Below are 60,948 nucleotides of genomic sequence, written 5' to 3' on the forward strand. Positions count from 1 at the left end.
ATTGACATTCAGATATCCGTTAAGATTTAATTGATCTATTCAGATTTTGGATTTTTAGAGTTAGAAATTTAAATCTGATTTGGGTATTTACAAAAACAATATTTAAATTTGGTTTGTATTTGATTCGAATCATTGCGGGCTCAGTTTGGGTTTGAGTTAAAGTACACATTTTAATTATGTATTTTTTTAACAGAAATCCAAATATACTTAAGTCCTCAAAATCCAAAAATAAAACAATATAAAACATAAAATTTGAATAAGTAAGACTAAATACTTAAATTTACATTAAAATTAGTCTAATTTAAATATTTAGATAGAGAAAAATAGATATTTTAGTATTTTCTTAACATTTTGTTATTTTAGATATTTACTTGTGACTACTTTGATAATTTTTAGATGTTTCATATTTTTTAATACCCAATAGATATAAAATATAAAAAATTAATATATTTAAATATATAATTGTGATTTAGATATTTTTGGTATCTAAAATATTTCAATTTGGATCGGATTATGGTCTAGTGATCCGGATATTAAAATTTTATATCCATCTGAGTATTTAATCAATTTTAATTTGTGTTTACTATTACTTTCAAATCAAGTTCTGTCCGGTTCTACGATTTTACCGAGACTTAGTTTCTTCTACTAATATAAAGAAAAGAAATGTAAAAAATAGTTTGGGCCTATTTTACATACACAATTATTAGACCATACTTTAAGAATACCAATAAAATGGTTGGGCGTGTCAATATTGTTGGACATGTTGCAAAATTGATGTAGTCTATATCCAATAACATGTACTCTCTTATAAAAATTTCTTGGAAAATATAATAAAAACATGATACAATCGAGTAAAAGGCGGTTAGGTTGCATCGAAAATAATGTGATCTCTTCACTCGGCACTTCCGAATTTGGTTTTGTATTCGATTTCGCAAATTTTCTTTCCTTTTATAGCTTTTCTAATTTCTGATTTTTTCTAGCAATTTTATTTTGTTTCCAATTCTTGGCCTGATATGAAAGCTTTGTAAAGAAAAACAATACTTGGCTAAACTAAATATCTCACTTTGTGTGTAGTGTTTTTCACCTCAGTTTCCTTAATTCATAACCAATCCCGATTATTTGCTGCCTTTGTGTACAAAAGTTACAATGATGACCAAGTTGGGCAAAGTACGAAACTTTCGGTTTTTAAAAACATTCTCATTCCAACATTTTAGTTGATGCGAATCTTAATGATTTTGTAAATTTTTTCTTTCAATAATAATTATTCAGTAGTTTCACGGAGAAAACTTTAGTTCACCAATACAAATGTTAAAATTGCATAAATTAAAACTAAGTTAATTTAAAAAATAGTGTGTAAACACATTAAATTATATGCGTTGGAGTTAAAAAAACTAGTGTGTGAATATAATAATTTTTAAATGATTATGAGACTGTCGTATCAACATTCTAATTGTCAAATTATTGTGAAACATTCACGTGTCAATTAATGTGTGAACACATTTATTACATTTTTTTTTCTTTTAATATGTAAAGGATATCGAAGATAGTTTGATTTTTTGGCTCTAGATAAAACATTCATGCTTAAAATATCGGGAGGTTCTTAACACAATAGAAAGTTAAAAAGAGAATATAGGAAAATTCTCAATTAAGCACTTTTAAGAAACAATTACAATACTGACACATGTCACCTCTTTATTGGTTCTGTTTTTTTAAAGCAAAGTAAAAAGTAAATACATTAGTATAATATTAATTTTTTTTTTCTTTTAGAATCTCTCACATGTTTTCAGCCATGGGTATGCTCTTATAATAAAAAAAAAAACATAATCCCATACACAGCCACATTTGTTGTTTCTCCAACCAACCTCTCATTATAAATGAAAGCGACTCTCGCACCACCCTCCTCTCTCATAAGCCTCCCAAGGCACAAAGTATCTTCTCTCCGTTCACCGTCGCTTCTCCTTCAGTCCCAACGGCCATCCTCAGCCTTAATGACAACGACGGCATCACGTGGAAGCGTAGCTGTGACGGCTGCTGCTACCTCCTCCGCTGAGGCGCTGCGAGAAGGAATAGCGGAATTCTACAACGAGACGTCGGGATTATGGGAGGAGATTTGGGGAGATCATATGCATCACGGCTTCTACGATCCCGATTCCTCTGTTCAACTTTCAGATTCCGGTCACCGGGAAGCTCAGATCCGGATGATTGAAGAGTCTCTACGTTTCGCCGGCGTTACTGGTTCGCTTCTCATTCTCTACACTTGAGGTTGATACGTTGTTTGTTATGAGTGATAAACGTACACATGAACACTTTCTAGATTTATTATAAACATTTTTTTGAACTTTTATTATAAACAATTCTTACAAACAAAATACTCTTTGAACTCTTTAAAATCTATAACAAAGGTTTAGTTTTACTTTTGATTTGTTGGTAACAGAAATGAGTAGGGATGTTTGAAGTCAGATGAAGCCTTTCTGTTTATCCCTTGGGAAGAAAGGCTTACAGTAAGCCACGTCCCATCCAGAAGCAGACCCATTCCCTAACTAATCATTTTTATAAACAATTTGTAACTATTATTCCTAGATATTTTTTTTTTTACTTTTAGTTACCCTAACTTTTTGTATACAAGACACGAGGTGATTTTTCGTTGTCCAAAAATAAGACACGAGGTGATTTTTCACATTATTTATCATAATATAGACATAGTTTTTTGAGAAAATATATCATACATAGTTGTAACTTGAATTATATATTTTTGAGAAAAACTCAGTAATAATTTTCTTATAATTATTCGATGTTTTATATTTATTAATAATAAGATTTTGTAAGTCTCTTTTTGAAACTATTATGGATGATGAATAAGTTCTTCCTCATTTCAAGATTAAGAAAACAATTTAAACTGAAATAATAATGCGCATTCGGTGAAAATATCTTTCTGCTTGGGATTGTGGTTGTTAATATTAATTTATATTATAAACACATGACTTTTTTAAAGAAGAGGAGAAAAAGATAAAGAGAGTGGTGGATGTTGGGTGTGGGATCGGAGGAAGCTCAAGGTATATTGCCTCTAAATTTGGTGCCGAATGCATTGGCATCACACTCAGTCCCGTTCAAGCCAAGAGAGCCAATGATCTCGCCGCCGCTCAATCACTCTCTCATAAGGTGTCTTCTCGTACATTCGACCATTCTTTCTGCGGAATCTGATCTAACTGAGACGCCATTGGACCAGGTTTCCTTCCAAGTTGCAGATGCATTGGACCAACCATTTGAAGATGGTATTTTCGATCTTGTTTGGTCAATGGAAAGCGGTGAGCATATGCCTGACAAGGCCAAGGTATACTACCTAGCTCACCATAATTTTTATACTAGATTTACTAGACAATATCCATCTTTTGATGTCAATGATGTCCATTAATTTTAAAATAAACAAAAGAAGGATGTGAGAGTAAAATTTTGTCAAATTTATCTAACAACACGTTTTCTATTTAGTTATGTCATGGTTTCTTTTTGTCTAAAAATTTTAGGCAGAGTTTAAAAAAAGAAAATTGTAGTATCTGTTCGAAAACAGAATCTTAGTGTGGTATTTTTGAAACTCATTCAGTCTTCCTTGTGGAAGCATATTTACTGTGTGTGCGAAATGAGTGTAGTTCGTGAAGGAATTGGTACGTGTGACGGCTCCAGGAGGAAGGATAATAATAGTGACATGGTGCCACAGAAATCTATCCCAAGGGGAAGAATCTTTGCAGCCATGGGAGCAGAACCTCTTGGACAGAATCTGCAAAACATTTTATCTCCCGGCCTGGTGCTCCACCTCTGATTATGTCGAGTTGCTTCAATCCCTCTCGCTCCAGGTTATTATATTTCTCACGCTCCGATGCTAAAATCAGTAAGTAGTGTCTCAAATATATGTGTGTTTGTAGGATATTAAGTGTGCAGATTGGTCAGAGAACGTAGCTCCTTTCTGGCCGGCGGTTATACGAACCGCATTAACGTGGAAGGGCCTTGTGTCTCTGCTTCGTAGTGGTATGTTTCCGCAATGTTGTTTACATTCATGATTCCAAATGTTTATAAGATTAGAAACATACAGGTATGAAGAGTATAAAAGGGGCATTGACAATGCCATTGATGATTGAAGGGTACAAGAAAGGTGTCATTAAATTTGGCATCATCACTTGCCAGAAGCCTCTCTAAGTTTAATCTAAACAATAAAATTGTCGTACTTTTCAGCGAATTGATTTCTATCTATGATATAGGAGATTGAATAAGAGTCACGTGAGAAATGTGGATGCATGAAATCCCTTAAACGTCATATGTTCGTTCATGGCTACGTTGTCTATTTTAGATAAATATACAAGTAGAAAGGTGTCATTAAGTTTGGCATCACCACTTGCCGTTGTCTCATATCCGTGTGGTTCGGACACGTGGTCGTGTCTGCCTTGTCTAAAGTTATTTCCGTGTACAATATAAACACATGGAGATAGTCGAAATGGGTACACTTACAAATAGAGTCACAATGTTTTGCATGTCAGCTGGCGAACCAAACATATGAGTCTATAAACTTCTGTCATCAAAAGCCCACAATTGATAGAAAGACAGAAGTATATCAGCTTCATCATTAGATTAGTCATCAGATTCATCTTCATCATTTACAAAGAGTGTGTGTCCATGCTAAAAATCTTGGGTTAACGAGCTATTTCCGTACCATAACTATCCTATGTTAACAAATGTACAAAAATTGTTACGTTTGAGTTCTAATTCGTACACGATTGAATCGAACTAAAGAAAGTACTCAAGACACAAGAATTTGTTTTCCCAGTTCGAGAACCTCGTCTCTACGTCTGGGGGGAGTCTTTTGCTCCCTAAGCACTAAGCTCTTTATCGGAAAACTCCTCGGATAGGGATTACAATATAGTCAATCCTCTTAGTACAATATGATCGTCTAATCTCTTCTTCTATCTACGTTTCAGGTATCAGTGTAATACCAGAACGTGAAAACGACCGTGCTCAGGTCAAGAAAGCGACTCAGCTTGATCCCGGAGAAGACGAAGACTTGATCGCACCTATGTATCTCTTCGTTCTCACTGTTCTTCAGTTTGTTACGACCGTAAGAAACATTCAAAACCAAAAACTTAAACCAAACCAAATTTAAAAAAAAAAAACTAAACCAAAGAAACAATCTTAACCAAAGAAAAAAACAAACCAAAGAAAATAAATCAATCTGACCTGTTTTTTCTTATTTTGGTAAAACCTGACCTGTAACATCTTCCTTCTTGACATCTACATGTTTGTCCTTCTCATACTTTTTTTCAAACAAAAGATATAAAAGCTTGAAAAAAAGATGTAACAACTCCTTATAAAATCAGATGAAAACGGCTATAAAAGCAAGAAAAAAATATAAAAACTTTGAAACCATTGACGACGAATTACAGGTTTGCTGAGAAATTTAAAGGGAAAATATATGGGGGAATGTTCGTCAATTCTCTTTCATTAAGAGACATAAAATTAACTTCGGCAAAAAAAAAAAAAAAAAAATTAACTTCGGCACACAGGTCGAATCCACGATCCATAATATATAACCATCTTAATTGAACCACCAGACTAAGATACAATTTGAATATATATATATATATATATATATATATATTAAAATTGCAAAGAATTATTGAAGGAAAGACTTGTAATTGCAGTTGAGAGAAGACATAATCATAGAAACGTTGGAGCGAGAGATTGAGTTTTTGCCCGAAATTGATTACTTTAAGAGATTACGTTCTGGGATCAGGAATCACGATTCCCGGATATGTAAAGGTTAGTGGTGTCGAGGATGTTAAAGTGAACAAATGACGGTTTGTGAAAAATCACTAACACTGGTGATGCGAATCGTTGAAGATATTTTTAAAATACTTATCTGATAGTGTCGAACCCAGCTCAGAGAATGCTCTAACTAGTGACATTACCAATAGAACTATTTAATTATTTTGAATTATTGGCCCTATAAAATATTGAAACTTTTACACTATAAGTCACATTTACTCGTTCTTATTAGAGTGTAAGACAGTTTTCGCTGTTGACACTATTTACTCTCTCCCTCTCTCTCTCTCTCTCTCTCTCTCTCTCTCTCTCTCTCTCTCTCTCTCTCTCTCTCTCTCTCTCTCTCTCTCTCTCTCTCTCTCTCTCTCTCTCTCTCTCTCCCTCTCCCTCTCTCTCTCTCTCTCTCTCTCTCTCTCTAGAGTAAATGACGAGTCTTTAGTAAGAGATGGTGGTGGGTTCTACGGTGGTAGTGGAAACAGAGAGTTCGAATTCTCAGAGCTTTTGAATATGGATGGTGTTGGTGAAGGAAGAAAAAGGACTTTTTTTGTTGGGAGGTCTATGAACCGTAGCGATTTGGTTATAATTGGATGAAAATTCTGAAATTTTGGGGAAAAAAATTGAAAACAAAAATTGTTTTTTGCTCGTTTTCACTTGGTAAGGATTAATCTTACGAGATTTGTAGGTTTTAAGTTAAAAAACATGGAAGAAATGTTCGAAATGATGGTAAATGTATGTGGTGGCTCTGTTTTCAATCGAAGAAATAAAAACCCTTAGATGAAGAAGACGAAGTCGAAATTATCCTTATACCCTTCATCAAGGAAAAAAACAAAAAACAAAAAAAGACGCTGAATGTGCTTCGAACGCGAGACCAAATGGTAGTTTAACCACTGCACTACCTAGATTTGTTTGTTTTCATGTGCTGTTAAAGATATATAGTTGCACTTGTTTGGTGAAAAAAACTCTAAAATAAAATCCCAACAATTTCCATACAACTACTGCTTAATCGCTATTACATGACGCAAGACTGTTTCACATTAATCACACAATTGAATTACTCACGTTTATGGTACATGGCTTTAATTGATATTCAAACTTGAGAAATGTATGTTAAACTTATTCGGTGTACAAATGAATCATTGTACATGTGGAGAGTAAAATTTATGTGTACACGTTTTGATGCTATTAGCTGTACAAATACTGAAAACAATTACTTTTATTTTGTCGGGAGTTCGTAAGGAAAAGGTCAGTCGGAAGGTATATCTTTAAAAGTTATATCTTAGAAAAATATGAGTAAGTCACAATGAAATGTCGGTAACTATAAATTTTATAAATGTTCAGTGGGATATTTCTTTAGGTGAAAATATCCAAATAGACCTTTGTAAACTAGTGTACAAATGAATATTTGTTATCTAGTGTACATATGGACAATAATACAAAATATACATATGAATCGTTGTACATGTGGATATTAAAATTTTATGTGAAACAGTTTACACGTGGACAATGAAATATATATATATATACATAGTGATGATATTTGGACGGGTATGTATGTAACAAATTTATCATGTGTACATATGGACAATAAAACTTGCACATATATGTAATAAATTTACCAGGTGTACATGTTAATTATTGCATGATGGCCAAGGAGAGTAAGATTGCATTGATATGAGCATGTTGCGACGAAGAGGAGGAGGTCATGGCAAAGACGATGCAGAGGAGGAAGCTTGGTCGCGGTTATTTCGTGGATAATAGGAAAGATAGAAACGTGAAGGCAGTCGGCGGTGGTGCTATTTCAGTGGATAAAAGGCTCGAAAGCGCCGCAACCCACCATGGATCTCTACATTTTCAAGCTTTTACATTGGCTTGATATCAAAAAGACAATGTGAAGAATATTTTGACTCTTTTTTGTTTCGATTCTTTTTGGTTTTAGAAAAAAGAGAAACTAAAATTCTTTAGGTTAACATACAACCGTGATATATTGTTTTAATAATATATATTGTACACATGTGAAAATGTACACATGTACACATATAATCTTTGAACACATGTACACATGTAAACTTGTACACATGTTTATCTTAATTATCATTACTCTCTGATTATTTTTTAGAGAGAAAGAATCTATTAGAATTTTTTAATGGTAAAATTTGTGATTTTTATTCGAACCGGTGCCAAAAAAATCTCAAATATTTTTTTTAAATATGTCAAATTTTTGAAAAAAATTCTAAAATCATCTCATACTACTTACAGATGTGATATCTTGCATATTTTTTAGCTAATGAATTAGTATAAATCTATGATTAATCTGAGAATACTCAGAAATTAGTTTTGATTAAAAAAAATATTTGTATGAAATTGTTTGTATATTAATTAAGTATGGGTTATTGGTTGTTTTATTTTAATGGATTTGATAATCCGAACTAAATCTAGTGTTATTGGTTCTATGATTTTCAAATCTGTATTAAAATCATGTGTTATTGGTTTAATGATTCATAAATTCTGTATCAAATCAAGTGTTATTCAATCGTACGGATTTACTAATATATTTGATTTTATAATGGATTTGAATGGATTTGTTTGGATTTTTAGTTAAACATACAAAGACTCAAATCTGAGGGAAAACCTCTGGATTTGCATATTTAACTTGGATTTATAAATACTATATGGATTTCTAAATCAATCAAAATATATAAACCAATAACACCTTCCGACTCACGTGAATGAATCTAAGGATTTAACCGTGGCCCAGTGGTAATAGCAGTTAATGATTAACACCCTTTCCCATTTCCCATGTTCGACCCGACCAAACGCCCATTTGTTTTATTTTTTGTGTGTTTTTAATCAATGGCAAAATTGTAATTAATTCATCTTCTACCTATCGAATTTTCTAGGGTTTTGACGGCCGTTAACAATGGTTTCTTCCTAGATCACCTAACTTTTGTATTCTTCGTGTTGTTTTAGCTGCAAATTCGTTGATATATTTGCAAATAATCGATGTTAAACTAAAAAGTGATATTTTGATGAATCAATTTTTTTTTCCAATTATGCCGAAATCACCACGGTGGCTCACCGCCAAACCTTCTGCCGTCGCATTATCAGCTTCAACACCACTGTAGCGGCTCCGCTCGTGTCGCGAAATTCCTCCTCCTGAGCAACAGTTGCGTCTTTTGCACCGTTACCGTCGCGTCTCCCCGTTTCAAAATTCATTTTCTGTTTTATGTTTGTAACTAAAAAGTTGTTTGATAAAGAAAGTGACAACGTGATTAAAGTCTGTGGGGCCATTTAGTTAGAAAAATGAACTTAGTTTTCGTTCTTAGTCAAAAAAAAACTATCTTAATAGTAATAAGTGACTTAAAATGTAATAAAAAGATGAAAAGTAACCCATAGTGAAAAATACTCTAAAATATTTATCATCTCCCGCCATGAAGCAGCTTGTATTCAGGCACGGCTATGCTGATAGCATATGAATTAATATCAGCCAAATACAACAACAGTTTGTGAAGATAGAGTCACAATAGCAAGAGAGCATCAAACTGAGGGCTCAAAAACACATAAACAAGTGCTAACTCCATAAGCTGAGTTAGGAGCTCCTTCTATAAAAACCTGTTACATATATATTCAACCTCTTCCATACAATAACCTGAAGTCTACCCACAAATGAGTGACAACGAACTTACCAGAACAGAACCATTTTCGAATTTTACACAAGTGTGGATCCTAAAACCATACTAAGTATTTGATAGTGATTGTTTTTAAAGACTAGAGAATAAAATAACGTGGACAACAATATCCTTAGAACGCGACAATGTAATCCTATTACGGTTGGCAAAAATAGACTTTTATTAATAGAATGCAATTGAAGTACAATAAAGATTACAATTAATGAAATGGAACAAAGGCTAGAATCTAAAGAGAAAATGTAGAGAGAATGAGGTCGAGTATGTAGTGTGTCTAGGGTTAAAATGTGTGTCCTCTTTTCTCCGTTCTCCTTTCCTTTATAATCGCTCTTCCATTCAGCTGTTACCGTGATCGTATCCTGATCGATATGGGAGAAGCCGCCACGGGTAGTAACAGACCAGGCCCATTCTTTTTTTTGCGGGCCTTACTTTGGCGGTTTGTCTCGTCAGAATTTGGGTCAAACAACAAGAGAGGTTGGAAGTCCTACTTTTTAGATTCTTTGATGTTAGGGGAACACCAAGATATTTATAGAGATATCACCATGATTGAATCCTAACCTCGGAAAGATAGCCCGATTCTCTTCCATGTTTCCCCATGAAGGAACATAGCAGTTTTCTCTTTGTTGATTCCAAGGTCTTGTATGCTTTTAAAGCGAGCAAGAATATCAATATACCTTCAATAGAACTCTGAGTCATTGAAAAATATGAGGACATTGCCCGCGAAACTCAGATGAGTAACAAAGGGGGCGAGACATAACAGATGAGGGACGAAACTCTGGCTCATCACACCATGGTCGAACGTCTTGGATCAGACATCCATCACCAAGAAAAGAGATAAAACTTGATCTCCTTGCCTAAGGACATAAATCCAATTAGTTCTCTGTTGAAACCAATCTAAAAGCATATTAGTGAATCACTAAGAACTGACAATTCAACTCTCATTTACATTATCCATAATTATTGTTTCATAGGAATAAACAAATAAAACAAAAATGTAAAGTGTATAAAATTTACAAAAAAATTTATCCAATCAATTATTTCACAATTCCCCTTTTAAATGTGATATGTTGAGAACAAAAAGAACATATTACGTCACTGGTTTATATGAACCAGAATATCTATCTTTCGAGCAAATCAGAATAATTAACTGTTTGACATGTTTTGACAAATAGAGAAAAACCAAACTAATTTAATAAAACATGTGCTAAATTAGTTTAGCGAGTAGCATATCCAAGTCACTAAAAAAGCAAACAATAAACTTATAGCTTTTTTTTTTTTTTTTTTTTTTTTTTTTTTTTGTCACGGGCGGTCTCCGGAATCCCAGAGGACTCGAATCCAGATGCCTTGGGATCCAGTTCACTCTAGTGTTACCACTAGGCTATTCTGTCCCGGCACTTATAGCTTTCATTTATACGATATAAATATAAATTTCTTTTAAAAGTACAAAATCATATTTTTTTTGGGAAAACAACTTACTTTTATTAATCTTCAAATTGTTTAATTACAATAGCTTGAGAAAATTATTTGCTTTCGATAAAAAGCATAAACAACAAGATACACGAGATGAACTTTTAAAAGAAAATAACATCGAATTCAGAACAAAGTTGAAGGCGTCAATATGACCTTCACGACAGAGTTAGATAATATAATAATAGTTGAAAAGAGTGACGTTGAAAGCCAACATAAGCAAAAAATTAACAAGTTTTCTCTCAGGCACGAGTTCCGAGAAAGGTCTCCTACTTTCTGCTTATTCCTTTTATCCGCGGGCTACTTTCCTGTTTGAGTATAGATCTACTGCCAAAAGGATAATCTTTTCAAATTGTTCTCTTCTTTTGGAATAATCCATCGGTTCTTCGCACGGTCAGGTCTCTTATCCTCCGGGTTCTCCCCCGACCCGGGTCGGAGGGTCCGCCTCCACCGCTCCTTCCCGCCGGAAGCCACCGCAACAGACCATGGCGACAATCCCTGCAACTCTCTACGGTGAATGGATACAATTGCTGCTAGTGACCATTGGATAAGTAGGAAGGTGTTCTTCGTTTTGTCTGGAGTCAGACCGCTCTGTTCTTACAACTCTCTCCTCGTGAAGGAAAATCGTTTGGTTAATCTTCTTTTAGAATGCATCGTCGACTGTCCTCATCGGAGAAAGGAAAGCCATAGCCTTGAGCATATCCCTGCTCCTCGAATTGGAAGAGTCCGTGTCGCTGAACCGGACGCACCAATCAACACTCAAAAGCACTCCCTCACACTCATTGGTCGTGTGACCAACCCTTCGGTCCAGAAGGTCTGGGCTCTAATTCCATTCTTTACAGACCACTGGAAAGCGGATATTCCCCCTGTTGGATCAGATTTGGGAATGGGGATGTTACAATTCCAATTTGAACTTGAATCCGACCTGCTTACAGTTCTTGATAAGCGGCCTTACCACTATGCACGTTGGATGATCATTCTACAACGATGGGAACCCACAATCTCTCCTAGCTTCCCATCTATGATTCCTTTTTGGGTCAGAATTCAAGGATTCCCAATACATCTTTGGTCTGATGCGATTGCTCGAAGCATAGGAGAGGATTTGGGTACTTTTGAGACCTCAGATATTACTGATCAGGTTTTTCGCATGAGAGTTCATGTCAATGGGAGACTACCTTTGCTTAAATCCTCAGTGATTGAATACCCTAATGGCGACGAAATTGTGGCTACTCTCCTCTATGAAAAACTGGAGAGACATTGTTTAAAATGTGGAAGACTTGACCACGAAGTCAGGGATTGTCTGGAGGCAAAACATGAAAAGAAAGCTATGGTAGCAGCGCAGGAGGACGCTCTGAGAAGCAAGGCTTCTGTTACTAACAAGGATCCCCCACCTAGAAGCATCAATAGGCCTGGAGGACCTACTCGACATTCGCCAAGAAGAGAGGCCCGATTCAACCCCTGCTCTAGGAGGGCTCCAAACCACCAATCTCGGCGCTCTTACTCTAGAGATCCTCCACGCAATATGCCTCTCCACTCCCAATACCATTCCCATTATCGCCAGGAGCAGCCTAGACGCTCCAGAACTTCTGTAGTCAACGAAGAAGAGAATTACTCTCGCCAACCTCGAGATGGTCACCTTTCGAAGCGCTATAAGTCTCCTCCTCGTAGAGATCAGAGGACTGCTAGTGGGGATTCCCAGTCAGCTTCATCACCTCGTCCTTGGAAGGATGAGAGAAGAGAATCACAGGGAAGAGTTTCCCAAAGAGAAACTATAAATAGCAGACACATTTCTCATGCTGCTGATTCTAGGGGGATTCCCCGAGATCGAGACATATACTCCCCAGTGCGAGAGACTCTCGAGTCTACTAGGAAGGAGGTCCATGACGTTATGCTACAATATACGAACAGCACAGATCCGGCTGTGAGTGCTGCCCGGCGAGAACGGCTTAGACAAGCTGAAGCCCAGGGACGGCTCGATGCTTCTGCTGCAAGAATCCTTCAAGTGTGCCAGGAGCGTGAAGAGACGAGAACTGATCCGTCACCCACACCACCCACTAAATCGGCATCTCAGGACCGAGTTCCTCTAGCGTCCCGATTGGGCCCTCTGAACCAGAAACCCGACTCCTCATCTAGACTCCCCATTATGGACAGGCTGGGTCCACTACTAGATGAGATTACCGAACCCTCCTCGCAACCGCTTATTGAGGCAGCTCCAATCCCAAAAAGGAAGCCAGGAAGACCTCCAGGGAGCCGTAAGGCCAATGCAAGCCCGTCAGCTAAGCAGGTAGCCAGTGTGAAATTGAGGAAGTTGCACGCCTCCAAAGTGTAAGCGGAAGTTAGGCACCAGTAATGACAAAGATGGACAGACCTCCAATGCTCCAAAGCCTCCCAGAGCTAAACGAGCCTCATCTAATCGCGGGATTCCGCAGGGGCGTGAAAACTCGAACTCGGATGATGCCCCCATCTGTAACTTGGTGTCTCCAGCTATGCGGCGTAGGATGGATTTTCGAATCCAATCCAACCCCGTTCCTTAGCCGTAGCCAGCTGGAACTGTCAGGGGTTGGGGAATCCCCGGACAGTTCGAAGACTCGGGGAGATATCCAAGAAGTTCGATCCGGATATTCTCTTCCTCTTGGAAACTAATAACCCCAACGACGTTGTTCTCAAGAAGCTAGATCATTTACGCTATGAGTGCAACCTTCTTGTTCCCCCTACTGGACACGGAGCCGGGGGACTCGCCTTATTTTGGAAGCAGGAGCTTAATCTCCAAGTTTTAAACTCGTCCCTAAATGTAATTGACACTGTCATTGGTTTGAAGGAAAACGTTTTTACGCCTCGTTTATTTACGGTAATACAGACCGAACTCAGAGGAGAAATCTCTGGGACCAACTCCTCGACCTCTCAAATGCACGAGATGAAGCCTGGTTCATTACCGGGGACTTCAATGATATATTATGCAGTGACGAAAAAGATGGCGGTACTGACCGCCCTGAGGGTTCCTTCTCAGACTTCCGCACCTTCTTCTCTGAAGGAGATCTCTTTGATCTCCAACACACGGGGGACCCTCTTTCCTGGCGGGGAAATAGAGTCAATGGGGTAGTGAGATGCAGGTTGGACCAGGCGGCATCAAACACGAAATGGGCCGAGAACTTTCCCTCTGCTCGCTCCAATATCTCGGATTCGAGGGTTCAGACCATAAACCTTTAATCTCCTTCTTCGATAAAGGCGGAAGACGCAAACGAGGAATGTTTCGCTATGACAGGAGATTATGCAAAAACGAAGAAGCAAAATCGATCATTACTGCGGCGCTAACTGATTGCTCTGAGGCCTCGGTCTCAGAAAAACTTGCACACACTAGAGGTGCTATTTCGCTATGGAACCGGACTAAACAGAGAAACAGCAAGCTGGTGATCGAGAAGAAGAAGCTGGAACTCAATGAGGCGCTGTCAGAGCCGACTGATGATACTGCAAAAATCCAGGATATTAATAAACAGCTTACTGCAGCATACCTTGCTGAGGAAGACTACTGGAGACAGCGAAGCCGACTCCTCTGGCTGAAACTTGGCGACCGTAATACTGGATACTTCCATGCCATTACCAAATCCAGAAAGCGGGCCAACGCCTTCTCGGTCCTTGAAGATGCTGACGGCAAGAGGGTGGTCAAAGAGGAAGAAATCATTGAGGTTATAGGCGCATACTTTGACAAACTCTTCACCTCCAGCCCGGGCGAAAGGGCTCAGACAGTGATGCGGGCTCTACAGCCCATTGTGACGGCTGAGGATAACTCCCTTCTAACCTGTAAGCCCACTGAACTGGAGATCAGGGAAGAAGCTCTCTCTATCCATGCCGACAAAGCACCCAGGCCTGATGGCTTCTCAGCTGGGTTCTTCCACACCCATTGGGACACACTAGGTCCTGACATCGTCAGGGAGGTTCAGGGTTTTTTCGAGGGCGCGCCTCTACCAGAAGGAATAAATCACACTCACATCCGTCTCATTCCAAAAATCTCCAACCCGCAGAAAGTTTCCGATTACCGGCCTATCGCCTTGTGCAATGTGTACTACAAAATCTACTTCAAGATCATCACGAGAAGACTCCAACCGATGATGGGGAAGCTGATTTCTGAGAATCAGTCGGCCTTTGTTCCTGGCCGTGCGATTGGGGATAACGTTCTCATTACTCATGAAGTCCTCCATTATCTCAAGACATCTCAGGCGGAACAGTGAGTTTCCATGGCCGTGAAGAAGGATATGAGCAAGGCGTATGATCGTCTTGAGTGGGAGTTCATCGCGCTAGTGCTTGCTCGGTTGGGATTCCACCGCAGCCTCATCAGTTTGATCCTACAGTGTATCTTACATACTCCTTCCTCATTAATGGCTTGCCTAGAGGGAAGGTAGTACCGAGTAGAGGAATCCGTCAAGGCGATCCTCTTTCTCCCTACATATTTATTATGTGTAGTGAGGTTCTCTCGGGATTATGTAATCGAGCCCAAGAAGAAGGGTTAATACAAGGTATTCAAGTCTCTCGAGGCTGTCCAAGTATTAATCATCTTCTTTTTGCGGACGATACAATGTTCTTCCTCAATGCTAACGAGGAAAACTGTGAAGCACTGGAAAGCATTCTACACAGCTATGAAGAGGCATCTGGCCAAGCCATCAACAAGGAGAAATCAGCGATAACATTCTCCAAGCGAGCACCGAATGCCATCAAGAATCCTATCAAAGAGGCGCTGCAAATCCACATGGAGGTTGGAGTGGGAAAATATCTTGGGCTCCTGGAACAATTCGGACGTAAGAAACGGGACATATTTTCCTCCATAATTGACCGCATTCATCAAAAAGCTCGCGGGTGGTCTACAAAGTTTCTATCCTCCGCTGGGAAACTTGTTATGTTACAAAGTGTCCTCTCAGCTGTTCTTTCCTACCCTATGTCTTATTTTAAGCTACCGGTTTCTCTCTGTAAACGGATTCAATCCGTTGTCACCCGATTCTGGTGGGATAGTAATAGTGAAACCAAGAAGATGGCATGGGTTTCTTGGGACCATATGGCGAAACCCAAAGCGATAGGCGGGCTGGGTATGAAGGACTTTCAGCAGTACAATGATTCTCTTTTGGCAAAGACTGGCTGGAGACTTCTTAACAACCCCTCATGCCTCCTCGCCAAAATATTGAAAGGGAAATACTACCCTGACAGCGATTTCTTGATGGCGGGAACATCATCCTCTATCTCCCACGGCTGGAGGAGCATTCTTGTTGGACGGGAGCTTCTTATGAAAAACTTGTGCTGGATTGTGGGGGACGGCCAATGTATCAACGTCTGGGATGACCCATGGCTGAGTCTCAGCAAACAAGAGAGACCAATGGGACCACCAACGGAAGCCAGCGTCACACTTTCAGTCTCAGACTTGTTACTACCAGGGACGAGTGAGTGGGATGTTGAGCGCATTCGCCTCGTTCTACCTGAGTATGAAACTAAGATTCGCAGCATCACTCTCAGCATAACGGGGACTCCCGACAAACTCATCTGGCTAGGGACTAAAGATGGAATTTACACTGCAAAGTCAGAATATTATGCAGTGTCCGTTGAACTGGAAAATGGAAACCCGCAGGATGCAGACTTCGATTGGAAGAAGAACGTTTGGAACCTTGATTGCGCCCCAAAAGTTAAACATTTTGCATGGAAGCTTCTAAAGAGAGCAATACCTGTGGGAGAGCGCCTGCAAGAGAGACACCTAGACGTTGATCCAAAGTGTAAGAGGTGCGAGCACAATGAATCTATTCTTCATCTTCTCTTCCACTGTCAGTACGCACAGGAGGTGTGGCAGCTAGCACCCTTCACTACTGAAATGGAATACATAGGAATAATAGATTTAATGTCAAGTTGGCCTTCAATCTGTGCACACAAATGCTTACCTCCTTCTGGTTTTACTTCTGGAGCGTTATTTCCTTGGATCCTGTGGCCAATTTGGAAATCTAGAAACCAGTTTGTGTTTGAAGGAGTCTTCATCTCCCCTAAGGAAACTCTCTCCACCGCTATTAAGCTCGTCCGCGAATGGTGCTCGGACAGTAAGGCTGATCCAACTCGCCCAAGCGCTCGGATCAACAAACAGATGGCGCAAGGAGAAACCAGCGTAACGGCGGTGCGCTCAGATGCTGCGTGGATGGCCTCTTCAAACTTAGCAGGGTTAGGCTGGACGATACTGTCTGAGAGTGGTCATGAGTACAAGAAGCATGCAGAGTTCATACCTTCTCCGCTGGTAGCGGAAGGACTTGCGATGAGAGAAGCCATACAATCATGCCGCCGGAGTGATCTACATGACATCAGACTGGAGTCGGATTCGGTGCAGCTTATCCAGTGTGTTAACTCGAGGACGGTGGTTACAGAGCTTCATAGCATTGTGTCGGATATTTTAGCTTTTGCATCTGATTTCCGTTCAGTCTCATTTCTTTGGATTCCCCAAGAAAAGAACATGGCTGCTGATAGCTTAGCCAAGATGGCCTTAAATGCGTTAGACAATGTTTTGGTTGTGGATGCTATTAATGCTCCCAACTAACTTTCTTCTATCAATTTAAATGTGTTTAAAAAAAAAAAAGGCCAACATATGAAAAAGTGAAAATAGCTCAATTACCTCTTCATGCTACACAAAAAGACAAATTGGTAAAAAGAACAAAACTATAAAGCACAGTGACAAATCCGAGAGAACATCTCCTTTTTGCAGGAGGATGATGGAAACAGAATTAGAGATATGATATGTGGAAGCAACGTGGTCTAGTAGTCAAGATTTAAAAGTTTTTACACCAAGTTTAGGATTCGATTTCTAGAAAAAAACGTATTTTCTTACTGATTATAGGATATTAGATTTTTTGAAATTTTAAAGTGCTGTAGGCAAAGCCATTTGTTGTGGTGGTGTTTTGCAGAGAGAGTATATCCATCATAGATGTCGTACATGCAAAATCATTTGTCGATCCAAGTGTTATGGGGAAAGCTATCGTTGTTAGTGTAACTGTTCATCTTGTTCGTATATGTTGTAGATAGTTAATCATCGTATAATAGAATGTATATTATATAATATGATGATGTAATCGATGATTTGACCAGGGTTAAAAGAAAAAAAAAAGATATGGGTTGATGAACCCACCGATAAATTTTTTATAAAAAAGAGTACATAATATACAAAAATTAAAGGTAGTGGTAAACCAACCGAAAGTCTTTTACAGTTAACCAAAAAGACCGAAGCCACACAATCCATCTCAATGGATCTAAGTCTTAACGGACTAAATTGAATACTGATAAAATCATAAGTATTATTATAATATTGTTTCAATCAAATTAAAATATACATAATTTATGGATACGAAATTTAGGTGTAGCGTAAGAAATTACATAGTTCTTATAAAATTACAAAGCTACATACATAGTTCTTATAAAATTACAAAGCTACATAACTTGAACCCATCTTTCTACATTTCTCTTTGAATTGAATAACAACACAAATTAAATTGCATAATTAGATGTATATTTTTAATTTATGAACACTTTGATCATTTTACATCGAACAGTTATTGTCTTTAACATAATCCAAAATATTTGTAGATTTCATGAAATTAAAAAGCTATCACTAAAAAAAAAGGTACCTTCACTAAAATATTTCACCAATTATCACTAAACATAGGTCGGCCAGTTCAATAAAAATAAGATTGTATTCTAGTAGTAATAGTAAAGTTAATGCTAATATCTAGTCACTATAACGTTGTACCCACATATTATATGAATGATATATTACCAAAAATTATTTATGAAACATATCAATTATAGAAAAAAGTAAACCAAATAATTTAGATCAAATTAGTATTTCAACTCAGCCCTTAATTCAAAAAAAAAAAAAAAATAGTATTTCAACTTAATTATGTAAATTGTTTCTCTTATAAATTTAGTTACAACTTTACTACAAAACAGAAATTTGCGCACTGAAACAAGGAAGCAGAGTAATAAACTAATTTTTTTATTATAACGCCTACACATCTATATCTAATTATAAAATAGAGTTTAATCACTTGAGAGGCTGCCACGTCAGATTACACGTCACTAAGTCTGAGTCCCTGGATGCTATATCTGTTTCGTCCTGCAAAGTGTAGCGTTTCATTTATTTGGAGATCATGTGAGCTTTTAACCATACGCGTTTTTAGATAGATTTGGCTTAAGTTCGTACCGTGATTTGATGAAGTTAACCCTAATCTGATGAAGTAGAGACATGTTCCGGAGTCTTCTCTTCTACATTCAACGGCGACGGTAACTTTCGAGCTTCTTCGCGATTTCTGTAACGGAGTGTGTTATGGTTTCACCGTGTTAAATCCCATTAAATCAGACGTCCACGTTGTGTTCTTTAATGTGTTGCTTGCGTCACCAAGACGGTGAGCTTTTGGGTATAAATATGTCACCTTCACTCTCAGCTTCGATATATTAAAAGTCGGAGGAGGAGGAGACGAAAGCACCACTTCCATCTCCGGCGTTACTAAAGAGTTTTCCCCGTGGCTGGAGACTGTAGTCACCTACGAGGTTTGAGCTCCAGAAGCTGGATGGATCTCTCTTTCAACACGAGATCGGTGTCTCCGGCCGGCGCCGGCTCAGGTGAGAAAGAGCCGGAGAGGACCAAGGTCAAGAAGCTTGCAGTATATGGGAATCTCATATTTGGTAACACTCATTTTTCTCAACTTTTATTTTGTACTTTGTGAGATCAAATCAAGAACTCCTTTTTATTTTATTTTTAAATGCAGAGATTGTTGGGGAAAAAAAAAGTTCTTTTAGGTAAGATTAATAATTTTAAGTGATTGTTGAAAGAACGACAACAAGTGTTGTTGATTTCATCTTTAACTCTCTTCTTGATTTCAATTTATAGGTGGTTTTGACACTGCTCATGCGCCTTCTAGGTACCTCTACATCATTCTTTGGGATTTGGTTTTGTATATGAATCAACTTTGACTTTGAGTTTTTTTTTTAATTTTTTTTTTAATGTATACGTAGAGCTTTTGATCCAGCTGCTATCAAATTTAGAGGTGTTGATTCTGATATCAACTTTACTGTTGGTGATTACGAAGAAGATATGAAGCATGTTTTTTTATATGAATGTAGTTTTGGGTTCCTCTTTTCTCCCGAAGCTGAAGCTACCACATACCATTGCAGTACTTTGTTTCATGTATCGATTGACTCTAACTATCATAGATTCATGATTAATAGACATTCCATGTTTATTTTTTCATGTCTGCTTACATGAGTTTATTCGTGTTTTCATGTCTGCTTACATTAGTTTACATGAGCTAGCTTTAGTTTATTCATGTTTTTATGTATGTTTACATGAAATTAATTGTTAATGACTTCCTTGAGGTCATGTTTACTTATTCAGACTCCTAAGACTATATACAATAGATTCAACACACAACGCCCTCCACATCATCTTCTCTTTCTTCCACATCAGTTTCTCTCTCTTCCAACTAATAATTCAACTCCCACTCATTTTTTATACTCTACAATGGTTTGTTTAAAATAAAATTCAACACCCTACCCTACAATTTTTATTTTCCATTTTTTTGTTTTGTTTTACATCTTTTATTTTGTAATTACATATTAATAATTATTATTAGTTTAAATTAAATTACAATACTTAAGAGCTATATAAATGATTAAATAATTTAGGTTTAATTTTATAATTTTAATAAAAATATCAATTATTTAAGACATGAAATATAAAGAATTATTATTAAAAAATAGAATTACGAAAATTTAAAATTTAATACAATACATTAATAAGCACACAACACAAATAATAAAACACATAACATAATTAGTACAATAAACACAACTCACAAACTTGAAAATCTTTCTAACCACGGAACATGCTGAATTTTTGCCATATGTGTTTGACTAGATCTGCTTGCAGTTCGTGATGCACATTTGAATCCCGCAACTCAGATCTAGCACGCACGTGATTTGCAAATGAAGGTAACACTTCGGTCGAGAATGGTTGTGGGGCATTAGATCCACTTGCCTCAGATTGATCATAATCGGTCCAGAGTTGAGCATATGTATCTCGTTCATCCTCAACAATCATATTATGCAATATGATACATGACCTCATTATGATAGCCAAATCAGAAATTTCCCACAAGCGAGCTGGTTCCCGAATGATTTTAAATCGAGCCTGCAGCACTCCGAATGCACGTTCAATGTCCTTCCGACATCCCTCCTGAACTTGTGCAAATAACTTGTCTTGTTCACTCTGTGGAAGCCTAATCGATTTGACGAAAGTAGGATAAGAAGGATATATACCGTCAGCTAGATAGTACGCCATATTGTAAGGTCGTTGGTTCACGAAGAAGTTCACTCTTGGAGTATTTCCTTGTTCAACATCATCGAACACTGGTGAACGATCTAGAACGTTTATATCGTTCAATGTGCCTGGACATCCAAAAAAAGCATGCTAGATCCATAGATCATGGGTTGCGACCGCTTCAAGAATAACTGTGGTAGTTCCCTTGTCTCCCCGAGTATATTGTCCTTCCCACGCTTTAGGACAATTTTTCCATTCCCAGTGCATGCAATCAATATTCCCAATCATTCCCGGGAACCCTCGCATTTCACTAACATGCAAAATTCTTTGTAGGTCATCTTCAGTTGGGGCTCCCAGATACACTTGCTCGTACAATTGTATGATTCCCTTACAAAACCTACGCAAGCACTCCAAAGCTGTTGTACCTCCAATTTTGATGTATTCATCAACTGCGTCGGCTGCCATACCATATGCTAACATCCGCATGGTTGTGGTACATTTCGCTAGTGGAGATATACCTTCTTTATTAGCTGCATCAAATCGTTGAGTGAAGTAATCGTCACTTCTTGATAGGTCCTCTACAATTCGGAGAAAGACATGTTTCCGCATCCGAAATCGTCGACGAAACATTGTATCATCATATGTAGGTTGATTGGAAAAGTAGTCGTCAATCAATCTTTGATTTGCCGCTGCATGATCTCTTTTGTGGTATCTCATCTTGCTACGAGGTGGATAGTCTTCCTCGATTTTCTTTCGACGCTCTCTAAACTGGTTGAGGATATACCTTTCTTCAATTTCAGATTGTCTTTTGTAAGCTTCGATATCAAAAAGAAGTTCTGAAGGATCCATATCAAAAGGAATTTCCGATGGATCCATTGTGGTATTGGTACATCAATGAAAGAATGAGTCTTTATTTATAAGACAATGAAATCGATAGATCATGTTCAGTGGTTGGAGGATAAGATTTTTACATTGAAGAAAAAGTCATGGGCACTCGACAGCATTATTAAATCGTGTTGAGTGGTTAGAAGATAAGATTCTCCCATTTAAAACTGAAATTGACAGATAGCATTGATTGAAAAGTCACGGGCACTCGACAGCATTATTAAATCGTGTTGAGTGGTTAGAAGATAAGATTCTCCCATTTAAAGCCGAAATTGACGGATAGCATTGATTGAAAAGTCACGGGCACTCGACAGCTTTATTAACCATGTTGAGTGATTATAAGATAAGATTCTCCCATTTAAAATCGAAATTGACGGATAAGATTTTATATTATTAAACCATAACATAACAATACATTATTAAAGCATCAACAGACAACAACATTATTAAAGGAGAAAATTACAACAAACATTACAAAAGCATGAAGTGACATGGTGCAGACAAGCATGAAGTGGGATGATGCAGAAACCACTTGTGACTACAATTATTTTCCAAATAATTCGTAGGTCAACTGTTGGAACAACTCGTTGCTCTGGTCATTGAGATGTTCCTTTTCACTTAGCTTCAGCCACATCTTCATCTTCTTAGCCCGAGTTTTTTCTTTCATCAATTGATTTGCCTCCTCTTGCCTTTGGTTTGCCTCCTCTTGCCTTTGGATTGCCTCCTTTCGCCTTTCGTTTGCCTCCTCTTGCAACATGGCTAATTTTTCCAAGCGTTCAAACTCTTGAGCCTTGATTTGTTTGAATTCATTAAAATCTTCGTTGACCACTTCCAGGGCTACGCTCTTGCCTTTCTTTTTAGCATTTTTCTTTGCTGCATCCCTTCCCATTGGACGAGCAGTGGATCCAACAGAGTTAGAGTCACTAGCATCACTATCGTGGGCTCTCTTAGATCCACTGCTTTTAGAGCCACTATTCCCTCCAACTTGACTACCATAACGTGGTTGATCACGGACAGCGATCCATTCTTTCATTAAATTGAAATTTCCGGTACCACCACCTGAATAGATTTCTTGCGCTTTCGCCAATACATCTTGCTCCGACCACCCACTTTGTTGCATACGCTTAGCGTTATCGTAAGCGCCAATCCATTTTGACAATTTTTTGGTTCATGTAGTTGTAATGATTTCTGCATGAAACTCCACTGCGCGGAGGATCAAATGAGCAATGTTCATTACAATACTCAGCAATTTTGCCCCAAAATGATTCACTTTTCTGGTTTCTGCCAACAACGCTGTTTGTTCCGTATTTGATCCACCCACTCAATAGCACCAAATTTTGCTCAGTTGTCCATTTGACGCCTTTTCGGGTAGCAGAGGCTGAACTGTCTGCTCCAAGAGTTGCTTCATTAACCCCACTTATACCACCAAGAGTCATTTGTGTAGAAAACTCGGGAAATTCAGTTGCTCCAACATTCGAAGCAATTTCCTTATCCGTTGGAGTAGAAGAATAAGTGGGTGGTTGAGATGAATATGACATTGGCGAACCATAATATGGATGGTAGTTTGGAACAGCCGATGGCGTGAAAAAACTTGGTGGAAAACCATAATTTGGTATGTTTTGGGGTTGGTTGGGGTTAGGAAACGGATTTTGGAATGGATAGTTGTTGGGATTCGGATAGTTAAAAGGGTTGTTTGAAGGGTTTTGGATATTATTAGAAGAGTTTTGGTTGGGATCCATTTTTTCAAAGAAGATAGAAAAAATATAGAAACGAGAGTTATGAGAGGCTAAAGATGGTTTTTTTTTTCTGTGTCCAAATCTAATGAAACAAGTCTCTATTTATAGAGTATGAAATATGATAAATTTTGATATAATTTTTTTTTAAAATAAATATTTTAATATACAATAATTGAATGAAATAATGTAGAAGAGGAAAAAAAAAAAACTAAAACACAGCCAATCAAAGAAAAGTCGGCAGAACCACTTTCTCTTTGGCCAATGGAACTATGCCACATCAGACTGTCTCTCTCCCTCTCAACGGGTTTAATTTTTTCAGCTAGTTGTGTGCCAAATCATTTTAAACGTTTGATTAAACACACCACTGCATTTGGTTAAACGTGAGATTAATCTCTATTTATAAATATATGTCCAAATAAAATGAAACAAATTTCTATTAATAGAGTATGAAAAATGATGAAATTTTATGATTAAAATATAAATATAAAAATTAATTTACTATGAAATAAATGACATCAAATAATGGAGGTGGAAAAAACAAAATAAATTATTTCATTCTCTTTCTTCCTCAAATTTCAATTTTTAACTCTAATAATAATATGACATGTGGACTCTCTCTCTCCACCCATGTTCGATTCAACTAGTTGAAAATATTCAACTATGATTAATCCACCTATGATTCAACTCTCCTTTCAACACATGCATCGTAAGTATTAAACTGTTGAATTAAAGTTTCAACACCTCCATTGCTTGTAGTCTAATGCATCTATTTCGGCTTTTGTATTTTGCAGGTACCATGATAATGCATATGTAAGCTCTGGGGTTTATTCTTGCTTTCCTTTTAAAAGAAACATTTGATGTTCATTGGGATGGAAAGAAGGCTTCTCTCTTTGCGCAATCATATCTCACATAAGCCCTGTCTCAGTAAAATAGCTTCTGGGCTGCTGTTACTAGACACCATCACCAGGTTTTGTTTCAAAATCTTTACATCTCATCATGTCTATGATTTATTTAGATCGTATGATAATGCGTAACTAAACTTTGCTTTGATTCTTTATAGTTGAAAGGGTTCATCAAACATGAGATGGAAAGAACGAGATCACACATGGGTAAAATATGCTTTTTTTTTATAAAATGTAAATTATATTATCAGAAGTAAATATTTGTTACAAGCAGGTGCAGAGAGCTTCGTTGGCAAAAAAAAAGGGGAAGCTAAACGTGAAAATCAGTATGAGAAGCTTGGATTAGCTATAAGTGAACCAGACTGAAAGGAGACTGGCACATCCTTTGTTGAACCTTTGTGAAGGATATTCTGGGGGAGCCTGTCAATGTGAGCAAAGGTAGTACCATGAGGTTTAGCAACGCATGAGTGTAACCTGTTTTTCCTCTCTTTCCAGAGAAGATAAAAATATTCCTTGAGTGACCAGTTTTCTTAGTAACAAACAAGATCACCCTTCCGTTGGAGAGAAGGGAGCCAGCGATCAATTTTCTTTAAAGTTTGTTTAGTTAACATTATTGCGTTGAGAAAAGAAGTTAACATTATTAATTCATATTATATGAATGATATATTTTAAATTCATCATAGCATATTTTTAAAAAAATCAAAATCTGCTGAAACATAACATTGTTTGAATCCATTTTCAATATTGATCAAACCATCCGAACATCACTCAAATAAAAAATAATGTTTTTTCAATCATCGATTGAATGTATGTCAAACATTCGATTAAAGAATCATTAGCACCATTATAAGATTTTATATAGTTGCGTGAAAGTATTTCAATATCTTAAATCTAAGGATTTTAGATCATGGATGAACTAAATATACAAAATATTTATCGTCCTAAATAATTTAAATATTATGCATAAATGAAATGAACAACTATTAAAACTTATTTCTAATTTTTTATACCTAATCAAATTAAAATAACTATTATACCTAATTTTTTATACCTAAACAACTATTATGCATAAATAATCTTTTAGTACTTTCATAGCCAAGTAAAACAAATATTTAAAAAATCAAATGTAGCCATTATCATTTTCATCGAATTATTTAAAATGATGACAAAAATTTTGTCTAATAAAAATAACAAAACAAATAATTAAAGTCTATGTTATTTTAATTAATAATAAGTTTATAGTTTCACCTGTTCATTACAATTTAAGATACTTTTATATTATTCATTCATTCGCTGCCCGCCCGTAGGGCTGGTTTCCCCTATTATAACATATAGCTAAAATTTGTAAAGAAAACATAAAATAATTTTAAAATTTTTGTAACATAATTGTTAGTAAGGCCCATTCAAATACAAATGGTAAGGGCCAAGTGAAGCCCACAATTCATTTTCACCAACGATCATCTACTCAACCGAATTTGTCGAGTTGAAAAACAGAGGAGGCTTGTACGGGAACACAGCTGCGCCTTATCCAAAATCCTTTCAGCTGTCTCTTATCATTATGTGCAGGATAGGTTAAATTTGTTACTTTCCAGCTGTTAGTCAACTTTGTCAAGATTGTTCCATGAGTCCTTTATATTGGCTCTGCTTTCGTTTTGTATATCTTAAGTTGTTAAAGCAATATTCAGTAAAATATCCAACGTTCAGTTTCTCTCACATGGTATCAAGAGCCATTTATTTTAACAGGTGCTTTTAATGGCATATCCAGTGAATCCTTACCCTTTTCCGAGAAATGTTCATGTCATTAGCTATGTTACTCTCAAGCTCAATAGCAGTAACTATTTGCTCTGGAAAACGCAGTTCGAGTCTTTACTATTGTGCCAGAAGCTACTGGGTTTTGTGAATGGAGAGACCACACCTCCTCAAGCAACTCGTATTGTAGAAGATCAGTATCAGGCGGATTCAGACAATGAAGGTGGAGTCATAATCAGCAAAAAGATCAACAAGAAGATACGGTTCAATAGCTGATGAGGAACCAGTTCAGAATATTCATCCAATGAAAACCAGAGCTAAACATGTATACATAAACCAAACTCAAGATATGCTCTGCTTGCTCCAAAGTATTCTATTGCAATTCCAAAGACTATAGAAGAAGCAATGAGACATCCTGGATGGAATGAAGTGATTTCTCATGAAATGGAGATCATTAACATGTTAAATACATGGACTATGGTACCTGCTACAGACGATATAAATATTCTCAGAAGCAGATGGGTACACACGGTGAAGTGGAATCCAGATGGGACTATAGGAAAGTTGAGATCATGTCTGGTTGCAAAATGATTTGAACAAAAAGAGGGAATTGATTATCTGGAGACATTTGGTCCAGTTGTAAGGACTGCAACCATCAGATTAATACTGAAAATTGCTACAAAAAAAGGTTGGAAGATAAACAATTAGATGTATCAAGTGCTTTCCTACACGGTGAGCTGCAGGAGCCGGTTTACATGTATCAACTTGCAGGGTTTGTTGATCAGGAAAGACTTCACCATGTATACAGACTCACTAATGCGTTGTAGGGCCTCAAACAAGCTCCAAAAGCATGGTTTGATACATTCAGCAAATTTCTTGATTGACTTTGGCTTTGTGTGTAGTAAATCAGATCCTTCACTATTCAAAAACAACATAGACAACAAGATTATGGTGCTCCTAGGGTATGTCGATTATATCTCACTAACCGGAAGTGAAATGGATCTCCTTCAAGCTCTAGTGCATTCTTTATCTCAGCGTTTCTCTATGAAAGATATGGGAATGCCCAAATACTTTCTGGGCATAGAAATGGAAACTCACTCAGAGAGTATCTTTTTTCATCAACATGCATATATAAAAGAGATTTTACATGTAGCTTCAATGGGTGACTGCAATCCTATGCCTACTCCATTGCCTCAACGTGTAGAAAGTCTTGATTCCAGAGCCAACATACTTCAGAAGTCTCGCCGGGAAGCTTCAGTACCTGGCTATAGCTAGGCCAGACATACAATATGCAGTGAATCTGGTCTGGCAAACGATGCGTGCTCCAACAATGTCTGACTTTGTGGTTCATGTACATTCCATGGCTCCAACTTGATTTCTTGGTCGGACAAAAGGCAAAAGACAGTCTCTTGTTCATCAACTGAATCGGAGTACCGGGCATTGGCGTCAACAGCTCAAGAAATAACCTGGATATTTCACCTTCTCCTTGACTTGAATATTTCTCAAGATCATGATACAATGCTTCTCTATGACAATCTCTCTGCAGTGTACTTAAGTACAAATCCAGCTTTGTATAATAGATCAAAGCATTTTGATACAAACTGGCATTACGTAAGAGAGCAATCACAAATTGGCTTCAAGTGGCTGACATTTTTACTAAATTTTTTGCCTCGAAAAGCCTTTATTCATCTTATAGGTAAACTTTGTGTAAGAACAAGTCCCACCCCAAGTAAATCACTTCATTTCATAACCGGGGGGGGGGGGGGGGGGGGCACTTACATACTTATGTGATGGATGGGTTAATTTTGCTACTTTCCAGCTGTTAGTCAATTTTGTCTAGATTGTTCTATTTTGTTTTGTAAATCTTGAGTTGCTAAACTAATATTCAGTAAAATATCTGATGTTCAATTTTTCTTATAGGTAAAAATTTAACAAAATATATTCTTATAATCATACATAAATATAAAAAGATGGCATTTTATTTAACCTTTATTTTTATAAAAAATATTGTAAACTAATTATGTATTGACAATCTATATTATCTATAACAATAAAGTTGTCTTTTCTCCTTTCTCGTGCTGCCACATCAGCAACGAGGGTATGGCATTTTTGCTACTTCACCTCTCTTATATACTTATGTGATGGATGGGTTAGTTTTGTTATTTTCCAGCTGTTAGTCAATTTTGTCTAGATTGTTCCATTTTGTTTTGTAAATCTTGAGTTCCTAAACCAATATTCAGTAAAATATCTGATGTTCAATTTTTCTTACAATAATTAGGTAAAAATTTAACAAAATATATTCTTATAATCATACATAAATATAAAAAGATGGCATTTTATTTAACCTTTATTTTTATAAAAAATATTGTAAACTAATTATGTATTGATAATCTATATTATCTATAACAATAAAGTTGTCTTTTCTCGTTTCTCTTGCTACCACATCAGCAACGAGGGTATGGAATTTTTGGACACGTGTCCAGCTCTTTTCTCTTTGTCGTTTTCGTTTGATTTTCTTTAGCTTCAGAGATTTAATTGCGATGGGCTTATGCGTTTGTTATCGATAGTCAAACTCTTCGTCTTCAAGAACCGCAACTCCAATTCTAGGGTTCGTATTGTTCTTCGGCCTCTGATTTATTAGACCTACCATGGAGTTTCGGAGACTTCAGTTATTCTCCCTGAAGCCCAAACTTATCATAGCCACCCTCACCAGGTACTATCACCTCGAAGAACATGTATTTTTAACACCTGAAGGAAATCTTCTTTATCTGGAAATCTAAATCATAATCTTTGTTCTGAGAGATTTAGGGCTCTGTTCTATGTTGGGTAGGTACGACTGCATATGATCTTTATCCTCTGTCCGCAAAGTATGAAAGGTCGTGGATGCCTTTATTCCCGGAGATCGATTGTCAGGAGAAACTATGGTCTCGTGTCTTTTTAATTGAGTCAGTTCCTGCTTCTCTTCTCTGATGTGTATTGTTTTGTCGTTTTATGACAGGTGATACGCTTTTTGCATTTGTCCGCTTTAAAATAAAGACGAAGCTCACAAAGCTTCCACTGCTTTGATGGTAAGATCGTATATCAATTTATGCACTTGGTGATTGGATTTGACATGAAAGCATTTGTTATTGTTTCAGGAAGAGTTGTCTTAGGTTTTTGTTTAAGTTTCTAATTTTTGATTCTTACACTTAAAACCTTTTTTTATATTATCACTGTGTATGTTTTATCTCTTAGAACTTGCTGTTTTCTGTGTTTGTTGAGTTTTCTGTTTTGTTCGTCTTGGAGTTTCCGTTGTATTTTGATTTTTTTTCCTGAAGGTTTAGCTACTAAATTATGTTTACGAGGACGAGATCTGTGACATTGATATATTTGTCATTCCATTTAGGATATTACACAAAAAAATCTCTAAGCATGTGATTATGTTAAGCTCCCATGATCTCTGATTGCATGAATCAAACAGTGTTAGTCTTAACCTGAAACATACCTTTTTAAATCAAAACCTTTAAACATGCTTGCTTTTATGATTTTGGATCTGGGGTTTGTTCTGACATAACAGGCTCCATGAATGTTAGGATAACTGGCCGCACAACGACCTGCACAGCGAGTGTTCGTAGATGTTGCAAAGGCTATCTCAGAATTCGAACTTGTGACAGTCAATGCAAGCCCGCTCAGGTATGTTTACAATCATACCTGGTATTAAAAATTTTCTCTTCCGGTTTATATGAAAGTCGTACTAATTAGTTTCGCTTCCATGAATGTTAGTGACAAAATGCAAGGAAACAACTTCCATAGGATATCAGAGTTGTTGAGATGAGTATGAATGATTCTTAGCTCCGCGACTCTGGACCAACTGTAAGTTCTGTATCTTCTCCATAATATCTATATGTTCGGAACTTACATCTGCTATGAACGATTCTTAGTTCCATAATCTGTAAGTTCTTTGTTGAGATGAGTATGAATGGTTGGTTTTCGCTCTTTTTACAGCTTTTTGTGTGGAAAGACGATTTTTACTACTCTGGATCATTTCTTACATCAAAAAAGCTAACCAATAGAAAATGAATAAAATATGACTGAGTTACATTGTTACGGTGCCACATCTATGATCTTCTTCCAATTCTTGGTCAAACCCTTCTAGAGCAGACATCTATATAATTGTGGCTTGAGATTGAAATGAGACTCTTTTTTCTGCATATAATGAAGAAATACAGTTTTTGGTGCTAACTCTGTTAATAACTATTAACTCTCATGGGTAAAGCAGTTTCGTGGCAAGAGCTGGTACTGACAGAAAGGTACTCAACTGATTATTCTTATATTTTGACCATTGACACAGCCAGACACCAATAGACTAACAAAGTTGTTTCTGTTGTCCCATAAACTTCTATGATAGAAGATCAGTGGTTGTTGTTGTTTTTTTTATTAATGCAAATCTTTTTCAGAATAAACAACCACATGTCAAGAATTTATAAGTTCCGTAGTCATGTACCCTTCATTAGTACGATCAAACTTAGCAGCACTTGCAAGGCTTATAAAACAGATTTTATTGCAGACAATAGACTATTTTTGTGATCTGATCGGTTTGTGGAATTGCAGCAAGTCGTTTTGCCATACTGTGTGAGAGTGAAAGAGCTTTTGCCATTGTGCCCGACAAAGAGACTAATATTCTCTAATCTTCATCACATATTCATCTAATTTATGCCTTCTATGACGTGACTCGGGTCTTGGTTTTTGTTTGATCTTTAGTGTATGTTTTGTTCTGCTTGCTCTCTTGCTTCTGTATTTGAAATTTGAGGTTAGTTTTTTTTTTTTTTGTATTCCTGTTCTTGATCACATACTCGAAAATTTCTCTATTTGTTTGTTTGTTTGTTTTAAGAGCAAGTTCTGATTGTTCTCTGAGGACAAAGAAAATTTTAGATTTTTCTACTGACCCTACATGCATAGGTTTTGTTCATGGAACAACTCTAGAATGTTTCTTTGCTTTCTCTGGAGATTCGAGTTTAGGTTGTCTGTTTGATCTTTTGTATAGGTTCTGCTGACATTCAAAATGTTCTATGTTTCTTCTTAAGATTTTTTTAATTCAAGTATATGTTTTTGGGACCATAACACTCGATGAGTATATTACACTGATTCAGGCTCACCAAAGGAATCCAAACTCTGTTTCAAATTTTTAAAAGATTTTTCAATTGTGTTTCCTCTAAACCAAAATCTTTGCGATTTTCATTGTTTTGTAGCGGTAACCGAACTGCACAGAGACGGTAAGTTGGTTCCTATGTTGACTGAAGCTGGAGCTTTCATTGCACAAGCTTGAACAATTTCTTCTTAATAAGCACATGCATTTGTGATTTGCTTCTTCTATAAGGAATAAAAGAGAACAAGTTTGTGTAATAAATGTCAACTTTGTCTAAAATGATTTATAGTTTTGGTTATGTCGAAGTCGGTCTTGAACTTCTGATACATTTATCGTTTATGTTTAAAGTTCAACTATCAACTATTGAATGGATCAATGAAAACAACTTATACTATATCTCTTTGACCTACAAAGTGATACTCTACGGTTGCTAACTGCTATCAAATAGAACGGGTAAATAATTATTTTTTTCCTACGTATTTGCATTTTCATATATTTGAAAATATTCTATTTAGTAAGACTATATAATTGATTTAAAATTCATTAAAAATAAAGTATACAAACCCGGGCGTAGTACGAAAACCTGGTATTTCATAAAAAGTTCAAAATTATACGGAATTTTTGATCAGATAGTATCTTGCCATCAAGTTCAAGCTTGAAGACCCATTACTTAGTGGGCCTACCACTTAAAGCCCAGACCTACGAATGTCGGTCGATTTCGACAATGGAGCAATAAAATCTGCCTCGCTGATAAGAGAAGATAGGGCTCCTTTGCTTGCACGAGAGATTATCCTTCCAACGTCGGTTAAGTAATAATATTCCGATCCGTACGTATGGCGGCAGAGCAGAAGGCGACGAAAGAAGAAGTAAAGATGGATCTGTTCGAGGACGATGATGAGTTCGAGGAGTTTGAAATCAACCAAGGTGGATTTCTGTTTCTTTTTTTTTTTAATTTTTATTGATTCATCGTATGATTTTGGTGATAATAAAAAAGATTCGGATTCCGAATTGCAAGCTAAGATTGAAATTTTGTATTGGTGGATCTATTAAGAGACTGAGTCTGGTAGTTTGTAATGTTCTTTGGTTGGAGAAATAAAAGAGAGAATCTGATTCGTATCTGACAAACATATTCTCTTGTTTGGTTTCTTGAGCAGATTGGGTGGAGAACGAGGAGCAAGTGAAGGAAGTTGGTCTGCAATGGGAAGATGACTGGGACGATGATGATGTCAGTGACGACTTCTCGCATCAGCTAAGGAAGGAACTTGAGACCATTTCTGCTGATAAGAAATGAGGTGTTCATTTGAATTGCTTCTTACCTCCTTTCCCTGCACATTTTACTCTTGGATGCAAGTTCCTATCTTTGATGATAATAAATCTCTCGACTTTTATGATTGCATTTTCTCTGAATGTGTTTGCCTGGTTAAGTATGTTTTTAATGTTAGATAGCTCAACGTTATTGATCTTGAATGAAACATGATAGTGATAGCACAACCCAAAGATTCATCTACGCAATACATAACACAAGAAGTTGGAAAAAAAAACAAGAAACTTATATCTTCTACTAGCACCAAAACCAACAACATTAAACCGATATTGCTAAGGGTCTTACTCGTATTGTCTCTCTTAAGAACAAACAAAAAAGAAAAAACTGGCGCAAACTTATACACTAAGAAAGATTGAGCAAATTTGGTAGCGAAAACTGACAAAAAAACCCGCCCAAACGTAAGTAAGCTGAAAGTTACTGCTGCATTCAGCAAGCGCTAGCTACTTCAGCAACATCGTTTTGTGATATCTCGCTGGCAACTTGTGGCGCTGTACTTCTTGTCTCTTTGGTTTCGTCTTTGGGAATGGCCTTTTTGTCAATGGCAGCTAAAGCTTGCTGAAAACATAACATTCTCTATCTGTTAGACTTTCATTTATAGAGATAGAGAGACACAATCAGGTAAGGGCTGTTTTTTGCTTTCTTTTCAAATTTCACTTTACCTTTATTTTATATTGCTGCTGCTTCTTTTTGCCTTCTTTGATTATCTTTTCACGACTCTCATAGAATGCAAAATCATCCAGTATGCATGCCTTGCTTGCATGTTCCTTGAAAATCTTGATGACTTTCATGCCTTGCTCTAGGGTTACCTGCAGATTAATCCACACAAACCATTTTAGTTTTTTTTTTTAAATTCAACAACATGACCAGAGAGAAGTAAGAACCACACTCTGACCTCCTGTGTGTCTCGGCTATTTGTAACTGGCTTGTTCTCGTTGTTCTCCAGAGTTATATGCCTCAAGGAACTATTTGGGATGTCTTTGACAATGTGCCACTTAACAGGGAAGCAACCAATCCACTTGTCCTGCTGCCAGTACTCCACTGTCTGATTAAAATCTACTGGTCCTACCATCTCAGCTAAACCAACAAATTGCCCACTTGTGTTTACCTGTAAAAATTTAAACAAACATTCAGAATTCTTCTTTAGACAGATTGAAGTAAGAAAAATCCAAAAGTCAATGGAGTCTTTATAAAATTTAAGATTCACTTACAGAGAACATTAGAAAAACAGGACAGGACCCATTTGACTTCTCTTTAGCCTCATTATACGCAGCATCAAGCTTCTTGTTGCCATTGGGGGTGCTGGACCACACATTGTATTTGATGCTTTTGTGAATATCATCTTCACTGTATGATTTGATTACAAACAGTTTCGCATTAGAGTAGGTTTCAGAGAAATCTTCCTTGTTGTAGTCCTTGGAATCTGGAAGAGAAACATCTTCACTCGTCTTCTTCCCTATTTCCTGCTCTTTCAGAGTTTCTGGCTGGGAACTTTCTTGGCCAATCTTGAAGCCCTTGGCTCTTGGCCCTCTATTCAGCTCGTCTAACCCAGCAAAGTTCTCTTTGCCATACCCAGAAAACCCGTAAGCCATTGTCTTGTACCAACTTGGAGTTTGCTTGTAAGTGCCGTAACCATAAGAATCATATCCATAGCCATTCATGTAAGGCCCATACATTGAGTACATGCTGTCCATGTTGTATCCGAAGGACTGACCATAGCTTCCTGATCGTCCCTGATATGTACTCTGCCATAAAACCAAACAAAACTCAATACAAAGTTATTATTAATATGATGGACAATTATTGAACCTACCAGGTGGGGATACTGAAGAGTGGTGTTGGTCTTTCCGGAAGCATAGTTCATGTCATAACCGTATCTCGGGTACTGATAGGGTGGAGTATAATAGCCAGTAGGGTAGGTACCATAGGAGCCCTTTTGATTGAAAGCAAGTTTCTTTTGGTTCAATCCAGTCACAGCTCTAACATTTGTGGGTAAAAGATTAGTCTTGCCACTCTTGGTTCCGCCATAAACATCCTGCAAAATGAAGGGATTACCACTTGTCTCTAAAAGAGAAGACAGTAGCTTGAGAGAGACAGATACCTTATTCCCAGTGTCAGGGACTTTGGCCATGGTTTCCGGATCAAGGGAGAGATTGTGCAGCAAATCTGCAGCTTCTAAGATTACGAGAGAATGAAGGAATAACAATATTTGCAGCTTTCAACAGTCAAAAAAAAAAAACATCAGATCTATATTATAAGAATGAACGAGAGATCTAACCTAGAGCAACAAGAAATCAACAGCGAAACAAAGAGAGAGAATGTCTAAACCCTAGCAAAACCCAACACAAAAAATGAAATTTCCAAAAAAATCAAGCGGAACTATAACTGTGACAAGCTACGGATCAGGAAAAAAAGAATAGGACGTGCGTGAAGGATACGATCGGAAGGAGAAATGGTAGTAGCCATGGCTGTCTCTGCGGCGGAAACTTGGAGTGGGAGCGAGAGAGACAAAAACAACAAAACCCTAAGCAGAATTTGAGAGTCCTATTTATATTCCACTCTTTTTTTTTCCATCCTAACGCCAACCATTAAACCGAGGCCAAAAACTCCGGTTCAATTAAGGATTGATATTGCTCATTATTTATTCATATTGAAAAAATATAAATGCTTATCATGACTGTGTATTGGACACGTTTATTGACCATATATACGAAATGTTGTTAATATGTATGTACATTTATTTAATCCTGAGTTTGGAAATTTTTCAATCATGTATTTGTTGAGAGTTGTTTTGTGATAATTATATAAATGGATATGCACATATCGCATGGTAAAGAGTAATTAAACTAATCTAAACAACGAGAGAGATTAAAAAAAGACTATGAGGTCTCGGTCTCGAGTGACCATTACAACAAACACAAGAACCAACTACTCTTGCTAATCAAGAGACCTAGCTTAGCCGAAAAAACTACATTGCCAAATGGACCAGATGTCTTTGATAGACCATGAGACCACACTCAGTAGAATGCGGCATGTCCAAAGTGCTACTTCATTTGATTGACAACCCATCTCTCCAGCTTTGTCGAGACCAGATCGAGGATACACATGAACCACAACTACCACCGGTATAGTATACATGAGCTCCACCGGAAGAAAGACAGGAGGGTAATTCATGCTCGCCCAGTGCCAAACTTCTCGTGAGCTTCTCGAAATTTAAGACGAACTAGTGGTTTGTCCGCGCTTCGCGCTGGATATTGTTTTCTTGTAAATGTGTCGTGGACTTCTGTTAGTTGATTAGTTGATTAATGTGTATGTCTTTTTGTGTGTTCAGATGTGTTGTGTTTAGGGGTTCTTTGATTTGACTATTGTGTAATGTGGAAGATTTTTGGGTGTTTTATCTTGGATGGTAACTTATTTTTGTATGTTTATAAGTTTGTGTTATGTGAGTATTGTGAATTGTTAATTACAGCAAAGTGCAGTATTGCATGTAGTTGTGTTTGTGACGGTGTTTTGTTGATTAAAATATGTTCTTAAATATCTGTGAAGAATAGCTTTATGTGTTAATTTTTGTGTTTTTGACGTGCATGTTGTTGCAAAATATAATTCTTGTGACCACTGCAAAAACTTGTATTATGTTACTATATAATTGTATATTTTCATTGCAAAAACTAACAATACTCAGAGTAGCTTCGAGCTGATGTCCTATTTTTATTTTATCCCGTAGTGTTTCTAAGTGTGGTTAGTTTTTGCTTCTTGGATTTTTGTGTATGTAGATATTAAAGCTCCCGTGATGGATTAATCTTGTGGTTCCTTGTTTGTTTTATGAAGTTGATCGGATTCGGGAGTAGGAAGTGGATGCTTAGATGGTGGGTAATTATACTGTGTTGGCATTTGTATCAATTTTGTGTGTTTTGCTCACAAACCTTATCGACTGTTTTTTCTTTGGGCTCATTAGTTTCCAAAACGCACTGATGATTATTAAATTCTCGTGCTTTATATGATAATGCATTTTGATCCGTCTTTTCAAAGGGCGGGTATATTTTTGGTTGATTATTTCTAAAAATATTGAAAGAAATTTATGTGTTTTGATTAGATAGAATGTTATTTGAAACTTTAAATTATAGAATTTCGCAAAATGATCAAACGTAAATTTTTTCTTCTTTATTCAAAATTTTTTTTATTGATTAATTTTGTAGTACGACTTTAAATTTAAAATATGTTAGAAAGAATGATTAATTTCAGGTATGGATAAACAATAGTATTGAAAAACCAATATAATTTACATTGAGATTCGATTTTGATCCGTGTTTTAAAAACACGGGATTACTTTTTTTGTTAACAAATATTTGCTCAATAGAATTAAAATATTAAAAATAATTTATATACTTAAAATGTTTTATATATAATTTATATTTTAATTTATGTATATAATGTATATAAATTATTTTTGGATAGATCAAATTTTGAATTTTGATGACCATGCTATATATAGACTTTTAATTCAACGATTTAAAGTTAGGTAAGCAATATATTTAACTTTCCAATCATAAATTGGTGAATACAAATTGAAGCTTTATTTTGAAATATGTAATTTATTAAATGTTTTAGTTTGTGAAAAATATATTGCAATCTAAACTATAAATTATATATATATATATATATATATATTTACACTTATGCTAAATTATAACACGTACTATAAAAACCATAATTTATATAAGAATTATAGTATCATATTTTTAGTAAAATAGTCTAAACATGCCAAACTATACAACCCCAACTGCCGTAACTTATTTTATATATATAAAAATTACATAAATGAAAATTCTCGTTGCGTGGCTTACATTTTATTTTCTGTAACTAACTTTACGGAAAATAAATGGTTTTGCAATTTACATTTTGGCTCAATAGAAGAACGTGAGGGTCCGCGAAAAATGGAATTAAAGAGAAGGGGGAGAGGTTATAGCATATCAATATTGTTAATGGCAGTTAGTATATTTGAAAGTAGGTCCAATGACATTTTAAGTAATATTCAAGTAACTGTAGAGGCAAAAAATAAGGATGATTTATTTTGTGTGTTAAACTTGTGGTGAAACTTGTACGGATTTTATGTTTAGTAGTGTTATTTAAGAAAACCAGTGGTGTCAATAAGTGAATCATATTCTATTTAGACATTTAACAATAACCATGTCCAATGCATCTTGGAACACAATCTGACTCAGCATCTAGAGCACATGTTTCTTCATCTAGCAGAACCACTTTAGGATCTTTAACAGTTGTTCTCCATATAACAATTGGAGTCTTTTACACTCTGGGTCAGTTTTTGAGATTATATAACACTCTAGGTACATTTAAGCTACTGAGGTAGTTTTTGAGGAGGAAAAGACTACTATGTCCTCAACCAACTTCAACATTCACCCAACTAAATTATTTCTTCCTTTGTCACTCGTGGTGAATTGTCATGAAAATTAAAATTATATCTTTATTTTATTGCTTTAAATTACAGCCACATAAACTAAATATCATTTTATCTTTACTATCTTTTTTATCCTATCAATAGATTCAAATGTGGGGGTTTCTTCCCCGTCGTTTCGTCGATTTCACCGACACCAATCTCGTCGGACCTTTACATAAAATCAGTGATGAAGGTCGTAGTTGAGGTTTGGAGGTCGAGCATAAGGCTGGTAATGACGAACTCACCTCGGCTCAACGACAATGGAAACATGGGTTTGTGGGTTCATGCGTTCGACTTTCATGTTGTCTCTTACCTAGTGTTAAAATTAGGAAGTTATAAGAAAACTTGTTTTTTTCTTGTCTTTTGAGTATAATCGGCTAATCTATACAACATTTGTAAGTTTTTGAGGTAAAATCGTAAAGAAATGGAGATTTCATAAAAAATCAATGGCGGCTCCGAGATGTAGTTGCAGAAATCGTAGGAAACCCTAACTTCAAGATGACGATTCTATTACAAAATTGCCACACATAAATATTTTTAAAATTAAGCAAAACGAGCAAACGCGTGATCGAACCCGTACTAGAGAGACTTATAATGATTCACATAAACATTATATTATGTTAGTTATAACTTTTTAAATTAAACATTACATATAGTTCTATTTTAAATAAAACAGTATCTATACGTATTGCATTTGCGTAGTACTTGAAATGATGTTGTTTGTTTAAAAATCAAACAACAAAAATGCATGGTAAGTGTTCAATAAAATGCATGGATACTATATGAACTTCATCTTTGAAGTGTACATGTGTACACCCCCCAGTTGAGTGTACATGCGTACATTATTTTTGTACACTTGAGTGTACATGCGTACATTATTTTTGTACATGTGTATTTTATCAATCTAGTGTACATGTGTACACATATATATATATATATATATATGTTATTTAAATTTAAATAAATGTGGCAAAATTATATAAATTTTTCATAATTTTGATTAAAACACTTCAAAATTGTAGTTATTTACAAACATTCAAACATATTCGAACATACTATATTTTTTTCCAATAGGTACCTTTCTTCGATAAACTTGTAACAATCACTTGCTCGAAATCGTTGTGACTTTCTATGAGAGAACAAATGTCACATATAGCTATCATATATAAATTCTGAGTTTTTAAGGTGAAATTGAGCAATGATTTGTAGATTTATAGATGTGTGTTTCAATTAACACTAATTTTTAAGCAAAAAAAGAAGAAGCTATGTACACTAATGACATGTACACTTATTTATATATCCACATGTACACCAATCTATAGGCCAATGATTAACTAGTCATCCTTAATGTAATCTTAATCCATACATTACAGAATTTACGCTAATCTCAAATTCCAAAACGAAAATGAAAGAACAGTATTTTCTCAACTCATTTCTACAATTTTGTCTTTCAATATTTGTAAGATCTCTTTTTGCAATTAATATTTCATAATTTAATGAGTTTTAACACTTGTTTTACTTCATTTAAATCATTTTAGAATGTATTTAAATATTTTTAATACATATATGTGTTTATTTGCATATGACAAGGGCTAAAGTACATTTTCTGAAAGTTTGGGAAGAATCAGAAAGAAATCTGCAGATTATAAAATATTTGGGGTAAAGTCACAATTAACCACAAGTCGAGGGACCATTTATGAAATTATGAAGAAGTTGGGTCAGACAGATGAATCGATCCCCGTAACCCAGATTGTTCGATCTCTGTTTCGAGACAGTCGCGACGGAGCACGAAACCAGCGGAGCTGAGCACGGCGACGTAGTAGACGGCTTGGACAGTGCTCTCACGGTGGTTTGGGCTTTGATTTCGGTGGAGAGATTCAACGGCGAACGACGATGAACTGCGACGGAGAGACGGCCACAGCTGTCTTCGTGTTGCAGAGGAGCACAATCCCGACGAGAGGAGATCATGGTGTGGTGGTCAGAATCAAGCTCAGCTGTGGGTTGAAGTGAGCAGATAAGGTCACGATTCAACAGAGTGCATGGCAACTTTATGGTCTCTTTTTTTCTCTGTGGATATTAAAATTCCAAAAGGAACCGATGATGATGATGATGATAGAAAACAATTTTGTTTGATCGATGTGAAAATTAAAAAAATTGTTTTATACAACCATGATTTTAATAATTAAGAAAAAATTTCTTCTTAGAAGGGAGAAGGGCAGGAGTGGAATTTTACATTTACTCTCTATGTGCAAAGAGTTAATAAAAGTGTCTGAAGAGAAGAAAGTGACCTATAGTGAAATATTAAAGAGGAAAAGTGTCCCTCAGTGTAATACTTTCTAACAATTGAACTCCTTTTTCACCTATCATTGTATTAATATGCTTGCAACATTTAATATATATTCTTGTGTAGTATGAATCTGGAAATAGGGCTGTGCATTCCTTCAAATGCCCTTAAAGTTAGATGTTGTAGTCCACTAAGAAGCCACGAGCATTAGATAGCTCAGTTGCAGATTCAGAAGCATATCATCCTTTATAAGCAATATTGTTCTGATTGTTTCATTGAACAAAACCCGTTTTGACGTTGTTGACATGATCAAAATCGTGAAACCTAAGCAACATCGCAATTATATAATAGATTTCCCGCTTCCGATCTCTCCAACCAAAACTATTGCTTGAAACAGAGAAAAATAATAGAACATACTTTGAGAAATAATTTGATACAATATAAAAATTACCGATTCATAAATGATCCGATCTAATTTTTAGTGGTTAATGATAGCATATGAAAAGATTACTGATCTATCCAATTCCCATATATGAGATCGTTGTTTCATACAAACCTTTATCTGTTAACAAAGCACATTCAAACACTAAATTCCAAACTCAATTTTTTTTTTTATTATCAGACTTGGATGTGATCCAAGTGCATATTTTAAAACTATCTGAGAAGTGATTTTGTCATCTCTCTATTTTCCTAGATTTCTTCTCAGTGAAGATGGATGCAAGGGAAAACATCTTCGCCACAAAGCTCTCTTCTCTATCGAAGTAGATGTCATACTCACACCGACGACAATTCACAAACCTTCTTCTACACTGCCTTGTGGCTTTTATCTTTGAACTTGGATGATATAATCGCCCAATTGAATATCAATCAAACAAAAACATCACTCCCTTTTCATCAGGATTTAATGAACACAATTTTTAAAGGACTAACTTGTTAAAGAAAGGCACACCTTGGAATTCTCTGATAAATTTCCCTTCGGTTAGTCAGAAAAATCTGCAATGTCAAACAAATTAATATCTTTCTTCAAGGCTAAAACCAATACAAACCCAATCTGATCCACCAGAAAAGGGAAAATAAGGGAGGTTGAGTTTCAGTAACCTTAAGGTGAATAAGCGGAGAGAAAGAAAAAGAGTTAACAAACTTTTTCTAAAAGTCAATTATAGCCTTCCTCATATAGCCCTCTTTGTGAATGTTGCTTTTGCTCAGATCTTCTTCTCCAGATTCTATCTTCTTCTTCAACACCAGCAATGTGTTTCTGAGAAAAAGAGGATAATGTCCAGAGTTCCATATCACATGATGATGGTTTTTGTAGAGATGGTGATGAAAACCTTGGGTCTTCAAAAACGTTACAGTGCCAATGAGCTTTAAAATCTCTTAGAAGCAAAAGATTTATCACAGTTTTTGGGGAAGAAGATAAGAATTTTACCGAAGCTTACAACTCTATCTATAGGTAAAGATTCATAACCTCCGAGGAGAGCGAAGGCAGTGGCGGACCTACTTGAGAGGATAGGGTTGCACATGACACACGTTAAATTTGGATAAATATATGTTTTGTATGGATTAACATTAAAATACCAATAGCTCTGTTGGTCAAATTCCCTTTGTGACACCCCTAAAGGTCTAAACCCAGTTTCGAATCCTACCGTTGACACCTTTGATTTTTTTTTACATGGTTTGACCCAGGTAAACCCAAATTTAAAAACTCTATGAGAAAAATTAAGCATATGATGTCACGTGTCGCATTTTAAGATACCTTTTGCTAAGGTGGTTTTACGAGAAAAGAGAAAAGTAACTTTATTATTATAGATTATTGTCTCGTCCTTCCTGTAACAATTCACCGTATTATTAGCACTCGATGTATCATGAGTTTTGTGAGTCGTTTATTTTGTCTATTATACTCGATTTCAGCAATTCAAATCTAATTTGGTGTCGTCAATAAATCCTTCATTTTTTTTTAATTTGAATATTAGTAATGTTTAAAACATTCTGTAAAGATAATTTAGTCAATTCATATAATGGAAAGTGCATTTTCAAAATATAATCTCATTAATGAGCTGTTTATCCAAATTTCCCCATAAAATTAACCTACAGTCTATTAATTCGCTTAATCACGATTTCGCTTAAAAATCCCACTATTCTAGACCCACCATACAAACAAAACACTGCAGGAATTAGTTGCAGTGACCTTTTACGTTACATATGGGCAGAGGAAAATAAAAGCTTTTATTTTTTATCATCTACTCCAGCAAACAAAGTACACACTGCGTCATATGATCATATCTTGAGAAGATTAAACTAAACCAAAGAAGAGAATCGAACACGATTAACTTGTCCTGGGCACAGCACGAGCCTTAAGCGGATGCTTCATAACGACAGTGAACTCGAGCTTCTCGGTCAAGTCAACTTCATAACCTTTGACTTCCTTCCACTCAAACTCCTTCACCATATTGGCCACATAGTACTCCAAGTGCAGCATAGCCAGCCCTATCCCTGGACAGATTCTCCTCCCCGCTCCAAACGGCATCATCTTTATCCCCCGACTTCCGGTTATGTCAACCGGTTCTTCTTCACGGATGAACCTCTCAGGCTTAAACTCCATTGGGTCATCCCAAACCGCCGGATCTCTCCCAATCTCTGCCACCATGAAGTTAACAGTCCCTCGCTTGGGTACCTTGTACCCTCCCAGGACAGTGTCCTCAGTGACGCTGTGGGGTAGCACGAAATGTCCAGGAGGATGCCTCCGGAGACCCTCCAACACCACGGCCTTGAGGTAGGGCATCTTGTGTGCCTCTTCTTCCTCAATCTCCTTTGCTTCATCTCCGGCAACAACGCTTTTGATCTCCTCGTATAGTCTCTCTTGGATTTCCGGCTTTTTCACCAAATTCGCCATGATCCACTGCAACGCCGTAGCTGTCGTGTCGGTCCCACCGTTGAGAAACTCGGAGCATAAGCTCACGATTTCTTCTTCGTTTAGCTTTCTCTTCTCTTCCGGAAGCTCAAGATCGAGCAGAGTATCCACATACGATTGCACGTAGTCTTTGTTATTCTTCATCCTCGATTCAACGATCTTTCTACGAGCACGAATCAGAGGAAGCAGAACATCTCCTTGCTCTCTCCGCATCTGGTGAAACTCTTCCCATCGACTTCGGAATATCAATCTGGTTAGCTTAGGCCAGAGGTTAAGGATATTGAACCTCGAAAAGCTAAGAAGCTGTCTCCTCTGAACAAACTCCACCTCTTTGATCTGCTTCTCATCAAGCTTATCTCCAAAACACATAAGAACCAGAAGCGCGAACATCGCATAGTGAAGATGATCGACAACAACGATGGCTTCTTCTTCGCTTCCATCATGCCTGCGAAACCGATCGAAGAGGATATCGAGAACCCAACGGCGAGCGTGGGAGTAAGACCTCACGCGGGAAGGGTGGAGAATCTCCGAAGTCAGGTTTCTTCGAAGAAGACGCCACGTGGCCCCGTAAGACCCGGAGCTGATGTTGTGCTGATTGCTGGACACGATTTTGCTGATGGGAGCCGCAGGTGGACGATCCGCGAAAACGGCGCCGTTTAACACGAGTGCTTGGTGAGCGAGGGAGCGATCGGCGACGAATATGGCGGGACGGGAAGTGATGCGGAGGGTGATGATTGGGCCGAGACGGTGGTGGACGGAGCGGAGGTAGGTGTTGAGACCACCTAAGCCTTGTCGGAGCCACCAGATGGTTCCGATAAAGGGGAAGAAGTTGGGGTCAGGAGGTAGCGGAAGAGAGGATGAGTTACGTAGGCGATGGAGGAGGAGATGGAAAAGAATAGATACGCTCAGAGAAACCACGATGAGTAGTAACCATATCTCCATTTTTTTTCTTTCTTCTTCTTGTTCCTATTTCTCAGTTCGTATATATAGAGTTGTAGACACGTGTGTGGCCAAATCTTGTATGTAACAAGTTTTTGTTGGTCAAATAGTCAACCTACGTGTAACCCTTTTCTTAAAATGCATGTTCATACATCAATTGCTTTTATAATTGAATTAAATTGTGATTATCAAAAAACAAAGTGATTATCTATTTTTGTGCGGTGTTCGTATCATCTTACGTGGAAAGAGATATTTCTAACTGAAAATTATGATTTCTGAAGGGACATATATCCGGAGAGAGAGTAATCAGATTTGCTTCTTTTTTAGCTTCACATATTTGTACCACACTACAAATGACAGCCCATCATGGATTCTTCTGACGTCATCGATTGCGTATGTGTACTTATGTTGTGAATTTTTATTATTTTCTTTAAAAATAAAAGCGGAAGATATTTTTCCCTACAAGTGAAAAATGAAGCCTTTCGCCCAAAATGAAACTGATGTTTTTTTTTGTGTAGAAACGATGATTGTTGTCTTGAAACCTACAAGACGACGCAATCGCTTTATTTCACAACATTTTAGTGGACTGGCATTTTCTATAAATTTACGTGATATGGTGGACTGTCATTTTATGGTTGAAATGTCCTAAAGAATTTAATGTTTCTTAAATCATTGTATATAATTTATTATCCTAAAATGTACAGAAATTTTCAGATTTTGCAAGTATATTTTTTTTTTGTGGTTGTATATTTCGTATGTTGTTACAGACTTTTCCACACAAAAATTTGAGTTCACAATTTTTTCAACAATGTTCAGTAAGCTTGGCCATTTGGATATTGGAATGGATTTAGGTCAAGTATTTCAGATATTGGATAATTCAAATATGAAAATTTGGTACCGATTGTGTAATTCTGAATCTCGGATCGGATTCGTTTCGGTATTTATTGTTGGTGGTAGCAGGGACGAACCCATCAGCTTATTTTATGTGGGGCACATATTAAAAATCATCTATAGACTAGACGTTTACATAAATTATAGATAATTACTAAAAAAAAGAAATAGTGTGTGGGACAGATCTCATCTAACCTCTAAATGGGTCCGTCCCTGGGTAGTAGACTTAGCACATATATATTAAGTGCCAACTAAATGATTATCCGCACCTTGTGCAGATTGTATATATATTAATAAATTTCAAGCTTAGTGTTATTTTTATTTAAATATAAATTATTAAATTTGATATAAATTTATCACTAAAATAAAAACTATTTAATTTCAATATTTGTATTGACTATGATGTATTAGATTCTGTTTTTTTGTTTCATCTTTTTATATACGGGTGTAGGTTTTGGATACAAAAATAATAGTATCTATTAATAACCAATTTACCATTAGGCAACTTGAATTTGAAATCAAACACTTATTTTAGTCGTGGTTAAAAATAATCTCAGCGGCAGTGAAGGCATTAGAAAGAACTACGGCTCATAAAACATCAACAAAAAACAATAGCCAATAAATATCATATATTATCAAAAATTTAAATTTTAGAAACTATGAGACAAAAAATTAATGCTTATAAAACATTACCTCTTTATTACTGTGGATTATAATTATATTACGTTTATTAATTGTCAGTTTATTGTTATATTATCTAATAATTTTATCTTTGTTTTTATTTTTCTTTATATTTTTAATATTTTTATTAATTTCCCTTTTTCTTTTATAGATTATTAATTATTTTTGTTTTAAATATATTATTGTGACCATGTTTGTGATTTCACATATCAAAAAATAATTTTACATTTTACATTTTACATTTATCATGCATAAATGCATATTAATTTATTTTAGTTAGAAATATGATTTTTGTATTCAAAATATATAAAATATTTAGCATAAGTAAACAATTCATATTTTACGACATATATATTTTCAGTGATATTTTAACTAATTTATCACTGGTTACATTAAATGAAATAAATATTAAGTGCTCAATAAAACTTATTTTATGTCATAAATAGTTAATTCTAATTTAGTTACAGATATCCTTCTGCGATGAGATCCACGAGAGGTCCAACATTCACAGATCTAAACAAAAATATTAAAATAAAAAGACTGATGAATATGGATAATATAAATATGATATACCAATAAAAAAGCTTTTGAAGTAATTATTTGCAACTCTTTCATAAAATCATTACAAGGAGTGCTTTTGATTGTTATATAAGTGTTTATCTTAAGAGATAAGTGATTAAATATATATATATATTATGTGGTATAGTCAATGACGGTAAAGTTACTAAAAACAAATGAATGTACTTGAGATAACTTAGATGAGCATATATCGATATAAGGTGTATCAAAAGAAACTCTGAAAAATTAAATTAAAAGAATATTTTTTTAATACCAAATCATCTTATGTTATTTAATATTTTAATCTTAGTTTTTCATGTTTCCTTATGTTTTAAATTTTTTAAGTAAATTTTTATTTTGTTGTTTATAGATTATTTACTATTTTAGCTTAAATATATTGTTGTGATAATGTTCTATGACTTTCAAGATAAAAATAGTTTAATGTTCGGCAAACATAAATGAAAATTATTTATTTTAGTTACGAATATGATTATTTAATATTCAAAATATATAAAAATATTCAGGATAAGTATAAAATTTTATATTTTAAAACATATATCTTTTAATTTAAACAAGTTTATCATTTATTACATTAATTTTAATATTAAATTTAACGTTCATAAAATCTATTTTAAAGCATAAACAATTAATTTTAACTTAGTTGAATCTCTTCTTTTGTGATGAGATGTGCGAAAGGTGAAAATCATCACAAAGATTTATTTTGATTATTTTATAAGAATTTGTTTTAATCGGTAAAAAATTAGTTCTATATTATGCGGTATAGTCAAACAGCGGTAAAATTATTCAGAACAAAAAAAGTTTTTTTAGATATTTAGATAGGAAGTTACCAAGATAATGTTCATCAAGAGAATCATAAATTCTGAAAAATATAATTGATTAACACCAAATCATATAACTAATACAAATAAATTAAAAAATACTATACATACAACAGTATCTAAAAACACCAATTTCGTCGGAACCATTTTTGTATCTGTCCATGTATTTTCAAGTTTTGACACCTTCACTTTAATAATGTAATAATATTTAATTGGATCATTATTTTTAATAAGAACCAGAGAAGTTGGTTATGATGTAAGCCGTTAAAATAACAATAGAGAAATTGGCTATAATATAAACCATTAAAATCATAAAGTAAATATAAGATAAAGCTAATTATGATATTATTGTTACATTTTTATTTTAATTAACAGTTTTTTTTCAGTTAATTGACCCGTTCTTTCTTTCAGGTGTGTAATTAAATGAATTCTTACTTCTACTTGGTTAATAAAATTATAAATAACAATATTGATTATTAAAACTAAAGATTTACCTAAAAATAATTAAAATATGATAAATAAGAAAAAATATTAATTAATATTATTGAGAACTTTGAAAAAAAAATTGGGTTTTTCAAATATGATCTAATTTCAAGTCAAACACAAAAATGACTCATGTTTTTTTGAAACTTTTTTTTTTCATATTCACCCTTAAAGTTCAAGTTATTCACGAAAATACGATTAATGAGTCTTTTACCTTATCATCCTCATCTTCACCAAGTATTTACAATATTTTCATTGCCATCAATATACTAACCACCATGAACAACCAATTTGAAGCTCTTAATGCACCAAAGTTTTGATTTTTACTCATCGTATCTCATTATCTGACACACAAATCACATTTCTTTCACTCTCTCTTCAAATTCATCTAAAAAACCAAGACTTTGATTCCAAGCTTTGTAAGGTTCACAGAGACATTGAAGCTCATGATTCATGGTCATTAACGACTTGGTAGCTTTTGTACAGAAGTTCTGGGTGCTTGGAGAAGCTAAGCAAGTCATTTCACAGGTTCAAAGTATGAAATCGTTTTTTTCTCAAATCTGTTCGCGAAGACTTTCAGAAGACTTCGCTAGATGTGTTCTCCATCAAGAAGACTTCCCTAGAAGTCTTCTAACTTTCTTTTATTAAGAAAAAAATCGAAAAATCCCAGAGAAGTCGTCTCGGGGAAAATTTCTATAGAAGTCTTCTGAAAGTTTTTCCAAAGTCTTCTCACTGTCGCAAGAAGTCTGCGTAGGTTACTTTTGCAATTGAAAAATAAGAGTAAAACATTTAATATTAATGAGAAGACTTCTTTAGATTTGGTCAAACCTTTGGTTACGAGAGAAGACTTCTTTAGAATTTCATTTTCTCTACAACTAAAATAAATTTTTAATATTTTTTTATTAATTCGTGTGTATTAGCCAATATTGGGGCTTTTGGATGAAATTCATAACTTATTTGGTGATAATTATGAGATTTCAGATTTTTATGTTTACTAATATTTCTAGCTAATCCGAGAAGACTTCTTAAGATGTCTTCTAAGCGAAGACTTCTGCTATAGATTTTCTAGAGTGTTAAGTAATTTCAAAGTATGTTTTTAACTTTCAAAAGTGTTGAATAGCTTCAAAAATATTAAGTCATGTGGTTTAATGTGTTTTTTAGATCATAAGATATACTTTTTAACTTACATGAGATTTAAAATTTCAACTTTGACTTAAAATTCACGTTTGATATTTTGTGAATTTGACTAAGTTTTCTTGTGAAGTCTTCTCTCTTAATTTTAGTAAATTTGACTAAGTTCTTGTGTTGTTGTATTTTATTATGAGTGGTAGAATAGTTAAAAAAAACTTCTTGGTATGTTGTATCAATAACTTCAGTGATGTCGAGTACTTTTTGGCAAAACTTGAACATATTTACCAAATTCTTTTGATTAACATCTCTTCAAGTTTACAAAAGAATTCACAACTAAAATAGTACACATACAAATCATAAAACATAGCATAAACAAAACTATTACACATGGAGTTAAAAATCATTCCTCAACATAGATAAGCTTGGACTTCACTTGACATCATTCATTTGTACCACTTTAGGCAGAAGACTTCCCGAAAACTTTGTGGGAACTCTTCTAGCATAAAAGACATTAGGGGAGTTCCCAAGAAGTCTTCCAAGAGTCTTCTGAAAAGTCTTCCAAATTCTGACCCAGATCTGAAAAAATCTGCATATTCAAAAGCATTCAAATGACTTAAAAACAAAGAAAGCTTCAACAATAATTTTTTATGCTTAAATAATAAACAAAGCAATCACATTCGGTTGAATCTATAACTTTTTAGAATCTAATATACAAAATATACAATATACATATCCAAAATTTGTTCCACTTTGGGCAAAAGACTTCGTCGGAAGTCTTAATTCTAGCATAAAATTATAGCATAAAATGCATTAAACACTTGCCTAGAAGTCTTCCGAGGAGTCTTCCGGAAGTCTTCTGAGAAGTCTTTCAAAGTCTGTCTCAGATCTGAAAAATCTGCAAATTCAAAAACATTCAAATGACTTCAAAACAGAGAAAAACTTCAAAATATAATTTTATTCTTAAATAATAAACAAAATAGTCATATTAGGTTGAATCTATAGCTTTTTAGAATCTAATATATAAAACACACAATAATACATATCCAAAATTTATAGATCTACCTTTGAAGGATAAAAGATGAGAGCCATATAATGAAAAACCTGCAAAAATAAGATAAATTAGTGAGAATACATAAGAAAAAATGAGAAATGAATTTAAAGTTAGGTATTTTGATGTTCAAAGAGATTAAAGAGAGGTTGGAGAGTTTTAGATTGAGAAACATTACATTTTTATTGCAGTCGTTTGAAAGAAAGAAAGAGAATGTGTAAATTTTCTTTATATATATAGACAAGAATTCCAATTAGGTTAATATTTTCGATACAGAAGACTGAAGTCTTCTAAGAGAAGAGAAGACTTCTTGGGAATTTTCTAGACTCTAAAATCAAATACATGAAAAGACTTCTGAAAGACTTCGCTTTAGACGAAAAACCTAAATTCTACTAAAATTTAGACAGAAAACTTAAATTTTACTAAAATTTAGGCGAGATTATGTTAGAAGAAGTCTTCAAAAAGTCTTCTTGGGAAGTGTTCTGAAAATCTTCTTGGGAATTCTTCTAGAAGTCTTCCTCCCAAGAAGTCTTCCAAACCATAACCTAATCAAATAAGTACCTAAATAGCAAATAACAAATTCATTAAACATAAAATTAACTTATAAAGTGTTTAATATTCACAAAACTAAATACATGTAGGTCAATTTTCTTTTTTTTTTAAAGTTAAGATTCCATAGTCTAACCCTAAATACAAACAATACTATAACATATGTTACTAAACCCTAAACCAAAATCTTCTTGGAGTCTTCCAGGCCTTATAATCAAATAACTAAGCAAAAAACACTTAATTAGAAAATGTTTAAATCAATTTATTATATAGTCGCTAAACACATATAGGTCAAACTTTAAAAATATTAAAAAAATTAAATTTCAAAATCTAACCATAAAAATACCAACAATACTATACATATGTTACCAAACCCTAAACTAAAGACTATCACTCATCTATATTAAAAATAATTCAATTTTAATAAAACTAAATTTCCATCATTTAGAAATATTTATTAATACATGATTTCGATTTTTTCTCTTTCAAAATATTTTTATAAAATTTATTAATTATTTTTAAGATATAATACATGAGAAGACTTTCCCTAGAAGACTTTTGGAAGACTTCGATTTAGGCAGAAAACCTAAATTCTTCTAAAATTTAGGCGGGATATGCCAGAAGATATCTTGGTAAGTTTTCTCTGAGTCTTCTAGGCCCTATAATCAAATAACTAAGCAAAAAACACTTATTTAAACTTAAAAGAAACTTAGAAAATGTTTAAATCAAGTTATTAGATAGTCACTAAACACATATAGGTCAATTTTTTTTAAAAGATAATATTTCAAAATCTAACCCTAAAAATACCAACAATACTATAACATATGTTACCTAAACCAAAAACTATCATGATTTAATTTACATTCACTCATCTATGTTGAAAATAATTAAATTTTAGTAAAACTAAATTTACATCATTTAGAAATGTTCATTATTATATGATTTCAATTTTTTTTCCATTAAAATATGTTTTGTAAAAATTTAAATTATTTTAAAGATCGACTGAATTCTCTGAGAAGAGTTCTTTCTAAGTCTTCTCACGCGGATGGTTATAATAGTAAAACTTAATACAAGTTTTTTGTTTGGTCATAAAGATGTTGTAATTTTACTAGACTTTTGGGATACTTTTGCATTTGATTGAATTTAGAATACATTTTTGTATTCAAAATTAAGTTTTGAGTCATTTTTGGCAATTTCCGCAAAAAATTATTGAAAAATAACAAATAATCAAAATACTTAAAATCATAGAGAAAATGACAAATAAACAAAATATTAATTAAAATTATTGACAACATGATAAATATAAAAAATAACCAAAAATCATAGAGAATATGACAAGTAAACAAAATCATTTCTCAAATAATAGTATAGATACCAAAATCAGACTAGGTCCGTTAAGCAATATTGGTGACTCTACTAGAAAACAAAACATACTATATTGTTAGCATATTTTAGGCGGGATATTTGTATGTATTACGGATCAGTAACAAACAATATAGAAGGAAGAATCGAGATTAAAAGAGATATATGTGTTATTGATCGTCTGAGCTGAAACTACAATTTTTAGTGTATAAACTTTAGTTCTGTCTGGGTAGCTCTATTCTCTTAGTCTTTGAATGTCCATCTTTTGTTTTAGGGTTCATGCTTAGGTTTTCTCATCTATAATAAACCTTTCTGTAATTTTTGCATCTATATAACGTAACTAATGTTTGGTCCGGTTAACTGGATAATTGTAAGATCACTGAAACCTTTTTTTAAGAAGATAAATATTAAATACTTTAGTTAAAAACAAAAAAAAAAATTATAAACAAACAAAATAGAAACAAAAATAAATTATGAACAATAAAAATGAAAAAAAAATTAAAATTATAAGAACACATGGTAACCTATCAACGCTTTATTCTATTGTTATTTATAAGATTTAGAATCATATCATACATGAGCATGTTTTATAAAGAATCATTATTTGTAAATTAAAAATTCAAACTTAACTACAACTGAAAATAAAATAAAAATAAAACAGTATCAAAATTTATTTGAAGATCAGGAAAATATTTGATTTAAACGTGACATATAAAACATTCCAAAATTATCCATATTGGATTAGGTTTTATTTTCTGATATTCAAAGTCAGGTTTTATTAATACCAAAAACAAACAAATCTGGATGGAACTACATGACATGATGTTTTATTTATTTATTTATATACAAATTCATGTTTCCAAATTCTAATGCATCCCATCAGTAATTTTTGTACACTCCCCTTAGTTTTGAACTTTTGATTAAGTCATAAATACAAATACAGATGCAGAAAGCAACATTGAGTTTTTTGACTGGTTTACATTATGCGAATTGACTCGCTTAATTAAAAATAAGTAAATATTACACTGATATAATTAGGGTAAGAAGACCAGATTTTTTACTCAAAATGAGAAAATCAAAATTACCAAGTCAAATATTCAAGGAACCATGTGATACAAATGAATATATTGCCATAGAGGATGAACCTACAAAAATCAACATTTATATAAAGGTCGACTAAGTCGAGTGTTTAATAACAATTTACAAACCTCTAAGAAGGCTCTAAACAGTAAAGAAATCAACCATTCGCCATTTCAAAACCCTCTTGACATTCAATTATGAATCCTTTGAAGTTCTTGTTAATCATCGTGGCCATCTTGGTGGCCTTATGTCCAGCAATAGTCCAATCTCGACAAATAAAATGTGACCGGTTGGGTGAGAATTGCATCGAGGATGGAGAAGAAGAGACCATGAAAATGAGATTTGGTTTGGATGTGAGCCGTAAGATTCTCCAAGCCACACGATATATAAATTATGATGCTTTGAAGCACAACGTACCAGCTAAACAACATGGTCAAGAGGACCGAGCGGATAACACATATCGTCGAGGTTGTACTCTCGCTACAGAATGTTATCGGCTTACGAATTAAACAACAGGAATACTAATTTTTATTTTTAGTGCAACACAGAAACAAAATATAGTTTTTTTTCCATTAGTTTACATTTTCTGTTTATGTATTTTTATTACCTTTGATTGGTATCTTCAATAAAATTGAAAAGTTTATTACTATTTTCAATAACATCTAATTCATTGATTCACATAGCTAAAAAGGGCAATTGTATATATAACTAACCGATCTAATAATTTCTACCATCTATTATTATGAATTCAGAATAGAGGAAACAAAATACCAGCTTCAGATTCTTAAGATTTAAACATTGGAGTATTAAAACGAGAAAGGTTTTCGAAGATTAACGACGGCTGGATAGTTGAGGAAGAATTGGTGAAAGGATCGACTATTTTTACTACATTTATTTTTAACCAAAACAATAGAAGGATAATTTCTATTGTAGAGTAATAAACACCCTCCCAAACATATGACTTGATCCAAAACTCAACAATGAAAATCAAAGGCCTGAAAGCAGTAGCGCTCACAGTAGATATTTCTCGACAACTGTCCGGCCAAACTTCTCTTGAACATCCTTTGGCGTTTCCACCTGACAAATATGAAATGAGGTTTAACTAAAATCTCCTCTATTTAAAAAAAAAATGATTCTCCTGTCATATAGCTCAGACTACTTACCGCATTCAACGCCTTCAAAACTGCTTTAACTGTGTTGTATGAATTCCTTGAACCAATCACCTGAAGAAAATTGGCTTTTATTAAACCAAAATTGAAATGAAAACAAGAATCCAGTGTTATAAGAGGATGAAGCAAAAATGCACCTTAGACTTGATGTTCTTGAACCCCGCGAGGAGCAACATTGTTTTCACAACTCTCCCAGCTTTCATTCCCGTAGTTGTTGGTGCAGGCCATAAATATAACTAGTAGCAGATTCAAGTTTATAAATAACATAAATATAAAGTGGCAAGAATAGATCACGCAGTCAAAAAAAGGGACTCAAATAAATACCTTAGTTTTCTTGTAAGAAGTCTGTATTGCATGTGCAATGGTGTGCTCCTCATGACGTTCTATGTAATGCAGGTTCTGAAAGCATTTCTCATATGCCTGTTCGGTAGTTGTTAGAAATGAGACCATGAGAACTATCTAAAGACAGGATCTACAAAGATGTATAACGGCATCATAACAAAACAAGAGTTGAATATCATAAGCTTTTTTTATAAGTTATATGTTCTTCGGTCAATTCAAGAGAATCGAAATCGATGTACAAGCAAAGACATTTATGCACACGTCAACCAACCTAAACTGGGACATAAGCTTTTCATTGGTATCGGCATCAAAGGAAGGTGAACTAAAGACATTTATGCACAAAAGAACACTACAGAGTAAATTTAATTTTTGAGGCATAAACTAAAATTACCTAAAACTCAAGCTTTTAGAATATCTCTCATATCCTCAACGTTTAGCAGTAAAGAGAAAAGAAAGAAGAAAAAACACAATTTAGCTTCCCACTGTATCAGATCACTTAATTGACTATCTTAGCTACAACGAGATCCTGCCATAAGTAACATAGGTACAAAGTGTCGAGACCACATAAAACGTGTAGTCTTCGCCATTCATTCTAGATGAAAAATGGTAATGTGGGATTACCTTCTGCATTGCAGACTGGCCGGTTTCAGCTTTTGCTTTTGCATACCCGATGACACCTTCGTAGTTCCCGCATACCATCAACGCAGTGTACCTTTCAACCCTGCCACCCTAAAGCACAAGTTTCTCTTTTGTAGCCGAGCAATTGAATTAACAAAGAGAAATGACAACTGAATTGAAAGAGAGACAACTATACCTTTGTGACCTTGGCAACTTTTTTAACATCAATTACATGCACATCGTATCCCTGCAATAAAAAAGAAGAAGAAGAAATAAACCTGATCAGCATAAGGAATAGTGAAGAAAGTATGCCCATATTCTTCCTTCATGGTTATAAATCGAGAGAGAAAATGTATGCCAATATCCACCCAGTTTCACAACATAACTTTACCATTGAAGCTTAACTTACTTAAGTAAAATAAACAAATGAAGCTATTACACCACACTGGCCCACTCATATGTATTAAACAACATAGCATATGGAATAAATATACAGCAGGGTGGAACCAACACCAAGAATGAAAAATTTTAGCTACGAAATTCTTTAAAACCAATGTACAACACTACATCTACTGTTTAGCAAAGCCTGAATGAAAATCATGCGTCATATATAAGACTATTTCATGTAAAAAAGTGAGAATAAATGGAGAATCCAGCTACCTTTCTGTATAAAGGTTGTCTTTTCTTCTCAGTCAAAGCATTTCGCTCCTCAGCCAGATCTCTAATCTCCTCTTCCAACCGCTTCCCCTTCTTCCCGAATGTATGATCAAGCTCAGAAAGCTTACTTTCAAGTTTCTTGTCGATGGCATTCAGCTTCTCCAGCAGAATATCATCCCTTTCCTTCATGTCATCAAACTCCTCTTCATTGTCATCATTATCGTCCTTGGAGCCATCTGCTACAAGACGCTCTTCCTTCTCTTCTCCACCTTGAACATTGTCACGCTCGATGACTCCATAATTTGCTGGGTTGTTTGGGTCAAAGGCCTCCTTCCACTCAACCAACCTCATAGCTCTGTTTATCTTCTGCTGGAGAATGAACTTGTCTTTGCCTTCAGCTACCTTCAACCGATTCATCAGCTCGCCGATAACTCTGTATTCAGGTGCCAGTTTGAAATGTTTCTCCTCAAATTTGTCGAGTTTGGTCATCCACTTGTAGGCCTCATCGAGTGTCTCCGACTTGGTGAGGGTTTGGAGAAGCTCTTTATGCCTCTGGAACTTCTTGTTGAACATGTCTTCTTTCTTCCTTTCTTCATCCCAATCAACTTCGTCAAGCTCGCTATCCGAATCCGACGATTCCTCGCGCCGGTTCAGTTCACCGTCGTCTTTCAAGTTCTGCTTCTTAAGCTTCTCTATGAACGGCTCAATCCCGAGGTAATCTTCCTCGTCTTCGTCGTCGATGTCTTTGCAGTCTAGTCCTTGTCTCTGCCTCTCCTCTCTCTCACGCTGCTTCTCCTTCTCCACCTCCGCTAGAAGATCTCGCACTACTCTATCCGCTTCCGCCGGCGAAATTGTGGTGGCGGAGGAGAAACGGTGGGTCTGCGACGAGATCCATGGCGTTGTTCTTCTGGGAAATGCGGATCCTGAGGCATCGAGACTGGAGATTTGACGGGAGAATGAGGATCTAGGGTTACGGCGGAGGAGAAGACGGGTCCAGGACGAGGCGCGGGTTCGGAAGGACATGGTTCAGTCCAGTGGGTTCCCTTCCCTCAGATGGAAATGGAGGAGAGATTTTGTAAAAACCTCTCTGCAATTTGTTAGGGTTTTTCTTACCATTGGGCTTCACTCATAGGCCCAATACGGTCAATTTGAGGCCATAAAGCTTAGTTGGGTTTCGGGGTTGATTTTGAACTCAGTAACAATCTTATATTAATTTTGTGGGCAATTCTCTCATGGTTTGTGAAAATCAAATGTCTATAAAATATGAAAATGGTTGAACTGGATAAATTTATGCGGAGTAATATTAAAAAAAAGCCTTTAAAGTTAGTTTTTTCTCTCTTAATAGTAGATGTATGGATTGTTTGAGGTTATAGCTTGATATAGTAAAATTATTATTTTTTATTTGAAACCATAACAATTAGAGAAATTAGTTTTTATTTGAATTGTTGGTTTTAAATGAGTGTCTCCAGTGGGAGAGAAAACCCTAATAATTTACATTATTCGGTGTTTAGAATCTTTTCTGTCATTGTGATAAGATTGTAAGATTGTAGATTTCCACCAGGAAGATTATGTGTATGTAAGACCATCATCAAAACACCTGATCCTCGTCTGATCTCCGGTGGTCTAATACACATTGTGTACATAATAAAACACATGGTGGCACATACTAAGAGTTTCCATGAATAAGAGGAGTATGAATGAAATAGAGAGATAGATGAGTAAGTTACCTGAAGCCACTATTACATCACTGTCCTTGTTTCTCAGCTCAGATTACATAACAAGCAAGGAAGATAGAATAAAGAGAGTATTCCCCTTTTGTTCCCTGTCTATATACAACATTCACAGTCGCTCTCTCTATGGCTCTCATGTAATAAAAATGTACAAAAACAAAATCAATTCTTGAGGATCATTGCCTCCATTTTACTCTTCCTCGCTGCGTGTTTTAGTTTCTCGAGCGCCACAAGCCCCACCTGTCTAACCCTCTCTCTCGATAATCCTATCCTGTTAATTTCCCAACAATAAAACATCAAAGATCTTTGTCTGATGATGATACAACCAATGGGTCAAAAAGAGGCTTAAGGTTGAATACATACCGTTTGCTAATGTCTTCCCATGTGAGACATTCTTTGTCTAGACCATAGTATAACCTAATAATTTCCCTTTCCCGATCTCCAAGTGTTGCACTTATAAGCTTGCTCACTTCATCCTGCAGTTATATCATCAATCTTCAGTGAACACCAAGTAGAGTACAATTTTCATAAAAAAAACACACAACCAGAAGCATATAAAATGTTAACTTCAGTAATGACTGTTGGTTTTACCTTGAGTGCCCACTCATCGTACCCGTGCCACGGATTGTTCTCCAAACGATTATCCGCAATGTACTGAGAATATTAGAACAAATCAGCCAGAATGTTATATACTCATGGAAGGTGAAACTAAAACTGTCGTTTTGTTTAAGAGAATCAGAAACAGAGACTCACGCTGTGGTGGGTTTCTCCAGGGAGACCGTTCAAAGAAGGGAATGCATCTCTGTCTAGGGAAAATATTTTGCTTACAGCCTGCAAGTTTTCGAGTGCCAAGAGCATGAGCACAAAATACACATTGCCCTCAAAAAAAGAAAGTTACATGTTTTAAAAAAAAAATAAAAAAATACCTCTGTTGCATTTCTAACTTTCTTCTGAGACATATTTAGTGACTCTGCAATCCGCTGGAAACAACAATAAATATAAAACATGAGATACACGTAGACAAGGAGGATAAAGCCAGAATTGTTGAAATGTTAAAGAACATGCTTACATCAATGGAGGGTGTGATCCCTTTCTCTTGAAGTCTAAGCTTTGCGTTTCGGATTAAACCTAGCCTTTCATGCAGGTGAGTAGGCAACCTCAATGTTCGTGAGTTGTCCACTAATGCTCTTGAGACACCCTTTTGATTAGAAATTTGAAACAACAAAAAAAAAGCTTCAGTTTTTGCTTTCAAACAGCCAAAAAAAAAAAAAAAAAAAAAAAAACAAATGAGGTGAAGCGCTATCGTCCTCACCTGTCGAATCCACCAGTATACATAAGTTGAGATTCTGAAACCTTTGGAAGAATCAAATTTCTCTATTCCCCGCAAAAGTCCGATAAGACCACCCTTCAGAGTTAGGAAACATAAAAAAAGAAAAGAAAAAATTGTTCAGAGAAAAGTTGATGGAAAACAAAAAGAGAGATTTGGAAAATATATACCTGAACAAGGTCAGACATTTCTGCTCCCATATTATCGTAACGCTGAGCAATAGACATAACCAAACGAACGTTGCTCATAGCTAACTTCTCCCTAGCTAGATTACATTCCATCAACCATGCCTGCAGCTCGGCACGAGATATCTTCAAGGATGTTGCAAGCTGTTCATCAGAAGGCTCACACCCTAATCTATCCTTCAATCTAAATGTTTTTCCACCACACAGATAACAATAAATTTAGTCTATGCATTTATTAATAAATAAATAAATAGTTTTATTATGTAAATACCTTGACTTATGCTCATCAAGACGAAGGCCAGATTTGATTTTCTTGGACAAGCGCACGACTTCAGCGTGACTAAGAACATCGTCACTTATGACACCCTTCACATAACCACCCTTGACACGGTTGTTTTGAAACAAGTCTGAATTAACCACTTTAATATTAGTTTTCTTCTTAGCACCCATTCTCCTTTGCCGAGCTGAAATCCCTGAACACGTCACCGGAATCTTCTTCTTCTTCTCAAAGGAAAGATTCCACTGTTTTTCTAACAAAGACCTCTGCAGCAACAAGAGTGCCTCAACGGTATCATCATCCTCTTCCAATTCCTGATCAGATCCAGGAGGTAGCCATTGCTGCACAACATCCACGCTCTCCTTAAGAGCCTTGGCAGATTGTGTGTGGCGACTTGATGAGTGAAAGCTCGGACTGTAGTTGGATGATGATGTCTTTTTCGCAGTTATTCCACTTCTTGTTGAAGCAATATGGTAGTAGTACTGTGATGAACAAAGATCATTTACAGATAGAAATTTCTCGGTGACGTCCGAGTAGTAAAAGGAAGAACTCAACAGTCTTTTCCCTGCGTTGAGTCCTACAACAGCTGTTGTGGCCATCATCCCATATACTAACAGTACTCTTTCCCTCAATTCATCAACTCTTCACTCCTCAAGATCAACCTTCTTCTTCTTCTGCTAACAAAAAAATTCAAACACTTTAGAAAATGATTATATTCACCTTATCCGGCAAAAGAAATGGTTCAATTCATCACCACTATCGAAATTTGACTAACCCATTAAAACCCAAATCCAAAAACCATGTTTCTCCGAAAAATAAGCAGATTCATTCAAGATCAACAGAACGTTTCAAAATTTGGCATAAAGAAAAGAGTTCAGTAAGAAATCAATGTAATTGGTTATCTCCTTAAGAGACAAGGATTATAGATCAAACTTAATTTGGCTCACCTGAAACAGAAAAACTTTGAAAGTCTGAGAGAGAGGAGGGCGTGTGTGTGTGTGGCACAGACGAAGCGAAAATGGCTTCTATTTTTTTCGTTTTATTTTACTCGCAAGAGAGTTTATTGGTGGCCTAAGATTTTGTAAGAAATTTTAAAAAAGGATATATGGTGAAACATATAATTATTAGGAGAGGATATTTAAAAGAGATATGGGTTGAAGCGATAGGATTGGTGGAAGCAGATACTGGCTCCATGTTTCTGTGGTCGTTAGCCTACTCTCTTTCCTTTCCTTGACATTTACTATTTATTAGTTTTTTATCCTTTTCTTTTTTATTTATTTTATTTATAGTATTACAAATGATCATTATAAAAAAAGTCTACAATACAAGATGTTGTATCTATTTATTAAAAAGTTAACATGCCTTATTTTATTTGATATTTATCTTAATCAATCAAAAATCTTTTTATATCTATATATATTCTATTAAAACAAAAATA

The 60,948-nt window shown here is 35.3% G+C and overlaps 7 protein-coding genes and 2 pseudogenes across 13 annotated transcripts; 3 read left to right on the forward strand and 6 right to left on the reverse strand.

Moving 5' to 3' along the window:
- The first annotated feature begins 1,817 nt into the window (after positions 1-1,817).
- On the forward strand, positions 1,818-5,191 carry LOC106388189 (tocopherol O-methyltransferase, chloroplastic). Of its 4 annotated transcripts, none has more exons than XM_022697338.2 (6): positions 1,818-2,235; positions 2,996-3,159; positions 3,227-3,331; positions 3,645-3,848; positions 3,918-4,020; positions 4,965-5,191. In XM_022697338.2, the coding sequence occupies exons 1-6, from the start codon at positions 1,875-1,877 to the stop codon at positions 5,144-5,146; spliced, it is 1,119 nt and encodes a 372-aa protein (XP_022553059.1). In that variant the 5' UTR covers positions 1,818-1,874; the 3' UTR covers positions 5,147-5,191. The 4 variants fall into 4 exon arrangements, with proteins under 4 accessions (XP_022553059.1, XP_048602288.1, XP_022553058.1 ...); XM_048746331.1 differs by lacking the exon at positions 4,965-5,191 and adding an exon at positions 4,085-4,383 and having other exon boundaries at positions 1,820-2,235; XM_022697337.2 differs by having other exon boundaries at positions 1,821-2,235; positions 2,993-3,159.
- A 15,641-nt stretch (positions 5,192-20,832) lies between these two features.
- On the reverse strand, positions 20,833-22,338 carry LOC106388358 (annotated as a pseudogene).
- A 196-nt stretch (positions 22,339-22,534) lies between these two features.
- Positions 22,535-24,564, reverse strand: LOC106383961 (annotated as a pseudogene).
- A 7,777-nt stretch (positions 24,565-32,341) lies between these two features.
- LOC106388193 (protein DSS1 HOMOLOG ON CHROMOSOME V-like) lies at positions 32,342-33,072 on the forward strand. Its single transcript, XM_013828209.3, has 2 exons — positions 32,342-32,600; positions 32,831-33,072. The coding sequence occupies exons 1-2, from the start codon at positions 32,510-32,512 to the stop codon at positions 32,965-32,967; spliced, it is 228 nt and encodes a 75-aa protein (XP_013683663.1). The 5' UTR covers positions 32,342-32,509; the 3' UTR covers positions 32,968-33,072.
- A 132-nt stretch (positions 33,073-33,204) lies between these two features.
- On the reverse strand, positions 33,205-35,575 carry LOC106388192 (YTH domain-containing protein ECT3). Of its 2 annotated transcripts, none has more exons than XM_013828206.3 (7): positions 35,436-35,575; positions 35,099-35,172; positions 34,811-35,032; positions 34,209-34,742; positions 33,893-34,105; positions 33,660-33,806; positions 33,205-33,555 (listed from the first exon to the last, which is right to left on the reverse strand). In XM_013828206.3, the coding sequence occupies exons 1-7, from the start codon at positions 35,461-35,463 to the stop codon at positions 33,427-33,429; spliced, it is 1,347 nt and encodes a 448-aa protein (XP_013683660.2). In that variant the 5' UTR covers positions 35,464-35,575; the 3' UTR covers positions 33,205-33,426. The 2 variants fall into 2 exon arrangements, with proteins under 2 accessions (XP_013683660.2, XP_013683661.2); XM_013828207.3 differs by having other exon boundaries at positions 35,099-35,169; positions 35,436-35,514.
- A 7,373-nt stretch (positions 35,576-42,948) lies between these two features.
- On the reverse strand, positions 42,949-44,713 carry LOC106388194 (cytochrome P450 89A2-like). Its single transcript, XM_013828210.3, has one exon. The coding sequence runs from the start codon at positions 44,584-44,586 to the stop codon at positions 43,060-43,062; it is 1,527 nt and encodes a 508-aa protein (XP_013683664.1). The 5' UTR covers positions 44,587-44,713; the 3' UTR covers positions 42,949-43,059.
- A 6,571-nt stretch (positions 44,714-51,284) lies between these two features.
- LOC106387383 (protein RALF-like 14) lies at positions 51,285-54,172 on the forward strand. Its single transcript, XM_048748127.1, has one exon. It carries the CDS (start codon positions 53,403-53,405, stop codon positions 53,712-53,714), a length of 312 nt encoding a protein of 103 aa, XP_048604084.1. The 5' UTR covers positions 51,285-53,402; the 3' UTR covers positions 53,715-54,172.
- LOC106388195 (mRNA export factor GLE1) lies at positions 53,960-57,060 on the reverse strand. Its single transcript, XM_013828211.3, has 7 exons — positions 55,995-57,060; positions 55,531-55,581; positions 55,338-55,445; positions 54,699-54,794; positions 54,512-54,610; positions 54,369-54,428; positions 53,960-54,282 (listed from the first exon to the last, which is right to left on the reverse strand). Exons 1-7 carry the CDS (start codon positions 57,012-57,014, stop codon positions 54,217-54,219), a joined length of 1,500 nt encoding a protein of 499 aa, XP_013683665.3. The 5' UTR covers positions 57,015-57,060; the 3' UTR covers positions 53,960-54,216.
- A 625-nt stretch (positions 57,061-57,685) lies between these two features.
- On the reverse strand, positions 57,686-60,636 carry LOC106388196 (RNA polymerase sigma factor sigA). 3 transcript variants are annotated; one of them, XM_013828212.3, is made up of 10 exons: positions 60,458-60,636; positions 59,505-60,184; positions 59,219-59,417; positions 59,034-59,126; positions 58,791-58,919; positions 58,648-58,701; positions 58,475-58,552; positions 58,313-58,375; positions 58,085-58,197; positions 57,686-57,992 (listed from the first exon to the last, which is right to left on the reverse strand). In XM_013828212.3, the coding sequence occupies exons 2-10, from the start codon at positions 60,110-60,112 to the stop codon at positions 57,884-57,886; spliced, it is 1,446 nt and encodes a 481-aa protein (XP_013683666.2). In that variant the 5' UTR covers positions 60,113-60,184; positions 60,458-60,636; the 3' UTR covers positions 57,686-57,883. The 3 variants fall into 3 exon arrangements, with proteins under 3 accessions (XP_013683666.2, XP_013683667.2, XP_048604083.1); XM_013828213.3 differs by having other exon boundaries at positions 59,505-60,187; positions 60,458-60,614; XM_048748126.1 differs by having other exon boundaries at positions 60,286-60,514.
- Positions 60,637-60,948: the final 312 nt, after the last annotated feature.

This window comes from Brassica napus, chromosome C2, assembly GCF_020379485.1.
Source record: "Brassica napus cultivar Da-Ae chromosome C2, Da-Ae, whole genome shotgun sequence".
In the NCBI taxonomy this organism is placed as follows: domain Eukaryota; kingdom Viridiplantae; phylum Streptophyta; class Magnoliopsida; order Brassicales; family Brassicaceae; genus Brassica; species Brassica napus.

Coding starts and splice junctions, on each gene's coding strand:
- LOC106388193 (XM_013828209.3), top strand. CDS start 32,510: ATGGCGGCAGAGCAGAAGGCGACGAAAGAAGAAGTAAAGATGGATCTG. Junction 32,601..32,830: donor GGAGTTTGAAATCAACCAAG/GTGGATTTCTGT, acceptor TTTCTTGAGCAG/ATTGGGTGGAGAACGAGGAG.
- LOC106387383 (XM_048748127.1), top strand. CDS start 53,403: ATGAATCCTTTGAAGTTCTTGTTAATCATCGTGGCCATCTTGGTGGCC.
- LOC106388189 (XM_022697337.2), top strand. CDS start 1,875: ATGAAAGCGACTCTCGCACCACCCTCCTCTCTCATAAGCCTCCCAAGG. Junction 3,160..3,226: donor CTCAATCACTCTCTCATAAG/GTGTCTTCTCGT, acceptor CCATTGGACCAG/GTTTCCTTCCAAGTTGCAGA. Junction 4,021..4,964: donor TGTGTCTCTGCTTCGTAGTG/GTATGTTTCCGC, acceptor TCTACGTTTCAG/GTATCAGTGTAATACCAGAA.
- LOC106388194 (XM_013828210.3), bottom strand. CDS start 44,586: ATGGAGATATGGTTACTACTCATCGTGGTTTCTCTGAGCGTATCTATT.
- LOC106388192 (XM_013828206.3), bottom strand. CDS start 35,463: ATGGCTACTACCATTTCTCCTTCCGATC. Junction 34,106..34,208: donor CTGTTTTTCTAATGTTCTCT/GTAAGTGAATCT, acceptor AAATTTTTACAG/GTAAACACAAGTGGGCAATT. Junction 33,807..33,892: donor ATAGCCGAGACACACAGGAG/GTCAGAGTGTGG, acceptor ATTAATCTGCAG/GTAACCCTAGAGCAAGGCAT.
- LOC106388195 (XM_013828211.3), bottom strand. CDS start 57,014: ATGTCCTTCCGAACCCGCGCCTCGTCCTGGACCCGTCTTCTCCTCCGC. Junction 54,795..55,337: donor GCCAGTCTGCAATGCAGAAG/GTAATCCCACAT, acceptor ACTACCGAACAG/GCATATGAGAAATGCTTTCA. Junction 54,429..54,511: donor TCAAGAACATCAAGTCTAAG/GTGCATTTTTGC, acceptor AATTTTCTTCAG/GTGATTGGTTCAAGGAATTC.
- LOC106388196 (XM_013828212.3), bottom strand. CDS start 60,112: ATGATGGCCACAACAGCTGTTGTAGGACTCAACGCAGGGAAAAGACTG. Junction 58,702..58,790: donor GGATCACACCCTCCATTGAT/GTAAGCATGTTC, acceptor TGTTGTTTCCAG/CGGATTGCAGAGTCACTAAA. Junction 58,553..58,647: donor AAGTTAGAAATGCAACAGAG/GTATTTTTTTAT, acceptor GAAAACTTGCAG/GCTGTAAGCAAAATATTTTC.